Source organism: Somniosus microcephalus, chromosome 33 (assembly GCF_052327205.1).
Source record: "Somniosus microcephalus isolate GS21.2 chromosome 33, FLI_Smic_1.0, whole genome shotgun sequence".
In the NCBI taxonomy this organism is placed as follows: domain Eukaryota; kingdom Metazoa; phylum Chordata; class Chondrichthyes; order Squaliformes; family Somniosidae; genus Somniosus; species Somniosus microcephalus.
In genome coordinates this window covers 5,077,078-5,149,166 of record NC_141019.1, presented here as the reverse complement: position 1 = coordinate 5,149,166, position 72,089 = coordinate 5,077,078, and the positions used below count along the sequence as shown (strand labels likewise).

The following is a 72,089-nucleotide window of genomic DNA, read 5'->3' as shown; positions in this document are numbered from 1 at the left end:
ATTATACACCACATTATATACTATACACCACGTTATATATTATACACCACACTATATTATACACCACATTATATATTATACACCACATTATATATTACACGCCGCGTTATATACTATACACCACGTTATATACTATACACCACATTATATGCTATACACCACATTATATACTATACACCACATTATATATTACACGCCGCGTTATATACTATACACCACGTTATATGCTATACACCACATTATATACTATACACCACATTATATATTACACGCCGCGTTATATATTATACACCACGTTATATACTATACACCACATTATATATTACACGCCGTGTTATATACTATACACCACATTATATATTACACGCCACGTTATATACTATACACCACATTATATATTATACACCACGTTATATACTATACACCACATTATATATTACACGCCGTGTTATATATTATACACCACATTATATATTACACGCCGCGTTATATACTATACACCACATTATATACTATACACCACGTTATATACTATACACCACATTATATACTATACACCACATTATATATTACACGCCGTGTTATATACTATACACCACATTATATATTATACACTACGTTATATACTATACACCACATTATATATTACACGCCGTGTTATATACTATACACCACATTATATACTATACACCACGTTATATATTATACACCACACTATATTATACACCACATTATATATTATACACCACGTTATATACTATACACCACATTATATATTATACACCACACTATATTATACACCACATTATATATTACACGCCGCGTTATATACTATACACCACGTTATATACTATACACCACGTTATATATTATACACCACACTATATTATACACCACATTATATATTATACACCACGTTATATACTATACACCACATTATATATTATACACCACACTATATTATACACCACATTATATATTACACGCCGCGTTATATACTATACACCACATTATATACTATACACCACATTATATATTATACACCACATTATATACTATACACCACATTATATATTACACGCCGCGTTATATACTATACACCACATTATATATTATACACCACATTATATACTATACACCACATTATATATTATACACCACACTATATTATACACCACATTATATATTATACACCACATTATATACTATACACCACATTATATATTATACACCACACTATATTATACACCACATTATATACTATACACCACATTATATACTATACACCACATTATATATTATACACCACACTATATTATACACCACATTATATACTATACACCACATTATATACTATACACCACGTTATATATTATACACCACATTATATATTATACACCACATTATATACTATACACCACATTATATATTATACACCACACTATATTATACACCACATTATATACTATACACCACATTATATATTATACACCACGTTATATACTATACACCACATTATATACTATACACCACGTTATATACTATACACCACGTTATATATTATACACCACACTATATTATACACCATATTATATACAATACACCACATTATATATTACACGCCGTGTTATATACTATACACCACGTTATATATTATACACCACACTATATTATACACCACATTATATATTATACACCACACTATATTATACACCACATTATATATTATACACCACATTATATATTACACGCCGCGTTATATACTATACACCACGTTATATACTATACACCACGTTATATATTATACACCACACTATATTATACACCACATTATATATTATACACCACGTTATATACTATACACCACGTTATATATTATACACCACACTATATTATACACCACATTATATATTATACACCACATTATATATTACACGCCGCGTTATATACTATACACCACATTATATATTATACACCACACTATATTATACACCACATTATATATTATACACCACGTTATATACTATACACCACGTTATATATTATACACCACGTTATATATTATACACCACACTATATTATACACCACATTATATATTATACACCACGTTATATACTATACACCACGTTATATACTATACACCACACTATATTATACACCACATTATATATTATACACCACGTTATATACTATACACCACGTTATATATTATACACCACACTATATTATACACCACATTATATATTATACACCACACTATATTATACACCACATTATATATTATACACCACACTATACTATACACCACATTATATGCTATACACCACATTATATATTATACACCACATTATATGCTATACACCACATTATATACTATACACCACATTATATATTACACGCCGCGTTATATATTATACACCACATTATATACTATACACCACGTTATATATTATACACCACATTATATATTATACACCACATTATATATTATACACCACATTATATATTACACGCCGCGTTATATACTATACACCACATTATATACTATACACCACATTATATACTATACACCACGTTATATACTATACACCACATTATATATTACACGCCGTGTTATATACTATACACCACATTATATACTATACACCACATTATATATTATACACCACACTATATTATACACCACATTATATATTATACACCACATTATATACTATACACCACGTTATATATTATACACCACACTATATTATACACCACATTATATATTATACACCACGTTATATACTATACACCACATTATATATTACACGCCGCGTTATATACTATACACCACGTTATATACTATACACCACATTATATACTATACACCACATTATATACTATACACCACATTATATATTATACACCACATTATATACTATACACCACATTATATATTATACACCACATTATATATTATACACCACATTATATACTATACACCACATTATATATTATACACCACATTATATACTATACACCACATTATATATTATACACCACACTATATTATACACCACATTATATATTATACACCACATTATATATTATACACCACATTATATGTTATACACATTATATATTATACACCACATTATATATTACACGCCGCGTTATATACTATACACCACGTTATATACTATACACCACGTTATATATTATACACCACACTATATTATACACCACATTATATATTATACACCACACTATATTATACACCACATTATATATTATACACCACGTTATATACTATAAACCACATTATATATTACACGCCGCGTTATATACTATACACCACGTTATATACTATACACCACGTTATATATTATACACCACACTATATTATACACCACATTATATATTATACACCACGTTATATACTATACACCACATTATATATTATACACCACACTATATTATACACCACATTATATATTACACGCCGCGTTATATACTATACACCACATTATATACTATACACCACATTATATATTATACACCACATTATATACTATACACCACATTATATATTACACGCCGCGTTATATACTATACACCACATTATATATTATACACCACATTATATACTATACACCACATTATATATTATACACCACACTATATTATACACCACATTATATATTATACACCACATTATATACTATACACCACATTATATATTATACACCACACTATATTATACACCACATTATATACTATACACCACATTATATACTATACACCACATTATATACTATACACCACATTATATATTATACACCACACTATATTATACACCACATTATATACTATACACCACATTATATACTATACACCACGTTATATATTATACACCACATTATATATTATACACCACATTATATACTATACACCACATTATATATTATACACCACACTATATTATACACCACATTATATACTATACACCACATTATATATTATACACCACGTTATATACTATACACCACATTATATACTATACACCACGTTATATACTATACACCACGTTATATATTATACACCACACTATATTATACACCACATTATATACAATACACCACATTATATATTACACGCCGTGTTATATACTATACACCACGTTATATATTATACACCACACTATATTATACACCACATTATATATTATACACCACACTATATTATACACCACATTATATATTATACACCACATTATATATTACACGCCGCGTTATATACTATACACCACGTTATATACTATACACCACGTTATATATTATACACCACACTATATTATACACCACATTATATATTATACACCACGTTATATACTATACACCACGTTATATATTATACACCACACTATATTATACACCACATTATATATTATACACCACATTATATATTACACGCCGCGTTATATACTATACACCACATTATATACTATACACCACATTATATATTATACACCACACTATATTATACACCACATTATATATTATACACCACGTTATATACTATACACCACGTTATATATTATACACCACGTTATATATTATACACCACACTATATTATACACCACATTATATATTATACACCACGTTATATACTATACACCACGTTATATACTATACACCACGTTATATATTATACACCACACTATATTATACACCACATTATATATTATACACCACGTTATATACTATACACCACGTTATATATTATACACCACACTATATTATACACCACATTATATATTATACACCACACTATATTATACACCACATTATATATTATACACCACACTATACTATACACCACATTATATGCTATACACCACATTATATATTATACACCACATTATATGCTATACACCACATTATATACTATACACCACATTATATATTACACGCCGCGTTATATATTATACACCACATTATATACTATACACCACGTTATATATTATACACCACATTATATATTATACACCACATTATATATTATACACCACATTATATATTACACGCCGCGTTATATACTATACACCACATTATATACTATACACCACATTATATACTATACACCACGTTATATACTATACACCACATTATATATTACACGCCGTGTTATATACTATACACCACATTATATACTACACACCACATTATATATTATACACCACACTATATTATACACCACATTATATATTATACACCACATTATATACTATACACCACGTTATATATTATACACCACACTATATTATACACCACATTATATATTATACACCACGTTATATACTATACACCACATTATATATTACACGCCGCGTTATATACTATACACCACGTTATATACTATACACCACATTATATACTATACACCACATTATATACTATACACCACATTATATATTATACACCACATTATATACTATACACCACATTATATATTATACACCACATTATATATTATACACCACATTATATACTATACACCACATTATATATTATACACCACATTATATACTATACACCACATTATATATTATACACCACACTATATTATACACCACATTATATATTATACACCACATTATATATTATACACCACATTATATATTATACACCACATTATATATTATACACCACATTATATATTACACGCCGCGTTATATACTATACACCACGTTATATACTATACACCACGTTATATATTATACACCACACTATATTATACACCACATTATATATTATACACCACACTATATTATACACCACATTATATATTATACACCACGTTATATACTATACACCACATTATATATTACACGCCGCGTTATATACTATACACCACGTTATATACTATACACCACGTTATATACTATACACCACGTTATATATTATACACCACACTATATTATACACCACATTATATATTATACACCACGTTATATACTATACACCACGTTATATATTATACACCACACTATATTATACACCACATTATATATTATACACCACATTATATACTATACACCACGTTATATATTATACACCACACTATATTATACACCACATTATATATTATACACCACGTTATATACTATACACCACGTTATATATTATACACCACACTATATTATACACCACATTATATATTATACACCACATTATATACTATACACCACGTTATATATTATACACCACACTATATTATACACCACATTATATATTATACACCACATTATATATTACACGCCGCGTTATATACTATACACCACATTATATACTATACACCACGTTATATATTATACACCACATTATATATTACACGCCGTGTTATATACTATACACCACATTATATATTATACACCACATTATATATTACACGCCGTGTTATATACTATACACCACATTATATACTATACACCACGTTATATATTATACACCACACTATATTATACACCACATTATATATTATACACCACATTATATACTATACACCACGTTATATATTATACACCACACTATATTATACACCACATTATATATTATACACCACATTATATATTACACGCCGCGTTATATACTATACACCACATTATATACTATACACCACGTTATATATTATACACCACACTATATTATACACCACATTATATATTATACACCACGTTATATACTATACACCACGTTATATATTATACACCACACTATATTATACACCACATTATATACTATACACCACGTTATATATTATACACCACACTATATTATACACCACATTATATATTATACACCACATTATATATTACACGCCGCGTTATATACTATACACCACGTTATATACTATACACCACGTTATATATTATACACCACACTATATTATACACCACATTATATATTATACACCACACTATATTATACACCACATTATATATTATACACCACGTTATATACTATACACCACATTATATATTGCACGCCGCGTTATATACTATACACCACATTATATACTATACACCACATTATATACTATACACCACGTTATATACTATACACCACATTATATATTACACGCCGTGTTATATACTATACACCACATTATATACTACACACCACATTATATATTATACACCACACTATATTATACACCACATTATATATTATACACCACATTATATACTATACACCACGTTATATATTATACACCACACTATATTATACACCACATTATATATTATACACCACGTTATATACTATACACCACATTATATATTACACGCCGCGTTATATACTATACACCACGTTATATACTATACACCACATTATATACTATACACCACATTATATACTATACACCACATTATATATTATACACCACATTATATACTATACACCACATTATATATTATACACCACATTATATATTATACACCACATTATATACTATACACCACATTATATATTATACACCACATTATATACTATACACCACATTATATATTATACACCACACTATATTATACACCACATTATATATTATACACCACATTATATATTATACACCACATTATATATTATACACCACATTATATATTATACACCACATTATATATTACACGCCGCGTTATATACTATACACCACGTTATATACTATACACCACGTTATATATTATACACCACACTATATTATACACCACATTATATATTATACACCACACTATATTATACACCACATTATATATTATACACCACGTTATATACTATACACCACATTATATATTACACGCCGCGTTATATACTATACACCACGTTATATACTATACACCACGTTATATACTATACACCACGTTATATATTATACACCACACTATATTATACACCACATTATATATTATACACCACGTTATATACTATACACCACGTTATATATTATACACCACACTATATTATACACCACATTATATATTATACACCACATTATATACTATACACCACGTTATATATTATACACCACACTATATTATACACCACATTATATATTATACACCACGTTATATACTATACACCACGTTATATATTATACACCACACTATATTATACACCACATTATATATTATACACCACATTATATACTATACACCACGTTATATATTATACACCACACTATATTATACACCACATTATATATTATACACCACATTATATATTACACGCCGCGTTATATACTATACACCACATTATATACTATACACCACGTTATATATTATACACCACATTATATATTACACGCCGTGTTATATACTATACACCACATTATATATTATACACCACATTATATATTACACGCCGTGTTATATACTATACACCACATTATATACTATACACCACGTTATATATTATACACCACACTATATTATACACCACATTATATATTATACACCACATTATATACTATACACCACGTTATATATTATACACCACACTATATTATACACCACATTATATATTATACACCACATTATATATTACACGCCGCGTTATATACTATACACCACATTATATACTATACACCACGTTATATATTATACACCACACTATATTATACACCACATTATATATTATACACCACGTTATATACTATACACCACGTTATATATTATACACCACACTATATTATACACCACATTATATACTATACACCACGTTATATATTATACACCACACTATATTATACACCACATTATATATTATACACCACATTATATATTACACGCCGCGTTATATACTATACACCACATTATATACTATACACCACGTTATATATTATACACCACATTATATATTACACGCCGTGTTATATACTATACACCACATTATATATTATACACCACATTATATATTATACACCACATTATATATTATACACCACATTATATATTACACGCCGTGTTATATACTATACACCACATTATATACTATACACCACGTTATATATTATACACCACACTATATTATACACCACATTATATATTATACACCACATTATATACTATACACCACGTTATATATTATACACCACACTATATTATACACCACATTATATATTATACACCACATTATATATTACACGCCGCGTTATATACTATACACCACGTTATATACTATACACCACATTATATGCTATACACCACATTATATACTATACACCACATTATATATTACACGCCGCGTTATATACTATACACCACGTTATATACTATACACCACATTATATATTACACGCCGTGTTATATACTATACACCACATTATATACTATACACCACGTTATATACTATACACCACATTATATATTACACGCCGTGTTATATACTATACACCACATTATATACTATACACCACATTATATATTATACACCACATTATATACTATACACCACATTATATATTATACACCACGTTATATACTATACACCACATTATATATTACACGCCGCGTTATATACTATACACCACATTATATACTATACACCACATTATATATTATACACCACGTTATATACTATACACCACATTATATATTACACGCCGCGTTATATATTATACACCACATTATATACTATACACCACGTTATATATTATACACCACACTATATTATACACCACATTATATATTATACACCACATTATATACTATACACCACATTATATACTATACACCACGTTATATACTATACACCACATTATATATTACACGCCGTGTTATATACTATACACCAAATTATATACTATACACCACGTTATATATTATACACCACACTATATTATACACCACATTATATATTATACACCACATTATATACTATACACCACGTTATATATTATACACCACACTATATTATACACCACATTATATATTATACACCACGTTATATACTATACACCACATTATATATTACACGCCGCGTTATATACTATACACCACATTATATACTATACACCACGTTATATACTATACACCACACTATATTATACACCACATTATATACTATACACCACATTATATATTACACGCCGCGTTATATACTATACACCACATTATATACTATACACCACGTTATATACTATACACCACGTTATATACTATACACCACGTTATATATTATACACCACACTATATTATACACCACATTATATATTATACACCACATTATATACTATACACCACGTTATATATTATACACCACACTATATTATACACCACATTATATATTATACACCACGTTATATACTATACACCACGTTATATATTATACACCACACTATATTATACACCACATTATATATTATACACCACATTATATACTATACACCACGTTATATATTATACACCACATTATATATTATACACCACATTATATACTATACACCACGTTATATATTATACACCACGTTATATATTATACACCACATTATATATTATACACCACATTATATATTACACGCCACGTTATATACTATACACCACGTTATATACTATACACCACGTTATATATTATACACCACATTATATATTACACGCCGTGTTATATACTATACACCACATTATATATTATACACCACATTATATATTACACGCCGTGTTATATACTATACACCACATTATATACTATACACCACGTTATATATTATACACCACACTATATTATACACCACATTATATATTATACACCACATTATATACTATACACCACGTTATATATTATACACCACACTATATTATACACCACATTATATATTATACACCACATTATATATTACACGCCGCGTTATATACTATACACCACGTTATATACTATACACCACATTATATGCTATACACCACATTATATACTATACACCACATTATATATTACACGCCGCGTTATATACTATACACCACGTTATATACTATACACCACATTATATATTACACGCCGCGTTATATACTATACACCACGTTATATACTATACACCACATTATATATTATACACCACATTATATATTACACGCCGTGTTATATACTATACACCACGTTATATACTATACACCACATTATATATTACACGCCGCGTTATATACTATACACCACGTTATATACTATACACCACGTTATATATTATACACCACATTATATATTACACGCCGTGTTATATACTATACACCACATTATATATTATACACCACATTATATATTACACGCCGTGTTATATACTATACACCACATTATATACTATACACCACGTTATATATTATACACCACACTATATTATACACCACATTATATATTATACACCACATTATATATTACACGCCGCGTTATATACTATACACCACGTTATATACTATACACCACATTATATGCTATACACCACATTATATACTATACACCACATTATATATTATACACCACATTATATACTATACACCACGTTATATATTATACACCACACTATATTATACACCACATTATATATTATACACCACGTTATATACTATACACCACGTTATATATTATACACCACACTATATTATACACCACATTATATATTATACACCACGTTATATACTATACACCACATTATATATTACACGCCGTGTTATATACTATACACCACATTATATACTATACACCACATTATATATTATACACCACACTATATTATACACCACATTATATATTATACACCACATTATATACTATACACCACGTTATATATTATACACCACATTATATATTATACACCACATTATATACTATACACCACATTATATATTATACACCACGTTATATACTATACACCACATTATATATTACACGCCGCGTTATATACTATACACCACATTATATATTATACACCACGTTATATACTATACACCACATTATATATTATACACCACGTTATATACTATACACCACATTATATATTACACGCCGTGTTATATACTATACACCACATTATATACTATACACCACATTATATATTATACACCACACTATATTATACACCACATTATATATTATACACCACGTTATATACTATACACCACATTATATACTATACACCACATTATATATTATACACCACACTATATTATACACCACATTATATACTATACACCACGTTATATATTATACACCACACTATATTATACACCACATTATATATTATACACCACGTTATATACTATACACCACATTATATATTACACGCCGCGTTATATACTATACACCACGTTATATATTATACACCACATTATATACTATACACCACATTATATATTACACGCCGCGTTATATACGATACACCACATTATATACGATACACCACATTATATATTATACACCACATTATATACTATACACCACATTATATATTACACGCCGCGTTATATACGATACACCACATTATATACTATACACCACATTATATACTATACACCACATTATATATTATACACCACATTATATACTATACACCACATTATATATTACACGCCGCGTTATATACGATACACCACATTATATACTATACACCACATTATATATTATACACCACACTATATTATACACCACATTATATATTATACACCACATTATATATTACACGCCGCGTTATATACTATACACCACGTTATATATTATACACCACACTATATTATACACCACATTATATATTATACACCACATTATATACAATACACCACATTATATATTACACGCCGTGTTATATACTATACACCACGTTATATATTATACACCACACTATATTATACACCACATTATATATTATACACCACACTATATTATACACCACATTATATATTATACACCACGTTATATACTATACACCACATTATATATTACACGCCGTGTTATATACTATACACCACGTTATATACTATACACCACGTTATATATTATACACCACACTATATTATACACCACATTATATATTATACACCACACTATATTATACACCACATTATATATTATACACCACGTTATATACTATACACCACATTATATATTACACGCCGTGTTATATACTATACACCACGTTATATACTATACACCACGTTATATATTATACACCACACTATATTATACACCACATTATATATTATACACCACGTTATATACTATACACCACGTTATATATTATACACCACACTATATTATACACCACATTATATATTATACACCACATTATATACTATACACCACGTTATATATTATACACCACACTATATTATACACCACATTATATATTATACACCACGTTATATACTATACACCACGTTATATATTATACACCACACTATATTATACACCACATTATATATTATACACCACATTATATACTATACACCACGTTATATATTATACACCACACTATATTATACACCACATTATATATTATACACCACATTATATATTACACGCCGCGTTATATACTATACACCACGTTATATACTATACACCACGTTATATATTATACACCACACTATATTATACACCACATTATATATTATACACCACGTTATATACTATACACCACGTTATATATTATACACCACACTATATTATACACCACATTATATATTATACACCACATTATATACTATACACCACGTTATATATTATACACCACACTATATTATACACCACATTATATATTATACACCACGTTATATACTATACACCACGTTATATATTATACACCACACTATATTATACACCACATTATATATTATACACCACATTATATACTATACACCACGTTATATATTATACACCACACTATATTATACACCACATTATATATTATACACCACATTATATATTACACGCCGCGTTATATACTATACACCACATTATATACTATACACCACGTTATATATTATACACCACATTATATATTACACGCCGTGTTATATACTATACACCACATTATATATTATACACCACATTATATATTACACGCCGTGTTATATACTATACACCACATTATATACTATACACCACGTTATATATTATACACCACACTATATTATACACCACATTATATATTATACACCACATTATATACTATACACCACGTTATATATTATACACCACACTATATTATACACCACATTATATATTATACACCACATTATATATTACACGCCGCGTTATATACTATACACCACGTTATATACTATACACCACATTATATGCTATACACCACATTATATACTATACACCACATTATATATTACACGCCGCGTTATATACTATACACCACGTTATATACTATACACCACATTATATATTACACGCCGTGTTATATACTATACACCACATTATATACTATACACCACGTTATATATTATACACCACACTATATTATACACCACACTATATTATACACCACATTATATACTATACACCACATTATATATTACACGCCGCGTTATATACTATACACCACGTTATATACTATACACCACATTATATATTACACGCCGTGTTATATACTATACACCACATTATATACTATACACCACGTTATATATTATACACCACACTATATTATACACCACATTATATATTATACACCACATTATATACTATACACCACGTTATATATTATACACCACATTATATATTATATACTATATTATCTAATTATACATTGCATGATATATTATGTGCTATGGTATATAGTAAATGCTACATTATACATTACAGTATATATTATACACCACGGGGGGGGGAATTCGGTTGCTTTGCGCCTCACGTTAGCACCCACTGACCTATCGATGGACGCTATGTCCGACAGGGTCAGGGGGCGTTTTTGCAGCCGCGGCGGTACAAGTTAAAGGGCAGGTGTCGGGCGGCGATTTCTTTTCTGGCTGCCTGCCAGCACCTGCCCCCTTCCTCCCTTTTATTCAGGGTGCCGACCGCGATCGGGCAGCCCGGCACGCCTCTTGAGTGTCGCACTGCTTTCCCGGTGGTCCAGCAGGGCCCCAGTGCGCACAGCACTAGGCCCCTCCCCTTTAATCAGGGGAGGGGGGCCTGCAGTACCGCGGCGTTATGTGCTGACGCGCATAGCGCTGTTGCATTAGCACCGTGATATTCACTGGTAGCACCCCGGGAAGAAGATCTCCTGTTTGGGGCGCTACCACTGAATTTACGGCTCAGGGACACTAACTTTTTCGGGGCGCTAAAAGTAGCACCCCGGCGAAGCTAACGCCCCAAAGGGGGCGCCACCAAATCTTTCCCCCTATATTATATATTATGCACTATTATATACACCATACAATATATATTATACACTGTATTATATATTATTCACTGTATTATATACACCACAATATATATTATACACTATTATATACACCACAATATATATTATACACTGCATTATACACACCACAATATATATTATACACTGCATTATACACACCACAATATATATTATACACTGTATTATATACACCACAATATATATTATACACTATTATATACACCACAATATATATTATACACTGCATTATATACACCACAATATATATTATACACTGTATTATATACACCACAATATATATTATACACTATTATATACACCACAATATATATTATACACTGCATTATACACACCACAATATATATTATACACTGTATTATATACACCACAATATATATTATACACTATTATATACACCACAATATATATTATACACTGCATTATATACACCACAATATATATTATACACTGTATTATATACACCACAATATATATTATACACTATTATATACACCACAATATATATTATACACTGCATTATATACACCACAATATATATTATACACTGCATTATATACACCACAATATATATTATACACTGTATTATATACACCACAATATATATTATACACTATTATATACACCACAATATATATTATACACTGCATTATATACACCACAATAAATATTATACACTGTATTATATACACCACAATATATATTATACACTATTATATACACCACAATATATATTATACACTGTATTATATACACCACAATATATATTATACACAGTATTATATATACCACAATATATATATTATACACTATTATATACACCACAATATATATTATACACTGCATTATACACACCACAATATATATTATACACTGTATTATATACACCACAATATAATACACTGTATTATATACACCACAATATATATTATACACAGTATTATATATACCACAATATATATATTATACACTATTATATACACCACAATATATATTATACACTGTATTATATACACCACAATATATATTATACACAGTATTATATATACCACAATATATATATTATACACTATTATATACACCACAATATATATTATACACTATTATATACACCACAATATATATTATACACAGTATTATATATACCACAATATATATATTATACACTATTATATACACCACAATATATATTATACACTGCATTATATACACCATACAATATATATTATACACTACATTATATACACCACAACATATGTTATACACGGTATTATATACACCACAACATATATTATACACTGTATTAAATACACCATACAATATATATTATACACTATTATATACACCATACAATATATATTATACACTGTATTACATACACCATACAATATATATTATACACTACATTATATATTATACACTGTATGTCATAGGCAATATATTCTCCAGTACATTATTTAGCTTTACTCTGTATCTAACCCATGTTGTCCCTGCCCTGGGAGCGTTTGATGGGACAGTATAGAGGGAGCTTTACTCTGTATCTAACCTTTGCTGTACCTGCCCTGGGAGTGTTTGATGGGACAGTGCAGAGTGAGCTTTACTCTGTATCTGACCCTTGCTGTACCTGCCCTGGGAGTGTTTGATGGGACAGTGTAGAGGGAGCTTTACTCTGTATCTAACCCGTGCTGTACCTGCCCTGGGAGTGTTTGATGAGCCAGTGTAGAGGGAGCTTTACTCTGTATCTAACCCGTGCTGTACCTGCCCTGGGAGTGTTTGATGGGACAGTGTAGAGGGAGCTTTACTCTGTATCTAACCCGTGCTGTACCTGCCCTGGGAGTGTTTGATGGGACAGTGTAGAGGGAGCTTACACTGTATCTGACCCGGGCTGTACCTGCCCTTGGAGTGTTTGATGGGACAGTGTAGAGGGAGCTTTACTCTGTATCTAACCCATGCTGTACCTGCCCTGGGAGTGTTTGATGGGACAGTGTAGAGGGAGCTTACTCTGTATCTAACCCGTGCTGCACCTGCCCTGGGAGTGTTTGATGGGACAGTGTAGAGGGAGCTTTACTCTGTATCTAACCCTTGTTGTACCTGCCCTGGGAGTGTTTGATGGGACAGTGTAGAGGGAGCTTTACTCTGTATCTAACCCGTGCTGTACCTGCCCTGGGAGAGTTTGATGGGACAGTGTAGAGGGAGCTTTACTCTGTATCTAACCCGTGCTGTACCTGCCCTGGGAGTGTTTGATGGGACAGTGTAGAGGGAGCTTTACTCTGTATCTAACCCGTGCTGTACCTGCCCTGGGAGTGTTTGATGGGACAGTGTAGAGGGAGCTTTACTCTGTATCTAACCCGTGCTGTACCTGCCCTGGGAGTGTGTGATGGGACAGTGTAGAGGGAGCTTTACTCTGTATCTAACCCGTGCTGTACCTGCCCTGGGAGTGTTTGATGGGACAGTGTAGAGTGAGCTTTACTCTGTATCTAACCCGTGCTGTACCTGCCCTGGGTGTGTTTGATGGGACAGTGTAGAGGGAGCTTTACTCTGTAACTAACCCATGCTGTACCTGCCCTGGGAGTGTTTGATGGGACAGTGTAGAGGGAGCTTTACTCTGTATCTAACCCCGTGCTGTACCTGCCCTGGGAGTGTTTGATGGGACAGTGTAGAGGGAGCTTTACCCTGTATCTAACCCGTGCTGTACCTGCCCTGGGAGTGTTTGATGGGGACAGTGTAGAGGTAGCTTTACTCTGTATCTAACCCGTGCTGTACCTGCCCTGGGAGTGTTTGATGGGACAGTGTAGAGGGAGCTTTACTCTGTATCTAACCCTGTGCTGTACCTGCCCTGGGAGTGTTTGATGGGACAGTGTAGAGGGAGCTTTACTCTGTATCTAACCCCGTGCTGTATCTGCCCTGGGAGTGTTTGATGGGACAGTGTAGAGGGAGCTTTACTCTGTATGTAACCCGTGCTGTACCTGCCCTGGGAGTGTTTGATGGGACAGTGTAGAGGGAGCTTTACTCTGTATCTAACCCCGTGCTGTACCTGCCCTGCGAGTGTTTGATGGGACAGTGTAGAGTGAGCTTTACTCTGTATCTAACCCGTGCTGTACCTGCCCTGGCAGTGTTTGATGGGACAGTGTAGAGGGAGCTTTACTCTGTATCTAACCCATGCTGTACCTGCCCTGGGAGTGTTTGATGGGACAGTGTAGAGGGAGCTTTACTCTGTATCTAACCCGTGCTGTACCTGCCCTGGGAGTGTTTGATGGGACAGTGTAGAGGGAGCTTTACTCTGTATCTAACCCCGTGCTGTACCTGCCCTGGGAGTGTTTGATGGGACAGTGTAGAGGGAGCTTTACTCTGTATCTAACCCGTGCTGTACCTGCCCTGGGAGTGTTTGATGGGACAGTGTAGAGGGAGCTTTACTCTGTATCTAACCCGTGCTGTACCTGCCCTGGGAGTGTTTGATGGGACAGTGTAGAGGGAGATTTACTCTGTATCTAACCCATGCTGTACCTGCCCTGGGAGTGTTTGATGGGACAGTGTAGAGGGAGCTTTACTCTGTATCTAACCCCGTGCTGTACCTGCCCTGGGAGTGTGTGATGCTTTTACCTGAAATGATATTCACAAACGGTGATTTAAAATATTGCTGTGTACCTAAAATATACCAATACATAAAATCACTGTATTGTGAGCAGTTCTTGTAAAACCTGATGGAATAATATATATTGGGCATTGGGCTCCTTCCAAAGTGAGAGTATAGGTCAGCTCACTGGAGCATCATAAGAGTGTTCGTACCAGCATTGTGCACACTTGTTTCACTGTAATAGGCCTTAGCTGCCCTCTCCAGTGCTTGTGCTCGGGCAGGTTTGGGTAGTACAGGGTGGTACATCTGCCTACATTCCCCTTTACCCAAAGTGGAATCACCGCTGTTATCTTCGATTTTTATTTTAGGGTCAAGCACTGTTGGCTTCTACCATCAAGCTGACATACCGGGTGCTGGCCATTGCAGGGAAGTCGCGATGCAGCCCACTGTTGAACACATGCACTCGATGGATGGTGAGTATTCCCCGGTCAGGGGCGATGATGGAACGCTGGCAGTTAAACTGAGGGACAGGACACTCGAGCACTGAGGCACTGTGCTGTGAGTGGTGACAGGCTGTGTAGGAGTCTCTGCACTCCTAGCAAAGGATCTATAAACTCACTGGAAGTTAACAAACTGAGTTTAATGTATTAAAACTTTACAAAACAAGAAAATGCAGGAGAAGCTCTAAACAGGTCTATTCACTATCACTCCACACGAGGACTGGCTGGCCACGCCCTCTACCTCTGACGTCATGACGTCATCACATTTCCCGCAGTTGGGGACGTCACATGACCCACGTGATGACATCATCGCGTCAGATCGCGATTTTGTCGATCTAGCTCTGTTTAACCAGAGCCAACATTGAAAGGTAATAAACATGATTAAAGGCAATTATACAAGTCACTGTGAGAGTCTCTTAGTGGCTTTGCCACAGCTGCCACGTTGTCCCGTGGACTGGGCTTCACCTCCCCAGGGAGGGACAGAGCGGGCGGCAAGAGAGGGAAAGATCAGAAGGAGCGTGGACTTCCCCATGCGCCTCGAAGCATCCGGTTTCAGAGCCGCATTGGTGGAGGTGAGCAGGTGGTCACTCATCTATGCTGCACTCGTGTGTCGAGTGGGAGAGGAAAGGAAATAATAGGGAACAGAAAACATCATGAAAGAGAGAGCTTTGCCATTAAAATACATTCCTGTTGCCCTTCATAAGCTTTACAAAGAATATCCATCAGTCTCAGGGGATAAATGGTTCAACCCAATGACAAGGATGATGCCAGTGTCACTCAACATGGGCACTTGAATGAGAAGAGGCAGCTTTGTTTGAAGGAGGTGGGTCTATTGCTGTGGTTTATTGCCATCTGTTGGTGAGAGGAGTGAATGTCACTCTGATGTTGTGATATTTCACAGCTGCACAGCGACTGACTGAAGAAGGAATGACACTGACCAGACCTTGCCCTGTCAGCACTCTACTGATTGGTTCATTAAATGATGCAGTAGGAGGCAGTTTAATCGCGCCACATCCCGTTCACCCATCACCCCTGTGCTCGCTGACCTACGTTGGCTTGAATCCACCAACACCTCGATTTCAAAATTCTCATCCTTGTTTACAAATCCCGCCTTGGCCTCCTCGCCCCTCCCTATCTCTGTAACCTCCTCCAGCCCCACAACCCCCCGAGATCTCTGCGCTCCTCTAATTCTGGCCTCTTGCGCATCCCTGATTATAATCGCTCCACCATTGGCGGCCACGCCTTCAGCTGCCTGGGCCCTAAGCTCTGGAATTCCCTCCCTGAACCTCTCCGCCTCTCTCTCTCCTCCTTTAAGATGCTCCTTATGACCAAACTTTGGTCATCTTCCCAAATATCTCCTTATATGGCTCGGTGTCAAATTTTGTTTGCTAACACTCCTGCGAAGCACCCTGGGACATTTTACTACGTTAAAGGCGCTATATAAATGCAGTGGGAGAGGAAAGGAAATAATAGGGAATGTTGTTCTTGCAGTTAGCAAGATTGGGAAATTCACCATCTAGTTTTCTCCCCTGCTGTGGTGAAGGTGCCGACTCCTGCTGGGGAGCCAGCGCTATCTCACCCAGCCTTTCCTACTACGGAGGGTATCACAGCCGAGTGCAATCCCAGCCCCACTCGATGGCCACAATTTCTGTTTCTCTTTTCGCTCCTGCTCAGTGCCCACCATTCCCTTTCTGGCCTGAGATCTTCTTCTTCAGCCGAGGCACAATGTAGAAGTAGAAGTTGATGCTCTTATTGCTGAGATGATCTTACTGCCTCACAATTTGTTTTCTTCTTTGTGCCCCAGTGTTCAGTTCCAGATTCTCAACCCCTCGGAACACGATGAAGATGAGTAAGAAGCGGGCCTTGTCCATCTCGCCACTCTCTGACACCAGTATCGACCTTCAGACCATGATCAGGACATCGCCCAACTCTCTGGTTGCCTTCATCAATAACTCGCATTGCGGCTCAGCAACGAGTGGGTCGTACGGACATTTATCCGTCACAGGTATCAGGTGAGGATGTTTTTTAAAAAATTAATGTTTTCTTCATTTTCTCCTCCTGCTCTAAATATCTATGGCTGGATCTAAGAACATAAGAATATTTAGGAATGGGAAAAGGACACTATGCCCAACAACCCTTTCTGATAGATCTCCACCCCACCAACCCACCTTGTCACCAAAAGCCTCAATCCCGTCTCTCCAGGAACACATCTAGTTGCCCTTTGAACTGGTTTACTCTGTTCACTTCAGTGGGCTTCCCTAGTAATTCATTCCACCGAGTGCCCTGACTTCTCACTCCTAACTACCTACTGTTCCCTAGTATTTGACACCTTCACCTCAATGAACAATTTGCCTGGATCAACTTCGTCAACTCCTGTCATAAACTGGAAAACTTCAACTGCATCTCTTTTCCAACGAAAAGTCCAACTTCCTTAGCCTTTCTTCGTAACTTAATTCCTGATACTTGGAGTCGCCTCAATGATTTTGTCAGTAAAAATGATGCCAAGTGTATTACTCATCCATACAGTCCTGGAAGGTCTCAGCTTAAGAACATAAGAATTAGGAGCAGGAGTCGGCCATGCAGCCCCTCGAGCCTGCTCCACCATTCAATAAGATCATGGCTGATCATCGACCACAACTCCACTTTCCCGCCCGATCTCCATATCCCTCGATTCCTCTAGAGTCCATCGATCTCAGCCTTGAATATACTCAACGACTGAGCCTCCACAGCCCTCTGGGGCAGAGAATTCCAAAGATTCCCCACCCTCTGAGTGAAGAAATTCCTCCTCATCTCAGTCTTAAATGACCGACCCCTTATCCTGAGACTGTGACCCCTAGTTCTAGACTCTCCAGCCAGGGGAAACAGCCTCTCAGCATCTACCCTGTCAATCCCCCTCAGAATCTTGTATGTTTCAATGAGATCACCTCTCATTCTTCTAAACTCCAGAGAGTATCGGCTTCACCCCGTCCCATCTGTGCTAAGCTAGCTGATCTCACCACTACTGCCATCAGCCAAGGTGCCAGCTTCGGATCACGGCCATTGCTGCAAAGTAGGTGAGTGTGTGTGTCTGTACATCAGGTGAAACAGTACAATCGTATCGCCTGCTGACAGTCACTGTGTAGGCTCACAGTTAAAGAATGGTCACTTGGGCAAGGTTTTGACACCCAATGGAACCCCAGCAAAAGTCAGCACCTTCAGGAAAGGAGGGGAGAATAGAGTTGTACCTGGTTAGGTACTAGGTACTAACTGAAGATTATAAAGGTGTAAGTACAGACAGATAATTGAATGCTGTGCAGACCATGACAGCATCTGAGCGGCTGCAACCATTTGAATGGTTGAAGAAAGACTGATCAGCTGGTGGTATGAACTGGTCAACAACGACAACTTGTATTTATATAGCACCTTTAACGTAGTAAAACGTCCCAAGGCGCTTCACAGGAGTATTTTAAGACAAAAAATTTGACACCGATCCACATAAGGAGAAATTAGGGCAGGTGACCAAAAGCTTGGTCAAAGAGGTAGGTTTTAAGGAGCGTCTTAAAGGAGGAGAGGTAGCGAGGCGGAGAGGTTTAGGGAGGGAATTCCAGAGCTGAGCGCCCAGGCAACAGAAGGCACGGCCACCGGTCAAGGATGAATAACGTAGGTTGTGAATTTGGATAGACATTCTGGAGTTTGGCTTGATTTACCTTTGTGGGGGGGCGTCAGGGAGAAACTTTGTACAGCCTTTCCTGAGAAGGTGAAGCTGGTCAGGTTGAGTTCATGACAGGGCAGTTTGAACACGGTCAGAGGAAGGACTGGATTGGCCAAATGCCATTAACTTGTTCAATCTTTTCCTACACTCTTACGTTCTTAACGGTATGCTAATTCATTTATTTCCACTTGTATTGACCTACTAAATGAAATAAAAAGAATTGCGATGTTTGAAGAGTTGAGTGAACCATTGAAAGGAGCAGCGTGACCTGGAGTTGTGTTTCCCAGTTACCTGAGGATGTGTTTTTTTAACTGTGCGTTATGACTGATTTCTAATTACAGCCCAACTTGTGGATTTCCTCTCACTACAACGCCCTCCTCCAAACACCAACAGTTCCTCATTCAGTCGAAGGGGGTGGCTACTACATTTGGGCTCACGCAGCCCCTCAGCCACCCCTCACTGCCATGCAGTTCCCGACAGCACCAGCCCAGCGGAGCCACACTACTGGCGCATTCCCAACCACACAGGACCTCCAAGCCCTTCCAGGTACATAAGAGAGCAAGCCAGGCTTGAGTAGGAGAGAACCAATCGAGATATTCCTAGTCTTCATGCTGCACCCTAAACGGAATGGGATTGATACTTGAATAAGCAGAACGTGAAGGGATATTGGAAATAAAAACAGAAAATGCTGGAAATACTCAGCAGGTCAGGCAGCATCTGTGGAGAGAGAAACAAAGTTAACGTTTCAGGTCGATGACCCTTTTCCAGTTCTGTTTCTCTCTCCACAGATGCTGCCTGACCTGCTGAGTGTTTCCAGCATTTTCTGTTTTTATTTCAGATTTCCAGCATCCGCAGTATTTTGCTTTTGTATTAGTGTAGGAATATTGGTCTGGGTTTGGGAAAAATGGTCAACATGGGTCCTGAAAGAAAACTTGGAAGATGGAGAGAGAGATAGATGGACTCACTGTCAGCATGTAATGTATATATTTAGTGAGAACACCGGCCTCTGTTAATTAATATAAAAAAGAAAAAGACTTGTATTTCTATAGCGCCTTTCACAACCTCAGGACGTCCCAAAGCATCTTACAGCCAATGACGTACTTTTTCAAGTGCAGTCACTGTTGTAATGTAGGAAACACAGCAGCCAATTTTCACACAGCAAGATCCCACAAACAGTCATGAGATAATGGCCAGATAATCTGGTTTAGTCATGTTGTTTGAGGGATAAATATTGGCCAGGACACCGGGGATAACTGCCCTGCTCTTCTTCAAATAGTGCCGTGGGATCTTTTATGTCCACTGAGAGGCCAGAAGGTCCTCAATTTAACGTCTCATCCGAAAGACGGCTCCTCTGACAGTGCAGCACTCCCTCAGTACTGCACTGGAGTGTCAGCTGAGATATTAGTAACCTGTCAATGGCTGAGATTTACATGGTACTTTGACTCAGGTCCCTGCTGGCAGCTTGGGGGTCACGGAATTACCACTTGACTCTCGTTTTTCAACCAGGTTTTTTTTGTGAACTTTAAATTCCTGTGCTCATCGAAGTGCAGGATTTGGGGGAACTGGTTGGGTTAGACATTGGCCTTCGACCCCTGGGACCTGGGCTCAAATCCAGCCCAGACTGCTGAGATGAAAGTCTCCTCTGTCTACTGGGTCCTATGTGAAATGAGTTTAGCCAGTCTCAATCCAGCTCCTCGTGGACATAGGCCCATAACACAAAACTCACCCTAATTAGCACGAATTGGAAATGTCAGGCAGACCACAGGATGCACAGGGGTCTGCCAGTGTCTATCCTATGGTCTCTCTGCGTGAGCTTGCCAATTAGTGCCATTTGGACTCAGGCATGTTTCTGGGGCAGAGTAGAGGGAGCCTTACTCTGAATCTGGCTGTGCCACACCTGACCTTGGAGTGCTTGATGCCAGCACTGGATGCCTGAAATAGGAAGAGTTCCATTCCCCAGCACTAACATCCCCCATCTTGATGAGTGCAATTGCTGATTCACCAGATTATCACCAATTGTTGCCCTATAGACGTATGTTGCCTTGATGTGTGACACTTTCAGGTGTGATGCCTTTGGAAGGCGTAATGTGACGGTCACATGCCAGGCTGAATACTATTAATTTACAGGTAGAACCCTAGTTCTAACATCTCATTTCAATCGTTGAATACAGATGAAAGCAGAGTCATCAATCAGCAGCATAATGGATCCACTCAATGGCAAATGTCTGGAGGAGAGGTCAGAGGGAGATGTGTCCAGCCCTGTCTCTACGGGCACACAGGTAAATGACTACCCTTTCTCTAATTTCCTCCGTCCTCTCCTGAAGGTACTCACTTTATGCTGGGGTGCGGTTCGAAGGGTACTGACCATCACCCAATGCTTCACCCAAGAGGCCATTCTTCATATCTGAGCCAAAATAGTGCTTGTTCCCAGGCTCTGATACCATGGGTGAACGTCACAGCCAAACTTGGTCATGTCCAGGCCTGACATCCACTGTCCAACAGGGGTCACTGAATCATGGAATCATAGAACGGTTACAGCACGGAAGGAGGCCATTCGGCCCGTCGAGCCCGTGCTGGCTCCCTGCAAGAGCCCTTCAGCTAGTCCCACTCCCCCGCCCTTTCCCTGTAGCCCTGCAAATTTCTTTCCTTCAGATACTTATTCAATTCCCTTTTGAAAGCCGTGATTGAGTCTGCCTCCACCACCCTTCCAGATCCTAACCACTCGCTGCGTAAAAAAGTTTTTCCTCGCGTCGCCTTTGGTTCTTTTGCCAATCACCTTAAATCTGTGTCCTCTGGTTCTCGACCCCTCTGCCAATGGGAATAGTTTCCCTCTATCTACTCTGTCTAGACCCCTCATGATTTTGAACACGTCTATCAAATCTCCTCTCAATCTTCCCTGCTCCAAGGAGAACAACTCCAGCTTCTCCAGTCTATCCATGTAACTGAAGTCGCTCATCCCTGGAATCATTCTCGTAAATCTTTTCTGCACCCTCTCTAAGGCCCTCACATCCTTCCTAAAGTGCGGTGCCCAGAATTGGACACAGTACTGCAGTTTTATACCAGGTTCATCATAACTTCCACACTTTTGTACTCTATACCTCTATTTATGAAGCCCAGGATCCCATAAGCCTTTTTAACTGCTTTCTCAACCTGCCCTGCACACATACCCCCAGGTCTCTCTGTTCATGCACCCCCTTCAGGATTGTACCCTTTAGTTTAGATGTCCTTTCCCCATTCTTTTTACCAAAATGTATCACTTCACACTTTTTTGCATTAAATTTCATCTGCTACGTGTCCGCCCATTTCACCAGCCTGTCCATGTCTTCTTGAAGTCTATCACTCTCCTCCTCACTGTTCACTATACTTCCAAGTTTTGTGTCATCTGCAAATTTTGAAATTGTGTCCTGTACACCCACATCCAAGTCATTAATATATATCAAGAAAAGCAGTGGTCCTAGTACCGACCCCTGGGGAACACCACTGTATACCTTCCTCCTGTCCGAAAAACAACCGTTCACCACTACTCTCTGATTCCTATCACTTAGCCTATTCCGTATCCATGCTGCTGCTGTCCCTTTTATAAACAATTGGGAGTGGGAACTCTGGCTGAGTTTCTTAACCCAACCCAAAGACACTGTGGCTAATTGGAGCATCTCCACTTCTACCCATCAGGCCTGTGGTGCTTGGAGTCCTGTTGCGGGAGAAGGAGGTGTAGCCGGTGGTAGCTAAGGATCCTGATGTGGTGGAGGGGTTTCAAAATCTGGTTGAGCTCAGGGTGCAGCAACTAGTGGGGATTGAGGTCCTGGCAGGGTAAGGGGTGCAGCTACTGTTGGTGCGTCAGGGTCCTGAGTGGTGGGACAGGTGAAGTTAGCCCCTAAAGGCCTTTAGAAAGCAGTCTTTGCTACTTAAATACAACTGTGCTTTCATACGGCCCCCCTCACCTGCCTAAAAGCTAACTGTAACCCGCTAGCCTGCGGCCCTAGAATATGTCGTCCTCGATCACCGGAAAACGTGGCCTGTGGCCCTTGGTGGTTCCCTTCCCCACGCATCACCTCCAACCCTAAAGAACAGAAGAAAAGAGGGAGAGAAGAGGAGAGAGAGGAGGAAAGAAGAGAATGAGAGAGAGAGAGAGTAGAAGAGAGAGAAGGATAAGCAAGAGAAGCAGAAGAGGAAAGAGACAGAAAAGAGAGAAGGAGAAGAGGAGAGAGAGGGAAACAAATGAAAAGAAGGGATAGAGGAACAGAAGAGGATAGAAAGAGACAGCGAGAGTGAGAAGCAGAAACACAGAGACAAGAAAGAGAGGTAAGAGAGAGTGTATCCTCGGAATTACCATGGATACCACTATGGGAGGTGTCCCAGTACATATATACTCATTCAGCAATCATTTGTAACAGGATCATTTGTTGGGAATGATGGATGGAAGAGATGACGGAGATAGGGATGATGGGAAGCAGGAACCAGAGTGTATCTATGAGACTAACTGCCACTGGGAAGGATGCAGTAGAGAGTTCGATACGCAAGATCAACTTGTGCACGTGAGTAACTGTGTGAACGTGTTGTGACAAATAGAAGTTAGACACAATTCAAAAGGGTTTTTTTTTAATTTCTGTATGAGACATGAGCTAGGGTTGCCAACCCTCCAGGGTTGCCCCAGAGTCTCCAGGAATTGAAGATTAATCTGGACACTGCTGTCCCAGGAGAAACATCATTGGGGCATTAAAAAAGTGTGTTTTCAAATTTTCTTTGAACATTTTTATTTATTTGATCTGAAAACTATTGGAGATAGGGGAAACTAACAGTTATGAATCATCAAATTGGATAATGAAGAGTCTGATCACTTTCCGATTGGCCGTGGGAAGGTGATGCACCGTGAGAATGGACATGTCGGGCAACCAATGGCAGGAGTGTGGGGGCGGAGCGGTATGGTGGCAGGCCATGTGATGACACCTCCAGGTAGCCATCCAACCAGAGTTGGCAACTCTAGACATGACTGGTCACTTTAACTTTACTTATTGTCAGCCTGCTTGCCCCAGGCTGATAAGAATTCACCTCACTGTCTGGGATGCAAACGATCACCTCAAAGGCAAATACACTTAAACGTGCAAAGTAATAGAAACTGGCTTTGCCCTGAAACCTGTCACATTAAAGAAAAGTGCTGGGTTACATCAGAAGGAAGGTTAGGAAACCGTTGCACTAAGTTATTTTAATTCATTCTCGGGATATGGGCGTCGCTGGCAAGGCCAACATTTATTGCCCATCTCTAGTTGCCTTGAGAAGGTCTTCTTGAACCGCTGCAGTGGTGATAGTGCTCAACTGTAGTGGTTTGATACAACTGAGTGGTTTGTTAGGCCCACTTCATAGGACAGTTAAGCGTCAACCACATTGGTGTGGGCCTGGAGTCGCGTGTATGGCGGACTGGCTAAGGACAGCAGTGAACCAGTTGGGCTTTTACGACAATCTGACAGTTTCACGGTCACTTTCACTGATTCCAGCTTTTTTATTTCCAGATTTTTTTTAAACTGAATTCAAATTCTCAAAGTGCCATGGTGGGATTTGAACTCACGTTCTCTGGATGACTAATCCAGCAATATAACCACGACACGACCGTACTGCACATGTTTCCACTATGGAAGGAGCCTTTTGTTTCCCCAGGTTTAAAGAGTACAAGAGGTGTTCCCCCAGCAAGCTCCCGTGCTTTAAATCTTGTGGACATTTGACACTCTGATGCAATTGAGAGAGACACATATTTGATTTTCTTTGTTCCTGGTTGAACTTCAAAGGGGGTGGAACATATTGGGCCAATTTTTATGAATGCACATTTCCGACAGGAAGCCTTACTCAATCGAAGCACAAATCAGGAAAATACAGGCGTGATTTCTACGATTTTCCATCCCTCTTGGATGTTCACCTGCGATTTTCTGATATGTGCTAGCAGCAGATGAGACTCCCCACCGCGACCGTATGGTCATCACATCAGGCATTAGATCTCAGTTGGTCTTTCTCCAGTTCATCAGTCCTTCTGAGACCATGGAAATAGGGACTGGAAACATAGGAGTAGGAGTCGGCCATTCGGCCCTTCGAGCCTGTTCTGCCATTCAATATGATCATGGCTGATCCTCTATCTCAATACCATATTCCCGCTCTCTCCCCATACCCCTTGATGCCTTTTGTGTCTAGAAATCTATCTATCTCCTTCTTCAATATATTCAGTGACTTGGCCTCCACAGCCTTCTGTGGTAGAGAATTCCACAGGTTCACCACTCTCTGAGTGAAGAAATTTCTCCTCATCTCAGTCCTAAATGGCCTACCCCTTATCCTTAGACTGTGACCCCTCGTTCTAGACCCCCCCAGCCAGGGGAAACATCCTCCCTGCATCCAGTCTGTCTAGCCTGGTCAGAATTTTATACATTTCAATGAGATCCCCTCTCATTCTTCTAAACTCTAGTGAATACAGGCCTAGTCGACCCAATCTCTCCTCATACGACAGTCCTGCCATCCCAGGAATCAGTCTGGTGAACCTTCGCTGCACTCCCTCTATGGCAAGTATATCCTTCCTTAGGTAAGGAGACCAAAACTGCTCACAGTACTCCAGGTGTGGTCTCACCAAGGCCCTGTATAACTGTAGTAAGACATCCTTGCTCCTGTACTCAAATCCTCTTGCAATGAGGGCCAACATACCATTTGCCTTCCGAACTGCTTGCTGCACCTGTGTGTTTGCTTTCAGTGACTGGTGTACAAGGACACCCAGGTCCCTCTGTACATCAACATTTCCCAATCTATCACCATTTAAATAATACTCTGCCTTTCTGTTTTTCCTACCGAAGTGGATAACTTCACATTTATCCACGTTATACTGCATCTGCCATGTATTTGCCCACTCTGTTGGTCCAACAAAACGCCACACACAAGTTAAGAAAGACTTGCATTTCTATAGCATCATTTACGACCTCAGGGAGTCCCAAAGTGCTCCCCAGCCAATGAAGTACTTTTGAAGTACAGGCACTGTTGTAATGTAGAGAAACGCAGCACAGCAAGATCCCACAAACAGCAATAGGATGATGACCAGATAACCTGTTTAGTTAGTTGAGGGAATAATATTGCCCAGGACACCGGGGAGAACTCCCCTGCTCTTCTTCGAAATAGTACCCATGGGATCTTTTACATCCACCTGAGAGGGCAGACGGGGCCTCGGTTTAACGTCTCATCCGAAAGACGGCACCTCCGACAGTGCAGCACTTCCTCAGCACTGCACTGGGAGTGTCAGCCTGGATTATGTGCTCAAGTCAAGGCTGACACCTTGCCACTTCCAGTGCAAACGCTGATCCAGGGTAATTATTACTGAAATAAGTGAATAGTTGCATCCTTTGTTATTTTTGTATTGAGAAGGGGTAGGTAAAGTTGTGTAAACTACTGCAACCAACTGTATTGCTTTGCTACTGCCTATCTGTTACTTTTAATAAGCCTGTTCTGTAGTTTATAAGATAACCCACAGTATGATTGAGTGCTTGTTCTACCACTTTACGAAGTCTAGGAGATCATGAAAGAGCTCATGACATATCCAGTAAGCTAAATACAGTGACAGCGAGCTCTGGTCGACCCCTGGGCTCGCTACATTACCAGATATCAGGTGTATAAAGGTACACTCTGGCCCGTAGGTAGCATGGGCTCCCTTAAAGGTCTTTGGTACTGAGCACCAGTGCAATATCTGAATAAAAACTCCAAAACAGAACAAATGTAAGTTTATCCAGTGACGACCCTGAAAGTTCTGTAAACATTTGTGCCAAATACCAAAGCAAAAATTTGACCTATTTTGTAACGTTATCAAAGTTAATGCACGCCAGATGGAGTTAGTTCAGAGAATAGTTTTGAATAAATATGAAGCTCATCGTGCAATTGCCAGGAGGGTAACACAGTTCCCATCACATAAGAACATAAGAAATAGGAGCAGGAGTCGGCCATTTGGTCCTTCGAGCCTGCTCCGCCATTCAATGAGATCATGGCTGATCTTCTACCTCATCTCCACTTTCCTGCACTATCCCCATATCCCTTGATTCCCTTAATATTCAAAAATCTATCGCTCTCTGTCTTGAATATACTCAACGACTGAGCCTCCACAGCCCTCTGGGGCAGAGAATTCCAAAGATTCACCCCCCTCTGAGTGAAGAAATTTCTCCTAAATGGCCGACCCCTTATTCTGAGACTGTGACCCCTGGTTCTAGATTCCCCAGCCAGGGGAAACATCCTCCCTGCATCTACCCTGCCAAGCCATGTAAGAATTTTGTATCTTTCAATGAGATCACCTCTCATTCTTCTAAACTGTAGAGAATATAGACCTCGTCTACTCAATCTCTCCTCATAGGACAATCCCCCCATCACAGGAACCAGTCTGGTGAACCTTCATTGCACTCCCTCTATGGCAAGTATATCCTTCCTTAGGTAAGGAGACCAAAACTGTACACAAATAAATCACATCACTTAGTAAGGAGTCCTGGTGATGGTAATTTATTTGTGGACACCCCTAATCTAGCAAGTTGCTCTCTGAACCAGCTGCCAGGAGGTGGACGTGAACAGTCTATGTCCCATTTCTCCCCTCTCCCCTGTCCTCCATTGGGATCCTTCCCAAGGGCTGAGCTCAGGAACAGAGCAGCATCACGGGGGAAATCGAAGCTGTGAGCCACTGCTAGGCTTTGATGCGCCAATATGCGGCATCACCACACTGCAATAGAGATCTTTACCGAACCATCAGTTCAATGTCCAGACAATGTTTACTGAATGACTGGATATAGGAAACATTTCACTCATTGTCGCTGCCCTGGTGAGGCACTGAATGGGGGACTAGATTCATGAGGAAGGCAAGTCTCTTGGCAGTCAGCTGGGCAATAGATGACAGTCCATTGGGCAGGCTGGCTAAGCTGAGGAGCAGGTTGCTGAACGAGAAGTAAGTTGCTCGACTATTCTATCAACAATGTAATGGAAAGGTCTAAAGGGGGGAGGAAAACTCATTAAAATATCCTCCCCAAAATAGGATGCTTGCACTGTATCTACTCTGACATCACTTCCTGGAGACCATATTGCCCACTAATAAGTCAGTGACATGAATCTTGTCATTCATGTGGAAATGACTTGTGTAATAATACTGGGCGGTCGGCTGGTGGCGCTGTCCAGGGAGAGTATAAATACTCGGGCATGGACCCAGCTTGTGCAGGACATTCTTCAACAGGAACTAGTGAAGGACACAACTAGATCTCCATGTTGAAAAACAGTTGATTTAATCAACTGCAACCCGCTCCACGCTCTGAGTGATTTGGGAACAGACGGCTACGATTCAAACTGTAGAAGGGAACTCGGACATAGTAATCAATCCATCATGGAGACACTACTCAGACCAAGTGGCTAGTAGTTTTCTTACGTCAGTCACTATGCAAGAAAGAAAGCTGTACTTTAACCAGTCCCATTGAGGATTCTAGTTGGTCCATTGGAATTGGTCAGGTCTATTTTGCTTGATGTTTATAACTCTTTGATTATCAAGCTCCTACGATGGCTCAAATGCACTGTGTGGTGTGATACTGAACCAGAGGGTCTCAGGTTTGAGTTAATGATGGTTAAGAACACTGGTCTGTTTTGAATTCGCTGATCACAGCCAAGGGAGCTATATTTGGCCTCAGCACCTTGCGCTGAGGGCAGTGGAATCAGCCAGGGTTCCAGTGACTCCCGGTGGAAAGTATGCATGTACGGAGATCAGTCAAGATTGGGCTTGACTGTGATAGCCCACAGAGTTGAATAGGCTGCAGACACTCACTATCAAAACTTTGAGGAGGTAACGAGGAATGTCGATGAGGGTAGTGCACTTGATGTAGTCTACATGGATTTCAGCAAGGCCTTTGACAAGGTCCCACATGGCAGACTGGTCAGAAAAGTAAAAGCCCTTGGGATTCAAGGGAAAGTGGCAAGTTGGATCCAAAATTGGCTCAGAGACAGGAAGTAAAGGGTAATGGTCGACATATGTTTGTGTGACTGGAAAGCTGTTTCCAGTGGGATTCCGCAGGGCTCAGTACTGGGCCCCTTGCTTTTTGTGATATATATCAATGATTTGGACTTGAATGTAGGAAGTATGATTAAGAAGTTTGCAGACGATACAAAAATTGGCCGTGTGGTTGATAATGAAGAAGGCGGCTGTAGACTGCAGGAAGATATCAATGGACTGGTCAGGTGGGCAGAACAGTGGCAAATGGAATTCAATCCGGAGAAGTGTGAGGTAATGCATTTGGGGAGGGCTAACAAGGCATGGGAATACATTATAAATGGTAGGACACTGAGAAGTGTAGAGGTAGCAGGACAGGTAGATAAGGCGGTTAAGAAGGCATACGGGATACTTGCCTTTATTAGCCGAGGCATAGAATATGGAGGGAGGTTATGCTTGAACTGTATAAAACACTAGTTAGGCCTCAGCTAGAGTACTGCGTGCAGTTCTGGTCACCACATTACAGGAAAGATGCGATCACACTAGAGGAGGTACAGAGGAGATTTACGAGGATGTTGCCAGGACTGGAGAATTTTAGCTATGAGGAAAGATTGGATCGGCTGGGGTTGTTTTCTTTGGAAGAGGAGGCTGAGGGGAGATTTAATTGAGGTGTATAAAATTATGAGGGGCCTAGATAGAGTGGATAGGAAGGACCTATTTCCATTAGCAGAAGGATCAATAACCAGGGGGCATAGATTTAAAGTAATTGGTAGAAGGATTAGAGGGGAGTTGAGGAGAACTTTATTCACCCAGAGGGCGGTGGGGGTCTGGAACTCACTGCCTGAAAGGGTGGTAGAGGCAGAAACCCTCATCACATTTAAAAAATATGCGCTTGAAATGCCGTAAGCTACAAGGCAACAGACCAAGAGCTGGAAAGTGGGATTGAACTGGAAAGTGGGATTAGGCTGGAGAGCTCTTTTTCAGCCGGCACAGACACGATGGGTTGAATGGCCTCCTTCTGTGCTGTAAATATCTATGATTCTATGACATCAAGAATGGGCACTTGCACAAGATGTCGGAGGGTTTTCAGAACCTGGGGAACTGTATCTCAACAAGAAGAGTATGGGGGTGGGCGGAGGGTGAAAAATGGAAAAAATAAAAGCTATAGGGTTAAATTGTTCAGTGCTTTAATCTATCACACCCAGGATTCTAATTTAAGGTCTATTGTAATTGGTCAGGTTTTAGTAGCAACAGCGGATTTGGCTCAGTGTCTGTACATCTTTGACTTTCTATCGATAATTTGCAGCACATTAATAATGAGCACATTCACGGAGAGAAGAAGGAGTTTGTGTGCCACTGGCAAGAGTGTTCAAGAGAGCAGAGACCGTTTAAGGCCCAGTATATGCTGGTGGTTCACATGAGGCGACACACAGGCGAGAAGCCACATAAATGTACAGTAAGTCCCAGTTTACATTGATTCATTGCTTAGTTTGATTACAAGCTAACAAACACAGCTCATTTATAAAATCTACACTTAAAATATGTGTGTGTGTGCATTTATTTCCAGTTTGAAGGTTGCAATAAGGCCTACTCCAGGTTAGAGAACCTGAAAACCCACCTGAGGTCTCACACTGGAGAGAAACCATACGTCTGTGAGCATGAGGGCTGCAATAAGGCATTCTCTAATGCTTCGGACCGAGCCAAGCACCAGAACAGGACCCATTCCAATGAGGTAAGGCCCTCACACTCCAATTGCTCCTGTGGCCCAGTTAATGACTGCAAAACACTGCAGTTTATTGTATTTATGTTCACTGCCTTTTGCCAAGTGTTAAACAGGGAAGGGGGTAGCCTGGGTAAGGCAGGGAGTAGCCTGGGCAGGACAGAGGGTAGCCTGGGCAGGGCGGAAGGGTAGTCTGGGGCAGGACAGGGGGTCGTCTGGGGCAGGACAGGGGGTAGTCTGGGGCAGGACAGGGAGAGGGAGTTATAAGGTAGAGCAATAGGTAGCATGGAATAGCTTGGGGCAGGGTAGCATAGAGAGGGCACGAGGGGGGAGTAAATAGAAATGTTGTAGTGGTAGGGGATAGTATTATTAGGGGGATAGATAGAGTTCTCTGCAGCCGAGAGCGAGAGTCCCGAAGGCTGTGTTGCCTACCCGGTGCCAGGGTTAAGGACATCTCCTCTGGGCTGGAAAGAAACTTGCAGTGGGAGGGGGTGGATCCAGTTGTCGTGGTCCATGTTGGTACAAACGACGTAGATAGGACTAGGAAGCCGGTTCTGTTAAAGGAGTATGAGCAGCTAGGGGTTAAATTAAAAAACAGAACCTCAAGGGTAATAATCTCTGGATTATTACCTGAGCCACGAGCGAATTTGGCTAGGACAAATAAAATTAGAGAGTTAAATGCGTGGCTCAAAGACTGGTGTGGGAGAAATGGGTTTTGCTTCCTGGGACACTGGCACCAGTACTGGGGCAGGAGGGAGCTGTTCCGTTGGGATGGGCTTCACTTGGCCGGTGCTGGGACTAGAGTCCTGGCGGATCATATAACTAGGGCTGTAGAGAGGGCTTTAAACTAACTAGTGGGGGGGCGGTTCCTAGAGAGCAAATGATAAAAATGACAACAGAGAAGGTCATAGACTTAGGTAGCAGTGGGGAAATTAAAAACCAGAGCGTGTCAGGAAGGGGCAGAAGGTATGGAGTAAAAGGTAAAGTAATAAAAAGGGCAAAAGCAGGAACTAAGTGTCACAAAACATATTTGAAAGTTCTCTATCTGAATGCACGTAGCATTCGTAACAAAATAGACGAGTTAATGGCACAAATAACTACATATGGGTATGATCTTGTGGCCATTACAGAAACATGGCTGCAGGGTGACAATGCCTGGGAATTAAACATACCAGGTTATTTAACGATCAGGAAGGACAGGCAGGAAGGAAGGGGAGGTGGGGTGGCTATGTTAATAAAGGAAGGAATCACTGTAATACAGAGAAATGATATTGGGTCAAAAGATCAGGATAATGAAACAGTTTGGGTGGAGGTAAGGAATAATAAGGGGAAAAAAACACTAGTGGGCGCAGTCTATAGGCCTCCGAACAGTTGCAACTCTGTTGGACGGAGTATCAATCAGGAAATAGTTGAGGCTTGTAATAAGGGAACATCTATAATTATGGGGGATTTTAACTATCATATTAATTGGACAAATCAAATTGGGCAGGGCTGCCTTGAGGATGAGTTCATTGAGTGTATTAGGGATGGGTTTCTTGAGCAGTATGTAACTGAACCGACCAGGGGGCAAGCAACCTTAGATCTGGTCCTGTGTAACGAGACAGGATTAATTAAAAATGTCCTAGTAAAGGATCCCCTTGGAATGAGTGACCATAACATGGTTGAATTCCATATTCAATCAGAGAGTGAGAAGGTTGGATCTCAAACAAGCGTGCTAAGCTTGAATAAAGGAGACTATGAAGGTATGAGAGCGGAATTGAGTGGAGTGGATTGGGAAAATAGATTAAAGGGTAAGACGATACATGATCAGTGGTGTACATTTAAGGAGTTATTTTACAACTTCCAAAAAATATATATTCCACTGAGAAGAAAAGGGTGTAAAAGAAAAGACAGCCATCCGTGGCTAAGTAAAGAAATTAAGGATAGTATTCGACTAAAAACAAGGGCATATAAGGTAGCCAAATCTAGTGGGAGGATAGAGGATTGGAAAAACTTTAAAAGACAGCAAAAAATAACAAAAAGATTGATTAAGAAAGGGAAGATAGATTATGAAAGTAAATTAGCAAAAAATATAAAAACAGATAGTAAGAGTTTTTATAGTTATATAAAAAGAAAAAGGGTGGCTAAAGTAAATGTTGGTCCCTTAGAGGATGAGACCGGGAAATTAATGGTGGGAAATATGGAGATGGCAAAAACACTGAATGAATATTTTGTATCAGTCTTTACAGTAGAAGACACTAAGAATATCCCAACACTGGACAAACAGGGGGCTATGGGGGGGAGGAGCTAAACATGATCAAAATCACTAAGGACGTGGTACTCGGTAAAATAATGGGACTCAAGGCGAATAAATCACCTGGACCTGATGGCTTACATCCTAGGGTCTTGAGGGAAGTGGCGGTATGGATTGTGGATGCATTGGTAATAATTTTCCAAAACTCCCTGGACTCAGCAAAGGTCCCGGCAGACTGGAAAACTGCTAATGTAACGCCCTTATTTAAAAAGGGCAGTAGACAGAAGGCTGGAAACTATAGACCGGTTAGCCTAACATCTGTGGTAGGTAAAATATTGGAGTCCATTATTAAGGAGACAGTAACAGGACATTTGGATAATCATCATTTAATAGGACAAAGTCAGCATGGTTTTATGAAGGGGAAGTCATGTTTGACAAATTTGCTGGAGTTCTTTGAGGAAGTAACATATAGGGTGGATAAAGGGGAACCAGTGGACGTAGTGTATTTAGACTTCCAAAAGGCATTTGACAAGGTGCCACACAAAAGATTATTGCTTAAGATAAAAAATCACGGGATTGGGGGTAATATTCTGGCATGGATAGAGGATTGGCTATCTAACAGAAGGCAGAGAGTTGGAATAAATGGTTCATTCTCGGACTGGCAATCAGTAACTAGTGGTGTTCCACAGGGGTCAGTGCTGGGTCCCCAACTCTTTACAATCTATATTAACGATTTGGAGGAGGGGACCGAGTGTAACATATCAAAGTTTGCAGATGATACTAAGATGGGAGGGAAAGTAGTGAGTGAGGAGGACATAAAAAACCTGCAAGGGGACATAGACAGGCTAAGTAAGTGGGCAGAGATTTGGCAGATGGAATACAATACTGGAAAGTGTGAGGTTATGCACTTTGGCAGGAAAAATCGTAGAGCAAGTTATTATCTTAATGACAAGAAACTGGAAAGTACTGAAGTACAAAGGGATCTGGGGGTCCTGGTGCACGAAACTCAAAAGGTTAGTATGCAGATGCAGCAAGTGATTAAGAAGGCCAATGGAATGTTGGCTTTCATTGCTAGGGGGATAGAATATAAAAATAGGGAGGTATTGCTTCAGTTGTACAAGGTATTGGTGAGACCGCACCTGGAATACTGCGTACAGTTTTGGTGTCCATACTTAAGAAAGGACATACTTGCTCTCGAGTCAGTACAAAGAAGGTTCACTCGGTTAATCCCGGGGATGAGGGGATGGACATATGAGGAGAGGTTGAGTAGATTGGGACTCTACTCATTGGAGTTCAGAAGAATGAGAGGCGATCTTATTGAAACATATAAGATTGTGAAGGGGTTGGGTCGGGTGGATGCGGGGAGGATGTTCCCGATAATGGGTGAAACTAGAACTAGGGGGCATAGTCTTAGAATAAGGGGCTGCTCTTTCAAAACTGAGATGAGGAGGAACTACTTCACTCAGAGGGTGGTAGGTCCATGGACTATGCTGCCCCAAAAAGCTGTAGAAGCTACATCATTACATAAATTTAAAACAGAAATAGACAGTTTCCTAGAAGTAAAGGGAATAAAGGGTTACGGGGAGCGGGCAGGAATTTGGACATGAGTCTAGGTTCGGATCGGACATGGCCCTGTGGGTAGCGGAGCGGGCCCAGGGGCCGTGTAGCCTGATCCTGCTCCTATTTCGTGTGCCTAATTCTGTTAGATTCAGGAGATGGTTCTGTGATAGTGGATTGGCGGTTAGGATCAGATCAGCCATGATCTTATTGAATGGCGGAGCAGGCTCGAGGGGCCGATTGGCCTACTCCTGCTCCTATTTCTTATGTTCTTATGTTCTTATACCCTCTGGCAGGGTGGGGTGGCATCAGATAGGGCAATGGGTAACATGGGTAGCATAAGGGCAGAGAGTAGCATTTGGCAGGGCAGGAGGTAACATGGGGCAGGGCAGGGGATAGAGTGGGGCAGGACTGAGGGTGGCATAGAAAAGGGTGGTAAGTTACAGGGCATGGAGTTGGCATGGGGCAGCATAGAGCTGGAGAGAGGGGTAGCATGGGCGAGAGTGGGGCTTGAAAACTGATGCCTGCTTTGCTGCCAAGAAAACTTCATTGAAAACCTTACTAACCAGCACCTGCTAGAAGGATGTGAACAAATGAACTTTCATACCTGCTTATATTTACTGTACAATGTAACCTGTAATGTAAAAGGTGCCATACATAAATTGGTGGGAAATCTGTTCAGAAATTCCCTCAAAGCTGCATTTATTTTTATTCATTCATGGGATGTGGGCGTCGCTGGCAAGGCCAGCATTTATTGCCCATCCCTAGTTGCCCTTGAGAAGGTGGTGGTGAGCCACCATTTCAGAGGGCAGTTAAGAGTCAACCACATTGCTGTGGGTCTGGAGTCACATATCGGCCAGACCGGGTAAGGGCAGCAGATTTCCTTCCCTAAAGGACATTAGTGAACCAGATGGGTTTTTACAACAATCCGGTAGTTTCATGGTCACCATCACTGATGCTAGCTTTTTTTTAATTCCAGATTTATTTAATTAACTGCATTTAAATTCCCCAGCTGCTGCGGTGGGATTTAAACTCATGTCTCCAGATCCTTAGTGCAGACCTCTGGATAACTAGTCTAGTAACATAACCACTCTGCTACCGTTCCCCACATTAGCATCACCTAAAGGTTTATGAGTGGACTAGTACACTTTGCCAACTATTGCCTTTGAAAATAATGATGTGAAAAGCTGATGTAGGTAGAAGCTGTGATGAGCACAGGCTGAAGAATCAGGGCGATATATTCTAGCCCTATCCATGACCCACCCTCACATCTAAAGAGACTCTCATTTGCTGTGTAAAAGCAGTGAACTGTCCATGTCAGAAGAAGGTGGCATGAAATGACCAAGAGCCATTGGTTACATCCGCCCAAATATGGACAGGCGTATTCAAATTGTGTGGTAATGATGGAGTGCTGTTACATGTCACATTTGCCATCTTTAATGCCATGGCAACGCCAGCTGCAAGAAATGCCAGCGTGTTCCTGGCATCCAGTGTTGGCAGGGTTTGCGTGTGTGGGAGGGGATTTCAACTTTAAAAGGCCTCCTAAAGGAGCACATCAGATCATATCTTCACCCTACAGACCCTAATTGACAAACATGTTCACCAAAACAAAAGCAAAATCTACGCATGCTTTATAGATTTCCAGAAGGCTTTCGATTCCATCTGGCACGACGGTCTATTCCTGAAACTTATCGAAAGCGGGGTAGGGGGAAAAACATATGATGTAATTAAATCAATGTATACAAACAATAAATGTGCAGTTAAAATTGGAGACAAACAAACAAAATACTTCCCACAGGGGCGGGGGGTGACGCAGGGCTCGCCCATCTCACCGACACTCTTTAATATTTACATAAATGAATTGGCAAAACTACTTGAACAATCTACAGCACCCGGCCTCACCCTATTTGAATCCAAGGTTAAATTCCTCCTCTATGCAGATGACCTGGTTCTGCTGTCACCAACTAAGGAGGGTCTACAGCAGAACCTGGATCTGCTGGAGTCGTTCTGCCAGACCTGGGCCCTGACAATAAATCCCCAAAAAACCAAAGTCCTTGTGTTCCAGCAAAGATCCAGACATCAGGGACCCAAAATAAATTTCACACTGGGAACAACCAAAATTGAACAAACCATTAACTACACATACTTGGGCTTAAAAATCAGTTCTACGGGAAATTTTCATCTGGCTGTGAATGAACTGAAAGAGAAAGCAAGAAGGGCTTTCTATGCCATTAAAAAATCAATCCAAATAGAAATCCCAATTAGCATTTGGCTCAAAATTTTTAAATCAGTAATTGAACCAATTGCACTCTATGGCAGTGAGGTGTGGGGACCGCTAACACAACAAGAATTTGCAAAATGGGACAAACACCCAATTGAGATCCTACATGCAGAATTCTGTAAAAGTATCCTCCGGACTCAAAGGAAAACCGTAAACAATGCATGCAGGGCAGAACTAGGCCAATATCCATTAATAATCACTATCCAAAAAAGAGCCACCAAATTTTGGAAACACCTAAAAATGAGCAACCCCCACTGCTATCATTACGAAGCCCTGAAATGCCAAGAGAGGACCATAAAGAAGAATACCCTCAGTCAACTAGTCCTGGGACTCAGTGAAGTAACTACTAACACCACTAACAATAACCAGCCCCAGGACAGTGACAGCGTAACACAAAGAATTCGACCCAACACAATCGTCACTAAGCAAAAGGAAAAATATCTGTCATATTGGGCAGAAACAACTAAAACCCAAAACAAACTCAATTGCTACTTGGCCCTAAACAGACAATACAACATGGCTGATTACCTGACCATGGTAAAGGATAGCAAACTGAGAAAAACCTTGACAATGTACAGACTTAGTGAACATAGCCTGGCGATCGAAAAAGGTAGACACAGGCAGACCCGGCTACCAAGAGAGGACAGGATATGCTCTCACTGCAGTCAGGGAGTGGTGGAGACAGAGATGCACTTCCTCACAGCTTGTAGAAAATATCAGGGCATAAGGGAGAATTTCTACCCAAAATTCACAAAATTATGCCCGGAATTCAGAAATTTGAATGACGACCAAAAACTCCCATACCTACTAGGGGAAGAGAGAAATTGTGTAACCTTAGCGGCACACTATGTTACAGCTTGCCATAAACAGAGGGACAACCACTAAATATAAGAAAAGAGTATATACAAATTATATGAATGTATATTTATACACTCAGGGATATATCTGTTTATACACTGTATGGATAGATCTATATTTATGTGTTCAACCATGAATGTTTTTCGATGCTTTGGCAACATAAGATGTACCTTGTCATGCCAATAAAGCGATTTGAATTGAATTGAATTGAATTGACTGGTTGCCCGCCCACGTCCTGCGGATTCGACCAAACCCTCGTGCCCCCCCCCCCCCCCCCCCAGCCAGCCTGGAAGGGGCCAGCCCGGCATCCGTGCTGGCGTCACCCAAGACTTGCAAGGAGCCAATTCCACCCCCGAGACAGGCTCCCTGGAAAAGATGGGAATCTCCCTGGGAGCGTGCCAAAATGATGATCATCTCCCTGGGAGCGTGCCAAAATGATGATCATTAGGCCAACTCCAGCAAGTTTGCAGCCAGGCTGGACAGGCGCAAAACATGGCTTTCCGCCAAATCCCTGCCCTGTAAGTGTCGGCTGCAGTGATGAATATTCATTATTTCTATTACCTGGGTTCACTACTATTAGCTGGGTCCTAAATGACCTAAGCATCTGGTTAAACAATCAAACTACTTTAGTCTTTTGATGGGGGATCCCTGACGAGCAATCAGCATCAAGGTGTTGGTGTAGGAGTTCTCAACTCCTAACGAAAGTACTGAGATTGAAACTAGCAGTTAACCAAACGTGGTTTAATGCACTGGTAAAAGTTACAAACAAAAACGCAGGAGAAACTCTAAACAGGTCTGTACAATACTTGGTTCCACAAGGACTGACAGGACACGCCTCTCCCCTCTGACGTCATGACATCATCACGTTTCCCGCCGTTGGGTACGTCACGTGACCTGCGTGATGACGTCATCGCGCTGGATCGACATTTTACCGAACCCGCGCTATTTATACAGAGCAAACATTTAAAGGTAACAAACCCCTGTTAAAGGCCATTATATACATTACTGCAAGAGTCTCTTGGTGGCTTTGCCACATACGCCCCCCCAGAATTGTCTTTAATAAGAAAAGTCAATAGTCGAGGAGGTCGGACGAGCCTGTTGGAACGACTCCTAAATTCCCGGAATCGCCAACCGCCATCGTGGCTGCGGGGCACGCCCTGGATCCGGTGCTCTTGACGCGCAGGGGTCTGTTCGTTGCTTTGGGCGCAAAACTGCAAGGCGGACGGCAGCATCTGGCCTTCACGCCAAACCGAGCGTGGTAATAGCAGAAACCGGTTGGAGGAGGCGTCGAGGCAGGGCCCTTTGGGGCGGGGCGTCCCGCGATGGCGCAGTACTGCTGTCGGACCGCGTATATTTTATCCGCCTCTTCGGCGAGCACTATACAATCCCCGGCGTCCGATCTGGCGAGGGCCGCCTGCACCTGTTTGGGCAGTTGAGTGAGGAACTGTTCGCGGAACAGGAAACATTGTGGTTCAGACCCCAGGAGAGTGAGCATCTGGCTCATCAACTCCGAAGGTTTGGAGTCACCCAACCCGGGCAGCGTGAGTAGGCGGCGTGCGCGCTCTGCCTTCGTAAGGCCGAATACCTGCATTAGCCGAGCCTTAATGGCGACGTACTTGTCGGTAGCCGGAGGGTTTTCCAGTAGGCTGATGATCCTCGACGCCGTCGAGCTGTCGAGTGCGGAGACCACGTAAAGATAACGGGTCTGATCCTGCACGACATTGCGGAGCTCGAACTGCGCCTCCGCTTGTACGAACCAGGAGGCCGCCTGTTGTTCCCAAAATTGGGGGAGCTTCAAAGCCACTGCGTTGGCTTCCATCATGGCCCTGCGTTCCGTTTCCGCTGCGAAAAACGTCCGCGAGGATTCGGGGTCACCAATGTAGGAGTTCTCAACTCCTAACGAAAGTACTGAGATTGAAACTAGCAGTTAACCAAACGTGGTTTAATGCTCTGGTAAAAGTTACAAACAAAAACGCAGGAGAAACTCTAAACAGGTCTGTACAAGACTTGGTTCCACAAGGACTGACAGGACACGCCTCTCCCCTCTGACGTCATGACATCATCACGTTTCCCGCCGTTGGGTACGTCATGTGACCTGCGTGATGACGTCATCGCACTGGATCGACATTTTACCGAACCCGCGCTATTTATACAGAGCAAACATTTAAAGGTAACAAACCCCTGTTAAAGGCAATTATATACATTACTGCAAGAGCCTCTTGGTGGCTTTGCCACATTGGTAGAAATGCTAACACAGAAGTGATAATACCGGCAAGCGACAAATTCCTATGAAGGAATATATATAGTAGAGGTTCTCATGATCGGATGTAAAATGGAGCCTCTGGGTCCATCACAGGAACGTTAAGTGCTCATACACAAATATCCCAGACAGTCATTTCTAAACTCTGGGGAGCTGGCCATGAGGTGAAATGCCAGCCAGTCCCGAGGTCTCAGTAAACCCCAAATCAAATCAAAACCTTGCAGGTCACGACTGGACGTGATGTTGTTCAGTTAAATCCAACTTTTTCACCTTTAGCCAGTTGACCAGAGTGGTTCAAATACCGATTCTGCTGGGAGTCAAGTCAGAGCTGACCCACACTTCAGGCCTTCAGCGGGCTCGAACCCCTGCCCCCGCCCCCCCCAACTGAAAGTTAATCACATTGTTCATTCATTCAACAGAAACCATATGTTTGTAAGATTCCGTGCTGCACCAAACGATACACAGATCCCAGCTCATTACGAAAACATGTCAAGACTGTGCATGGCCCCGAGGCGCATGTAACCAAAAAACAGCGTGGTGACGTTAACGTGAGAGTTTCCACAACACAAGACGGAATGAGGCCTCTGCTGGGACAGGATGGGGAAATTCACCATGAGGAAGGGGGCAGCATTGCCAATAAGAAGATGGAAGACTTCATGCAGGGAAAGTTAATGCTGCCCGACACTGCCATGGTAAGAAAATGGGGGCATTCGTACTTCAGGCAGGGCAAACTCCTGCACCGGCCTCAGGGGTAAATCTTCCTGTTCTGGTTGGAATTTGCAGCTAAAACACATCAGCATAGAGGATTCTGCATCGCGGGTAACTGACATGAATCTTGTCATTCATGTGGAAATGATTTATGAAATAATACTGAGCGGCCTGCTGGTGGCGCTGTCCAGGGAGAGTATAAATACTTGGGCATGAGCCCAGCTTGCTCAGGACATTCTTAACAGGAACTAGTTAAGGACACAACTAGATCTCCATGTTAAAAAACAGTTGAATAAAGCCTTGTTTAATACTCAGACCAAATGGCTAGTAGTTTTCTTACGTCAGTCAGCATTTGAGGTTTAGAGAAGAGTGGAACAATGGAAGTAGAAGTACAGACTCAGATCTCTACCTGTTACTGTTGTTAAAAAGTACCTCAGCAAAGACCTCTATAGAGGGGTACTTTCTGCAATGAAGAAAATGAACCACACACTGGGACAGGTTCCCCCTTCCTCTCCTGAAGGTGGTGACTCATTCTGGGCTATGGTTCTATGGGGTGTCACTCAAGTGACTGTGCTTCATGAGTGATGCCAGAGCAACCCCTGGTGCATTAAAACATCTCCAATACACACACCTTGTTGTTAATTATTGCCTCCGAGCAGCCAATGAAGATCGACATTTGACATACATTGTAGCAGAAGATTGTCCATCTGCCAGAATCACACTTGTCATTACGATTAGCACTTCAAGGGGTGGACACGAAGAAGGCAGCTTGGTGGCGCCATACATTAGTATTCCAGAGCGCTGTACCACAGAATGGTAGAACCCAGGTTGCTGCCCATCACTGCCCCATCATGATGGTCATTATGTTGGACATGCTGTTAGAGGGAGGGGCCAAGTAGAGGCCAGGCACTTACCCACAGGAGCAGGAGGGAGTGTCACCATGGGCCATGGTCTCCCATTCACCTATAAGAGGCTTGTATTGGCAGAGGCCTGCACAAGGAGCAACAGTGCATAGCCTGGGGCAGTGGTTAAAGTAGGCAGGAAAGGTCCTGATGCATTCAGAACGTTGCGGAGGAAGGGGTGGTGGTGGAGAGGTATTAAGCTTTATTTAATGGGCGCAAAAAAGGAGACCGTGAGAGGGGAAAATGCATATAAACCAGACACGTCTCTTTTTTTTTTGTGAAGCAGTCCCAGCCCAGCCCTGGAGGCCAATCATCCAGCAGCAGTGAAAGCTCACTCCAGGGAAGCACCAACAACAATGACAGTGGGGTGGAGATGAACGCAAATGGCGGCGGCAGCTTCGAGGACCTGACAAACATCGAAGACATTCCCGCTGTGGATTCCACAGCTCTTTCAGGGATGGCGGATGTTGGGCTGCGGAGGAATGCCACAGCGCTGCAGCGACTAGCCAACCTGAAAATCGGAAAGCTGAAGCAGATACGCAAGCCTACACCGCCATCGCGAGGGGTGAAACTGCCCTTATTACAGGGCAACGGTGAGCGAACGCACCACGGGCAGTGGCAAGAGGGGGGGAATGGAATGAACTTTGTAGATCTTCTCTGATTCCCATTGAGCAGTAGACATCTAGACCAGGACATTTTGCTTCTGTGCTGGCCAACCAGCAATTGCCCACCTGTTAGAGTGGATGAGCAAAAAAATCAGAGGCTGGTGAAATGCAGAGGGGGAAAATCTCGACCCTAACCTTTGTCCGAGGGTGAACTGTCTCTATTTTTATCCCAAACTTTTCTTCCCATGTCTCCTCAGACCAACCAACAACAGTGTGCAGCATGCCAATTCCCAGGTCTCCAGAACCTCATCCAAGTTGCCACTATTCATATGTGAGCCTAGATATTGAGAGCCAGTGAGCTGCTGAACCATGGGGGGAGGGGAGGGGGCGGTGGCCATCAGAGCTGAGCATTATCCTGTCCCTCAGCTGAGACACACACTCACACACACTCAGACAGACACACACAGACAGACAGGCAGAGAGAGACAGACAGACACACAGAGAGGGAGAGACAGACACACACACACACAGACACACACACAGAGACAGACACACACACAGAGACAGACAGACACACATAGACACACAGACACACACTCACACAGACAGACACACACACAGACACTCACACACAGACTCACACACACTCATGCACAGACACACACTCACTCACTCTCACACTCTCACACACTCACATGCACTCACACTCTCACACTCACTCTTACACTCACACTCTCACACACACACTGACACATACACACACTGACACAGACACGCACACACAGACAGACACAGACAGACAGAGACACACACACACAGACAGAGACAGACAGACAGATACACACAGACAGAGACAGACAGACAGACACACACACAGACAGACACAGACACACACACACAGACACGCACTGATACATACTGACACTGACACACACACACTCACACATAGACACGCTCACACACACGTGTTTGACCCCTAGCCCGGGGTCGTCACAGCCAATTGAGACCAGCTAGCTCCTTCATCGTAGGAGTGGAGGGAAAATTGGTGAGAAAAAGAAAGTTTAAGCATTAATAATCAAGCTAGCTCCAAATTAAAATCAGCCGTATTTGCAGATATCTTATCGGAAATCGGTGTATTTCTGTAAGTTGTAAAGGGATACTATAAACTGTCCTCCCTTCTGCATTGTAGGTTCTCTTGGAGAAATCTCCATGTGTGGATCGTCGGTTCTACCTTGTCACCGAATCATGGAATTATCAGCCAAAGATCCTACAGTAAGGAACCAGCTTACTGAACGGCGCAACAGCACCACCAGCACCATCAGCTCAGCGTATACAGTCAGTCGAAGGTCGTCGGCCATTTCACCTTACCTGTCTAGTCGGCGGTCTAGTGAAGTCTCTCTGGTAGGGGGCCACGCTAACAATGGCGGTTCTGCCGAGTCATACGACCCCACCACTCCTGACCCTTTGCAGAGATGCACCGAGGTTGGCCAGTGTGCCACGCTCCCGGGGCTGCCCAACCTCTCGCCAGCGCAGCAGTACCGACTCAAAGCCAAGTACGCTGCGGCCACGGGCGGACCACCACCGACACCTTTAGCAAACGTGGAGCAGATGGGCACGAATGTCCAGTCATGCTTTCAGAGTGACCATTACAGCCCCGCAATGCCTGCGTTCCCACCTCAGGGTCTGCCGTGGCGGAGCAGCGAGAGCGGGTTTCGTGGCTACGGGACCGGTGTGCTGAGGCCGCATAACATCCCCGGTATCAGCATGCGACGCGCGAGCGACCCTGTGCAGACGGCCACCGACCCGCAGTCGGTGCCGAAAGTGCAACGGTTCAACAGTCTCAGCAACATCAACCCTGCCGCGATGGCAAGGAGGAACAACAACCTCCAACATTTCACAGGTTCCGAAACAAGCCTCCACAGACACATCTATTCTCCACGCCCACCAAGCATTACTGAAAATATCCTCATGGAAGCGGCGGCCATGGACACGGGCAATCAAGCCAGTTTGGGGATGCCTGATGGCATGGTGCCCTATATGAACTATCAGGAGGCCAACATGTCTACCTTAAATGATCAAGTTTGTAACAATCAAACACAAGGGTTTCACAGTCACATGGACATGCATAATCAAAATCTCTATGGCAACACCAACAGAAATCTGGGACGCACACAGATCAATACTATCCAACAGGGCATGGTGAGTAGCAATATGGCCCAACAACACTACAATGTAAATCAGTGTCAGATGAGTCAACGCAATGCACAATTCTATAACCAGGGACAGGTATGTCCTCATGAAAACAACATACCCGTTCAGTGGAATGAAATAAGCTCAGGAAGCATGGATATTGCCCCCATTGAAATTCCAAACCAGCACAGCGTTCAGCCAAGCCTATCACACCCCAGTCAGTGCCTTAAGCAGGTCAACCAGCGTCCACATCCTTCCCATCAGCCCATGGCCTATATCCAACACAATGCGAACATGACTCAGAATCCCCTGAATCAACAGCACGCGTTTACCAAGAGCCAGCGGATACACCCTGGATATCAACAGCAAATCAAGCCTGAACATCAGCTCCACCAGTCCGTGCCAATGTTAAACCCGTGCCAAAACATGAAGCAAACACTGGCAGCCCAGCAAGATTTCAACCAATCCAAACAAATGCTGCCCAGTCCAGATGGAATGAGCCGTGACTACCGGGAACAGACAAATTCCTGCTTCGAAGCAACTATGAACTCAAGTATGCTCAGCTCCCCATTGCGGGAAGGGAGATGGACTGGAGCCCACACACCAATGATGCAAGTCAAAGAGATGATGGTGAGGAACTACATCCAGTCACAGCAGGCCCTCATGTGGGGCCAACCGCAAAAGAATGATAGCGCCGAAACACCAATGGCAATCAATATTGACAGTACAGAGATCAGTCCATCCCAAGCCGTGCACAGCCCTTCTCCTCACAGCTTCAGAACTCAAAGTCAGCCTTATATGGGTCCAAGTTACGTGAACTGCCAAAGCCAACCAAATTTATTTAGTCCATCTTCTCAGGAAGGTCAAATCCAACCAAAGACTTTGATGAGCCCAGGTGGTCAGTGCTTCAGTCCTAGAATGGCACCTCACCCACCTCCAGCCCAAAAGCTTCTAAGCAGACAGAACAGCCTTACGCCTCAGCAAGAGTACTTACTAGGTCCATCCCACATGAGGCCTGGCCACAAATCAGCAGAAGCCAGTCCAGAAAGACCAATAAATCTTCCACCAATACAGCGTCGCCAAGAGTCACCAGAGGATGGAGGCTTGTTTTTCTCTGGCCAGATGCAAATGCAACAAGGACGGACTAATTTCAGAAAGCAGATGGCAAACTCTATGCAGATGCATTCACCGCAAGTAAACTGTGAGATTCAACAGCAGCAGCAGATGATGCCGAGCATGGATCCCATGAAGTTCGACTCAACAAGTTACCCAGAGACTAACATAGACTCTTTGGATCTTGAGCATACTCAGATTGATTTTGGAGCAATTATGGATGATGGAGATCATCCATCCTTGATACCAGGCACCTTGAGTCCAAATATTGTTCAGAACACCTCCCAAACATCCTCTCGTCTTACAACTCCCTGCAATCCCCTCACAATGCAAACAGGAAGGTCCAATATGGCAATAGGAGAGATGAGTTCCATGTTGACAACATTGGCGGGGGAAAGCAAATTTCTCAATACAATGTCACAATGAGATGGCCATTAGAGTGTTAATCAAACTGTTCTCTAGCTGATGAAAGCAGAGGCTGGGGAGCATTTATTGACCTCAATAGCATTGGAGCTATAAATTCAGAAAGAAAATGTTCAAAGTAGACCATCTAATGTCTGGAATCGGGGTGAAGGTTGCCCCTTAAGCAGATAGATAGCATTCAACATTTTGATTAGATGTCTAGCATTCCCCCCCCACCCCCGCCCAAAACACCTGTTGCTGGTCCAAAGCAAGTGAGGGCTGAAAACACTGAGGGGATTGAGGTGAATTGGATCCCAGGATAAAATACACTTTTAGATCCTACTGACCCTGAGTGAGACAAAAGCTGGGTTTTTAACCTGTTTCTTTTTGCAAGTTTTTATATATATATATTTTGACACATGATTCGCTGTACTCGCTATCAGTGGCACTCTCTGAGACTCAGGGCGGGTGTGTCTACGGGCCAGGACTGATCCCGTCAGTTTTTAGCTTCTTGTTAACCCCCAAGGTGGTGCACTTCATTACCACATGTTCTTCCAGTTCAGGAGTTGGCACAACACAGCCACTAAGTTCAAATTCAAAGCCATAACCTGTATCTGTCAGGCTACTTTGCTGCAGTTCCTGGGGAGCCCCATCTCCTCAGATTTTACCTGGAAAAATTGCCTCCAGAAAAAAGAAGAATCTGAACGGATATTTGGGCCTGGATTCTTAATGGCTGAAGCATGAGTTGTTGTATTGCACTCATTAAATCATTGAATTTCAGTCAGTGTTAAACAGCTTGTGAATGGAGTGACACCTCATCCATGCCCCCTGGATCTCATTCTGATTCAGAATGAAGACGAGTTGTTAGTTTGGAAGAGTCTTACTCCCTTCTCATAAAAATGCACAGGTTAAACTTAATATGCTATTACCTCACAGTTCATCATATATTGTTCCATTTCTTTTGGACTTTGCTTGCCAGGGTTTTGATACATTGATACAATTTGCTTGCAAAGCTCATTCAAATAAATATAATGGTCTATAAATAAGATGCCAGTGTTGTCATCAGGATTATTTAGCATTCGATACCAATTAAACCAAAGGGAAATTCTTGCATCAGCCAATACGTTTTAATGTTGTGCCACTGCACGGCCTGTGTGATCATCTTAATATATCCCCTCAAATTGGTCCCACCTCAAGGATAGACCTGTACCCACCAGTGCTGTACCCCAGTGTTAGTGACAGACCTGTACCCACCAGTACTGTACCCCAGTGTTATACAGTGACAGACCTGTACCCACCAGTGCTGTACCCCGGTGTTAGTGACAGACCTGTACCAACCAGTACTGTACCCCGGTGTTATACAGTGACAGACCTGTACCCACCAGTGCTGTACCCCGGTGTTAGTGACAGACCTGTACCAACCAGTACTGTACCCCGGTGTTAGTGACAGACCTGTACCCACCAGTACTGTACCCCAGTGTTATACAGTGACAGACCTGTACCCACCAGTACTGTACCCCAGTGTTATACAATGACAGACCTGTACCCACGAGTACTGTACCCCAGTGTTAGTGACAGACCTGTACCCACCAGTACTGTGCCCCAGTGTTATACAGTGACAGACCTGTACCCACCAGTACTGTACCCCAGTGTTATACAGTGACAGACCTGTATCCACCAGTACTGTACCCCAGTGTTATACAATGACAGACCTGTACCCACCAGTGCTGTACCCCAGTGTTATACAATGACAGACCTGTACCCACGAGTACTGTACCCCAGTGTTAGTGACAGACCTGTACCCACCAGTACTGTGCCCCAGTGTTAGTGACAGACCTGTATCCACCAGTACTGTACCCCAGTGTTAGTGACAGACCTGTACCCACAAGTACTGTACCCCAGTGTCAGTGACAGACCTGTATCCACCAGTACTGTCACCCAGTGTTAGTGACAGACCTGTATCCACCAGTACTGTACCCCAGTGTTAGTGACAGACCTGTACCCACAAGTACTGTACCCCAGTGTCAGTGACAGACCTGTATCCACCAGTACTGTCACCCAGTGTTAGTGACAGACCTGTATCCACCAGTACTGTCACCCAGTGTCAGTGACAGACCTGTATCCACCAGTACTGTCGCCCAGTGTTAGTGACAGACCTGTACCCCAGTGTTATACAGTGACAGACCTGTACCCACCAGTACTGTATCCCAGTGTTATACAGTGACAGACCTGTACCCACCAGTAATGTACCCTAGTGTTATGCAGTGACAGACCTGTACCCACCAGTACTGTACCCCAGTGTTAGTGACAGACCTGTACCCACCAGTACTGTCCCCCAGTGTTACTGATAGACCTATATCCACCAGTACTGTCCCCCAGTGTTAATGACAGACCTGTATCCACCAGTACTGTACGCCAGTGTTAGTGACAGACCTGTACCCCAGTGTTATACAGTGACAGACCTGTACCCACCAGTACTGTCCCCCAGTGTTAGTGACAGACCTGTATCCACCAGTACTGTCCCCCAGTGTTAGTGACAGACCTGTATCCACCAGTACTGTCCCCCAGTGTTAATGACAGACCTGTATCCACCAGTACTGTACCCCAGTGTTATACACTGATGGACCTGTACCTACCAGTACTGTACCCCAGTGTTATACAGTGACAGACCTGTACCCACCAGTACTGTACCCCAGTGTTATACAGTGACAGACCTGTACCCACCAGCACTGTACCCCAGTGTTATAGTGACAGACCTGTACCCACCAGTATTGTACCCCAGTGTTATACAGTGACAGACCAGTATCCACCAGTACTGTACCCCAATGTTATACACTGACAGACCTGTACCCTGGTTAACAGACAGGAAACAGAGAGTAGGAATAAATGGTTCTTTTTTGGGCTGGCAGGTGGTAACTAGTGGGGTACCGCAGGGATTAGTGCTTGGGCCCCAGTAATTCACAATATATATCAATGATTTGGATGAGGGAACCAAATGTAATATTTCCAAGTTTGTTGACAACACGAAACTAGGTGGGATTGTGAGTTGTGAGGAGGATTGCGAGGAGGATGCAAAGAGGCCTCAAGGTGATTTAGACATGTTGTGTGAGTGGACAAATACATGGCAGATGCAGTATAACGTGGATAAATGTGAAGTTATCCACTTCGGTAGGAAAAACAGAAAGGTAGAGTATTATTTAAATGGTGATAGATTGGGAAATGTTGATGTACAGAGGGACCTGGGTGTCCTTGTACACCAGTCACTGAACACAAACATTCAGGTGCAGCAAGCAGTTAGGAAAGCAAATGGTATGTTGGCCTCCATTGCAAGAGGATTTGAGTACAGGAGCAAGGATGTCTTACTACAGTTATACAGGGCCTTGGTGAGACCACACCTGGAGTACTGTGTGCAGTTTTGGTCTCCTTACCTAAGGAAGGATATACTTGCCATGGAGGGAGTGCAGCGAAGGTTCACCAGACTGATTCCTGGGATGGCAGGACTGTCGTATGAGGAGAGATTGGGTCGACTAGGCCTGTATTCACTAGAGTTTAGAAGAATGAGAGGGGATCTCATTGAAACGTATAAAATTCTGACAGGGCTAGACAGACTGGATGCAGGGAGGATGTTTCCCCTGGCTGGGGGGTCTAGAACGAGGGGTCACAGTCTCAGGATACGGGGTAGGACATTTAGGACTGAGATGAGGAGAACTTTCTTCACCCAGAGGGTGGTGAACCTGTGGAATTCTCTACCACAGAAGGCTGTGGATGCCAAGTCACTGAATATATTTAAGAAGGAGATAGATAGATTTCTAGACACAAAAGGCATCGAGGGGTATGGGGAGAGAGCGGGAATATGGTATTGAGATAGAGGATCAGCCATGATCGTGTTCAATGGCGGAGCAGGCTCGAAGGGCCGAATGGCCAACTCCTGCTCCTATTTTTCTATGTTTACCCATCAGTACTGTACCCCAGTGTTATACACTGACAGACCTGTACCCACCAGTACTGTACCCCAGTGTTATACAGTGACAGACCTGTACCCACCAGTACTGTACCCCAGTGTTATAGTGACAGACCTGTACCCACCAGTGATGCGCTATCAATTACTCATAAAAGACTGAGAGTTAAGAGAGTAACTAAAGGCTTTTATTAACAAAAGAATGAAGGTCTGCCTCGAGTGGTCGACCGGTCCAGAATACAAAGGGGGCTGGGGAGCAGTCACCTCTATACTAGGACTTGTGGGAGGAGTCAGCCGAGGCATGTCCAGGCATGTACACAGTGGAATACAAACAGTGGTTTACCACAACCAGTACTGTACCCGTGTTATAAAGTGACAGACCTGTACCCACCAGTACTGTACCCGTTATAAAGTGACTGACCTGTACCCACCAGTACTGTACCCCATGTTATACAGTGACAGACCTGTACCCACCAGTACTGTACCCCAGTGTTATACAGTGACAGACCTGTACTGACCAGTACTGTACCCGTGTTATAAAGTGACAGACCTGTACCCACCAGTACTGTACCCCAGTGTTATACAGTGACTGACCTGTACCCACCAGTACTGTACCCCATGTTATACAGCGACAGACCTGTACCCACCAGTACTGTACCCCATGTCATACAGTGACAGACCTGTACCCACCAGTACTGTACCCCAGTGTTATACAGTGACAGACCTGTACCCACCAGTACTGTACCCCAGTGTTATACAGTGACTGACCTGTACCCACCAGTACTGTACCCCATGTTATACAGTGACAGACCTGTACCCACCAGTACTGTACCCCATGTTATACAGTGACAGACCTGTACCCACCAGTACTGTACCCGTGTTATACAGTGACAGACCTGTACCCACCAGTACTGTACCCCATGTCATACAGTGACAGACCTGTACCCACCAGTACTGTACCCCAGTGTTATACAGTGACAGACCTGTACCCACCAGTACTGTACCCCAGTGTTATACAGTGACTGACCTGTACCCACCAGTACTGTACCCCATGTTATACAGCGACAGACCTGTATCCACCAGTACTGTACCCCAGTGTTATACAGTGACAGACCTGTACCCACCAGTACTGTACCCCAGTGTTATAAAGTGACTCTCCATCTCTGTAACCTTCTCCAGCCCTCTAATCTCTCCCCACCCCCTCCCCCCCAATGTCACCGTTCCCCTGACCCTGGTCCCCTGTGCATACCCTCTCCGTTCAGCCCACTATTGGCGCTCCCTCTTTAGCCCTCTAGGTGTTACCCTCTGGAATTCACTCCCTAAACCTCTCCACCTCCCTCTCCTCCTTTAAGACCCTCCTTAAAACCCATCTCTTTAACCAAGCTTTTGGTCACCCCTCCTAATATCACTTCTTTCGGTGTCCATTTTAGTCTGCTTAGACTTCTCTGAAGCGCCTGGGGGGGGGGGGGGGGGGGGTTCTACATTAAAGGTGCTATATAAATGCAAGCTGTTGTTGTGTTACGCAGCTCAAAATGCTCCTTTCAGACAAAACCGAAGTTCAGGACAAAATCGATACTTGTGCTATCCGGTGCTTTTTGACAGGTCAAGTGGCCAACAGTATGGAAATTTAATTTTACCAAAATACTAATGACAACACTGAGACATCAAGTTGTAACATATTGTGTGGACTGTCCTGGGCCATCCCATTGAAGACGGAGCATTATTTAGGAATTGCGTTTATCTTAGCTTGAGATTAGTAATATTTTTTTTAAGTATGTAGAATTTAGTTAACTACGGTACATAGTCGTTGCTGGTTATATGACACCAGACCACTTGCTGCCTTTGGACTCTCCTTGTTTTTTTCCACGATGTATTCTTAATGATTATGATTCCAAATACTTGTGCCTTTTTGCAGCTTCCTGCTTTTCAATATCCAGCGAATTTTACGTATAATCCAAAGCTGCTGCTGCTGCTGTCTGTGTCCACAGGGCAAGATCATCAGTAAATGAATCACTGCCGGTAGACAGTGATCAGGGAGAAATAACCAAAGGGAACCAAGAGTCAAGAGACCGGGATTCATTCTCCTTGTCACAGCTTCCAAGCCAGTGGGAACTGACTGCATCCAGGCCACAAGCGGCCAAGTTTGGCCCTCAGTCTGTGCCAAGTTGGCGGCCCTCTGTCAGGGAAGCCATTGGGGCATTACAATTGGCTCTGGACTAAGGAATGGAAATATCTGCCTGACATCCCACTCCATGATTACCATCCAGTAACCCCTGCTGAAAGTGCACAGACATGAGGACAGGATCGGCTGTGGCTTTGACTTGTCCGCCAACATTTGTGGTCTCGGTTTACACGTGAAGGGTGGCTACTTGAGTGGGTTACCAGAGGCTAGCTGGCACCTGTGCAGTTGTACCCCAGCAGTGCCCTCGGGAGAGGGAAAATGTTCCCTTTAAGCAGCGTGGCCACACGTCGAGGAGTAGACCATATTGGAGGTAGGCGATTTAAGAAGACTTTTTTTATGCAATGATTTCCAGCACAATGTGCTGGTGTAACAAAGGGACAAGACTGATGGTGTATTCCTGCTCTCAGCTCCGCTATCACAAAGCTCTGACACACACTTTCTAGCTGGGGTGGGGGGGGGGGGGGGGGGGTGTCACTGGATAGCGACAGGAGTAGGAACCCTGGCTGATTATTCCCACTCCTGATCCCAGGGGCGCTGAGCTCATTTGTCGGGCTCCTACTCCTGCCTGTCGGAGGCCGAGCAACTCAGCGCCGAACCAAGGATTGAACCTGGGACCCTGGGTCTGAGGTGGTTCAGTGGAGCAGTAACCCAACTGAGCCATCGGGCCCGTTGGCTTTGAAATGATTTCCGATACCAACTGATACGATTCTTGCACTGTGACACAGCATTCCTCGGCACCAAAGATCATTCTTGCTATAAGTTCCAGCTTTACCAGCAGTTTAATGGCTAGAATGGGCGGCCAATCCGATACCGCCCGTTTTGTGCCACCGCCCGGGACGAATTCGAGCCCTAAATCTTGCGAAAGCGTAGGCTGGGCCTCCGGGAGCACCGGATCATGAATCCACGCACGTGTTACCCACTCTTAATTGTTCCCCCTTACAATCAACGGGGATAGAGCGGGGGAATGGGAGTGACTGGATCGCTCTACAGAGAGCCAGCACCGACTCGATGGGCTGAATGGCCTCCTTCTGTGCTGTTATGACTCTATGACATAGGATTGGGGAGGGATCAGGTGCAAATTCCTGAAATGTGCTCCCATTGGACAAGGCTCTGCGCGCAGACAGCGCATTCATTAGATCTGCCCTCGCGTGCGGTCCTGATCGAGCAGATGCAGGATTTACCCTTGAGCTGTGGGCAGTCTTCCGCAGCCGGCCCACACCCAGCCGTGGACGCTAGCTGCTATACTGCCATTTACGTGTACGAATTAACTCAAGTGTTTAGTTATATAAACTGGTGTCGGGTTATTTTGTGAAGTGCTGCTCTGCGCTGGAGAGGGTCTGTTTGTGGAGTCAGTGCAGAGCATCACGCCACAGGCTACCCAGCAATATCTAGAGCACAGTCACAAAGTGAAGAAACAGGTGTAAAGAGTCATAGAATTATTGGGAAGCAGTGACAGACCTGTACCCACCAGTACTGTACCCCAGTGTTATAGTGACAGACCTGTACCCACCCATACTGTACCCCAGTGTTATACTGTGACAGACCTGTACCCACCAGTACTGTGCCCCAGTGCTATACAGTGACAGACCTGTACCCACCAGTACTGTACCCCAGTGTTATACAGTGACAGACCTGTACCGTACCCCAGGGTTATACACTGACAGACCTGTACCCACCAGAACTGTACCCCAGTGTTATATAGTGACAGACCTGTACCCCCCAGTACTGTACCCCAGTGTTATACAGTGACAGACCTGTACCCACCAGTACTGTGCCCCAGTGTTATATAGTGACAGACTTGTACCCACCGGTACTGTGCCCCAGTGTTATATAGTGACAGACCTGTCCCCACCGGTACTGTACCCCAATATTAAACAGTTCAAATGACTCTCTACATACAATCTGAGTTTGAAAGAGCAAATAAATAACAATTCTGCTGAGGACATTTTGGCTAGTTCTTGTGGATGTGGCACAGAAATTTCATGTGGCCATAATTACACTTTACTGAAATCCTAGTGACAAAACTTCAGTAAAAGAGATGATAGTTTCTTCTGTTGAAGCTGAATCTCTGTATATGAGTTCAATTCAATTCTTTACATGGCCAACACAATTAGAGCTGTGATCTGAAGCTCGGTGCCCATTCAGTCTCCTGTGCCCAATTTTTTAAGAGATCACAGGACTGAAAGAGTCAAAATGGAAAAGTAAGTGGGAGCCCTAGTCACTGTCAGTAAGCTTGGTAACTCGTGGCAACGATTTCTCCTGTGCACTGGGTGTAGTAAAATTATGAACCTGCCCTTTATTGTAGTGTTAATGAACCCTTTGTACGTGTAATATAAAAGGTTAAGGTGCATCTTTGTAAAGCTGGGAACAGGTCTTCCAGCACTCAAAGGGTTAATTGTCCAATTGACCTTTGTAGAGACCTGGGCGTCATCATAACACCGACTTAAGAGACAGAAAAAAGCTTTTATATATCAAAGGAGGATTCCAATATGTATGGAATTCATAATTGATATACTTTACAACATAGAAATTAATTTTCTGCTTTTTTTGTATGTAAAGCAAATGCCTTATAAAAATGTTTTCTCAAGTTCTCTTTAATTCATTCTGTAAATAAAAAAACAGCAAGAACTGATTTGTTCATGGACCATCCAATGTTCAGTCATTTTTGTTGTAAACTGCTTGATAGCACATTGACAAAATGATATCAGGTATTTTTATACATTTTCAAATAAACAAATACAACAACTTGCAACGTGTGTGTATTGCGTTTGTCCCACATATATAACCCTCTAGGAAGCCCAGGCCCATCGAAGCCTTGAGCACCTCTCGCACAGAGTACAAGAGAAATCTTGTCCTCTGATAGGCCACCTTTAAGAGCATAAGAAACATCAAGGATAAGAATTACATAGGATACACAGTTTAGCATTTCTCTACTTTTCAATTCTATTCCTCTAGAAATAAACCCTAGTGCTTGGTTTGCTTTTTTTTATGGCCTTGCTAACCTGTGTCGCAACTTTTAGTGATTTGTGTATTTGTACTCCGAGATCCCTTTGCTCCTCGACCCCATTTAGATTCTTATTTTTCAAGTAGCATGTGATCTCCCTATTTTTCTTACCAAAATGTAATACCTCACATTTAAAATTCATTTGCCAACTAGATACCCATTCTGCAAGTTTATTAATGTCCTCCTGTAACTTGTTGCAGTCCTCCTCAGTATTGACTATCCCCCCCAATTTGGTGTCATCCGCAAATTTAGAAATTGTGTTTTTGATTCCAAAATCTAAATCATTAATGTCAATTGTGAACAGCAGTGGTCCTAGCACTGCTCCTTGTGGAACACCTTCTGCCACTCTGAATAGCTACCCTTTACCCCTACACTCTGCTTTCTGTCCTGAAGCCAGCCAGCAATCCATTCTGCTAATTGTCCCCCGACTCCGCATTCTCTGAAGCTGGTTCCTTCTGGTATTCTAACTTGCCCATTCTAGTATTGAACTGCATGTTGAATATCTTTAATGCTTTTGTCTCTACTGCCCTTTTACCTCTCACCTCCAACGTCTCTTTCTCTAACTAGTGTAACCTTTCTCATCTATTTCTATTTTATCACTGCTACTATGGTCAGTACTTCTCTCATTGTTCCTCCTCCCTGTATCCTCAATGTGTTCTACCCAAAGCTCATCGCACCATCTCCTACTCTAACTCATTCTTTCCAAGGACTTCAGAATTGTGGCTCTCCTCACCCTCAGTCTACCCTTCCTACAATCTACATGCTTTTAAAATCCAAGTTTGATGGTGCTCAATTACCCTTCTCTTCTGCACTACTCTGATCAGGGCACCTTGGTACTGTCCTGCACTTGGGGCCTTGGCCTTTCACCTGGTTTTCTCAATTTACAACAGATCGGTGCATCTCAGTGGTTCTTCCCTGCATTTCTCATGTGTTATGTGTTTCTATGGTGGTGAATCTTTGGAATTCTCTACCCCAGAGGGCTGTGGATGCTGAATCGTTGAGCATATTCAAGACTGCGATCAATAGATTTTTGGACTCTAGGGGAATCAAGGGATATGGGGATGGCGCGGGAAGGTGGTATTGAGATAGAGGATCAGCCATGATCTTATTGAATGGCGGAGCAGGCTCGAAGGGCCGAATGGCCTACTCCTGCTCCTAGTTCTTATGTTCTGTAAGATCTTCCCTTTTTAAATGATCTTGGGCCACATCTTTCTTATTTTAATAATATTGGTACGGTGATGGTGATAGCAATACAGGTACTCTATTCATCAGTGCGGTGTCACAGTCAGTTGCCTAAAATTCCCATCTTCAGGGTAATTTTGTGAGGCCCTGTCAGTTTTCTATTTGTTGCTCCAACACGCGAAAGGATTGCTGGGCGGCTGGCTTGCTTCCTAGTGTTTGTCTCAATGTGTCGGTGCATTTTCGGATTGATTTGAGTTGCCTTATCATTAATTCTGGTCTTCCCCTCGGGGTTTTATTTCACTGCTTCATATCATTCGCTTCTAGAGTTATCAACTTTGATTCCTCCCCCAATTTGGTCCGGCCTCTCTCCTGAAGGCACTGATTCTCGCAGGAGGAACATTCATCAGGCACTGGCAGCTCTTTGGTTCCACACCCGAATGGCCTCTCGCCCGAGACTGGACAGTGAACACTGGCAGGCTATTCAACCACAGGGACTCAGCCCAAGAAACAGTGCCAGTCTCATTCTGCTAGGTCACAATAAATGAAAAACACAGCCTCCTATCTTCTATGAGGTAGAGAGAGAAAAATGGTGGGTAGATGGAGCTGGCATGGTTCTCTGGAATGGGGAGGGGGGTTCTGCAGTGAGGACCTCGCTGCTTGTTGAAGCCACAGAAGGGTTGCTGCTGCTGCTGATGTTCCTGGGATGTCAGAACATGATTGGTAAACCTGGCACCCATGTGCCAAATGCTGAACTGTGGATGGAGAAATGATCCCTGGGCTCAAGATTGGGACCCAGTGTCTAGGGCATCGACTACAGCTTGTTGCTGCAATGTGGTGCTCGGTTTTCATTTTCAATAAATGGAAGGAATGAATTTTAAAAAGAATTCGGAGCAAATTTTTGCAGCGGCTCTGGTCTCATGCAATGATCTACGTTGATAGAATCATAGAATGGTTACAGCACAGAAGGAGGCCATGCGGCCCGTCGAGCCTATGCCGGCTCTCTGCAAGAGCATTTCAGCCAGTCCCACTCCACCGCCCTTTCCCCGTAACTCTGCAAAAAAATTTCCTTCAGGTACTTATCCAATTCTCTTTTGAAAGCCACGATTGAGTCTGCCTCCACCACCCTCTCAGGCAGCGCGTTCCAGATCCTAACCACTCGCTGCGTAAAAAAGTTTTTCCTCATGTCGCCTTTCTTTCTTCTGCCAATCACCTTAAATCTGTGCCCTCTGGTTCTCGACCCTTCTGCCAATGGGAACAGTTTCTCTCTATCTACTCTGTCTAGACCCCTCATGATTTTGAACACGTCTATCAAATCTCCTCTCAACATTCTCTGCTCTAAAGAGAACATAGATGAACCTACTCCACAAGTCCAAACATCTGTTGGGAGTGTTACTGTTGTGTATGTACCTTTAAGGGAATAACTGGTCTTAGACTGCAGTACCGGCAGTGACCACCCCTGTATAAAAGGCTCTAGCAGGCTTCTGTAGTTTCAGTTTCAAGCTGCCTCTTGTTCAGTAAAGTACCTGTTGAACTGTTCTCCCGAAGTCCATGTATTATTGAGGCGCGGACTTTACAGTGGCGACGAGTAAGTTCGAACTCACCTGCAGTGTGGCATCATCTCACGGGGATCTCGCCTGAAAGGAAAGTCGTAGTCTGAGCAACGGGCGTCGACCGAGGGCAACCGCCCAAAGAATCCATCGGTGTTTGGAGAATTGCGGGAGAGGCTGTGGTTCCAGCGAATCGTGCTGGTAGCAGGTAGCGCACTGACCCTTCCGGACTGCGGCGGGCTCAAGCTCGATCGAGCAGCTCTACAAATCGGGCCGCGCAGCGTCGCCGGGAAAAGAAAACAAGAGAGAGAGGGTGGAGTGCACAGGGCACGGCCGGTGCTCGAGAACAGGACAGCGGAGAGAAACTAAACGGGGGGGAAGGAAAGAGAGACGCGCCGAAGCTGCGGGTCGCCACCATTACCCCGTAGAATGCTAGAAGCAGCGTGGCAGTAAGGGGAAGAAGCAAAAGTGCGGGAGGCGCCATTTTATCCCGTTGGGGAAGAAGCAAAAGCGCGGGAGGTGCCATTTTATTCCATTGGGGAAGAAGCAAAAGCGTGGGAGGTGCCATTTTAAATCGCCCAAGATGCCGAAAAATGGCAGTATCACTGCTTTCGACAACGAGGTAGAAGACTGGACCACGTATGTGGAAAGAATTGAAGTGTACTGCAAGGCAAATGAGGTGGCTGATGGAAAGAGGGCGTCGGTATTATTAAATCTGATGGGTGCGAGTACGTACGGCCTATTGCGGAATTTAATTACCCCAGCTAAACCAATGGAGAAAAGTTTTGAGGAGATTATTCATATCTTACAGGAACACCTAAGCCCTACACCACTGCTGATAGCAGAAAGATTCAAGTTCCATAAAAGAAACCAGCACAAAGATGAGAGCAATGCTGACTATCTTACGGAACTACGCAAGTTATCGAAGCACTGCCAGTTCGGAGCAGGACTGGCAGACACCTTACGGGATAAGTTTGTCTGCGGGCTCCAGAGTGAAGGAACCCAGAAACGACTACTTTCAAAAAAGGACCTGACGCTAGAACAGGCTTTCAGCGTGGCAGTATCCTATGAAGCAGCAGCACGGGGAGCTGCGGAAATACAACAGAAACCACAAGAATACCGCGCTAACGAAATGGCGTATGGAGCCGAAAAGTGCTATCGCTGCGGCAGAACAACCCATGAGCAGAAGGACTGCTGGTTTAAGGACAAAGTATGCAGGCAATGCGGGAAAATGGGACATATAGCAAGAGTCTGCAGGTCGGGAAAGAAGACCAACACAACAAGAACTACTAAGGAACAGTACAGGAAAGTAAAGAAACTGACAGATAGTAGTTCAGAAGATCAGGAGAGTGATAAGGACTCCGGGAGCAGGCGACTAAGTTGTTTAAAGTTACACAACGTGATCGCAAAAGAAGATCACCGAACCATTTGGGTCACCCTCATGATAGCAGGGTCCCCAGTGAAGATGGAATTGGACACAGGATCAGCCCTAACTGTCATGAATCGACGAGACTATGAGCGGCTATTCTCACACATACCCTTAAAGGACACGTCCATTGTATTGAAGACATACACGGGGCAAAAGGTCTACCCCAGAGGAAAAATAAGGGCGCCAGTTGAATATAACGGAAAGGAAACACAGAAACTATACATGTATATACTACGAGGTGGAGGACCACCATTATTGGGACGTGAATGGATCCGAAGACTACAATTGGATTGGCATTCCATTCTGGCACTAACTGTGACTGACAAAAAAAGATGATGACGTCGCACCTGGACGTCTGTCACAAATTCTATCTGATGCGGAAGAGGTGTTCCAACAAGGGCTTGGGACTCTAAAAGGAGTAAAGGCAACCATAAAGATTGAGGATAATGCAATCCCAAAATTTTTCAAGGCCAGACTGGTGCCATACGCGATATGCCCAGCTGTGGAAGCTGAACTGGAGAGTCTGGAGCGTTCGGGGGTGCTGTCTAAAGTGGACTGGAGCGAGTGGGCCACACCCATCGTTCCTGTAATGAAGAAAGCATTGAGCAGCACGCCTGGGGAGCCAAGGAAGGTTCGCATCTGTGGGGACTTCAAGGTGACTGTGAACCCAGTCCTGCACACAGTACAGTATCCGCTTCCACGGATAGAAGATATTTTCGCCTCACTATCTGGAGGGAAACGTTTTACAAAGATTGACCTGGCTCAAGCGTATCTACAAATGGAGGTGGAAGAAGCATCTAGGAAATACCTCACGATAAACACTCACAAAGGCCTTTACCAGTACAATCGACTGGTATTTGGGGTAGCATCGGCCCCGGCTATGTGGCAGAGGGCAATGGAACAAGTCCTGCAAGGGATCCTGGGGACCCAGTGTTATTTGGACGACATCCTGGTTACGGGCGAAAATGACAATGAACACCTTGCCAACCTGGAACAGGTGCTCACGAGATTGCAGGAATATGGGCTACGAGCCAACCGTCCCAAATGCGAGTTCTTCAGGAGACAAATCTCGTATTGTGGCCACATGATTGATGAGGAAGGGTTGCATAAGTCGCCGGACAAGATTGAGGCTGTAGTCAAGGCTCCAGCACCAGAAAATGTGTCGCAACTGAGGTCGTTCCTCGGGTTGGTGAACTACTACCATAAGTTCTTGCCAAATTTATCTACAATTCTGCACCCACTGAACGCCCTCCTTCAAACTGGTGTAACATGGAAATGGAGTGATGAGTGTAAGCGTGCCTTTCAGGAATGTAAATGCCAAATCACTTCAAAAGAAGTATTGGCCCATTACAACCCAACACTACCGATTCGGTTGGCATGTGATGCGTCACCTTACGGCATTGGAGCGGTGCTGTCACACAAATTCCGTGACGGTTCAGAGAGGCTAATAGCCTTTGCATCGCGCTCGCTAACCTCAGCCGAGCGTAACTACGCCCAGATTGACAGGGAGGCCCTCAGCCTGGTGTGGGGGGGTGAAGAAGTTCAATCACTATCTGCACGGGCAGAAATTCACCCTACTGACTGATCATCAACCCTTGGTCTCAATTTTTAACCCAAAGAAGGGCGTTCCGGTGATGATGGCGCAACGGCTGCAAAGATGGTCACTTTTTCTAGGGGCACATCAGTATGACATAGAGTACAAAGGTACGAAACAACATGGAAACGCTGATGGGCTGTCGCGCCTACCGTTGCCTACGGCGGAAGAAGCACCTGCAGTGGACCCTGTGGAGATATTCCATGCGACCATAGTCGAATGTTTGCCTGTTACAAATGCAAGTATTGAGAAGGAAACCCGAAATGACCCGACACTCTCTCGGGTCTATGATTTGACGGTGAAGGGATGGCCAGCATATGGCGACTCACTGTTGCCAGCATTCTTGCCAAGGAGGGAACAGCTGTCAGTGTGCCGGGGAACCTTGATGTGTGGATCCCAAGTGGTAATTCCACCCAAGTTGAGAGATAGAGTACTCAATGAGCTTCACGAGGGTCATCTGGGAGGGGTAAAAATGAAGAGCCTAGCCAGGGCGTTTGTGTGGTGGCCGGGAATCGATAAAGAAATCGAGGATATGACCAAGAGATGCACAGGATGCCAGAAGGTCCAAAACGCTCCACCACAGGCCCCGCTACATCCATGGGAGTGGCCCTCATCTCCATGGCAACGGGTACACATTGATTTCGCTGGTCCATTTATGGACTCAATGTTTCTAATCGCTGTGGACGCCCATTCGAAATGGCCAGAGGTCATTAAAATGTCCTCCACCACCACGGAGAAAACTATTGCAGTCCTAAGGACCATCTTCGCCAGGAATGGGTTGCCAGAACATATCTGTTCCGACAATGGCCCACAGTTTGTGTCTGAGGATTTCCGGAGGTTCCTGAAGAATAATGGGGTGAAACATTACACATCTGCCCCATATCATCCAGCCACAAATGGATTGGCTGAGAGGTTTGTCCAGACCTTTAAAAAGGCCATAAAGGCAATGTATAATGACGACATACCACTGCAACACAAGGTGGATAACTTCCTGTTTGCTTACCGGAATGCAACACATGCACTAACCACCAAACTCCAGCCGTACTGTTTTTTAACCGGAGACTAAAATGTCGCTTGGATTTGCTCAAACCAAACATAAGACGAGATGTTGAGGATAAGCAGTTCCAGCACATAAATGAGAAGCCAACCCGGAGCTTCAAGATAGGGCAACCGGTCTTGGCCCGTGACTACCGAACAGAAAAATGGCAGCCAGGCACGATATGCACACAGCAAGGACCACTAATGTACACAGTGGACGTTGGAGAGAGCATCGTGAGACGCCATGCTGACCAGATTCTAGAGTCACAGGAACAAGCCAAACCTGTACCACAAGCAGGTGCACCTGGTAATGAGCCCGAAGTACAGATTGCGTCTACCTCAGAAGCAGGGGTATTGGAAGCTGACGAACCAACCAATGACAATGAGCCAGAATTGACTCCACCGCCAGAACAGGATACTCGAGAAAGGCGCTATCCAGTCCGGATCAGGAAGCCTCCTCAAAGACTGAACTTATAAATGACTATTTCAGTTGATGTATATATTACTGAGAAAATTGTAATTGTAATTAGTTATTATTTAGTTGTTAAATGAATGTTATGTACTGTTTATCTAAAAGGGGAGGAATTGTTGTGTATGTACCTTTAAGGGAATAACTGGTCTTAGACTGCAGTACCGGCAGTGACCACCACTGTATAAAAGGCCCTAGCAGGCTTCTGTAGTTTCAGTTTCAAGCTGCCTCTTGTTCAGTAAAGTACCTGTTGAACTGTTCTCCCGAAGTCCGTGTATTATTGAGGCACGGACTTTACAGTTACAAATTCAGGTCTGCCCTAGATACCTTCTCAGATTCAATGAAGTTCACCACTTTATCTGTATTACAGTATAACTCAGGGATGTAACAATAGTGTCCCCTTGTTGTCTCAATCAGATCCTTGTGTCTTTTTGCACACCATCTGCCCCCAACCAGCGCCACAATCTCCTGGGACAGGCAAAAAAAAGTGTGGGGGGGGGGGGGGTAACATTAAGGCAATTTAGGAAATAATTTGGGGAAATTCCTATTCAACCGCAGAAGGAGATCAAACAAGTTCTAGGAGATCACGGTGACTGGGAGACACATCTTCCAATACCCACTACCTTCTATAGATGGACAGTGTAATGAAATCTGTTTGTCTTGATCCTGTATTCGTTTTGCACTCATGTATATTACCCTCCCCCACTGTGTATAGTTTCACTTCCTCTTTCCCGACTAACCTGGGAGGTTCCAGGTCTTGGCTCTTGGCTCCGCCCCTGACTTCTCTTACATAAAGATCCCAGGATCTGTATGACTCATTCCTGTGAACCAGTCGGTGTGTTGAGATGTTAGCTCTGATCTTAGTGATTAAAAGCCAACTTGTTTAAGTCTATAACTTCTAGTTTTGTGGTTATTGAAGGCCCATCAATTTTAATCACTAAAGAATACTAGGATGGATCGACTCCTAAAACCAGAGCGTCTGGACTTGGATCCATATTCTGCTGAAGCATCAAATCAATTTGGACACTGGCTCAAATGCTTCGAACTCTTCGCGGGGGCCTCATCCGCTAGCGAGGTAGATAAACTGAGTCTACTGACTACTCGCGTAAGTCATCGGATTTATTCGTTCATCCGGGACGCCACCTCTTACACGGAGGCCATCACTATCCTGAAGGCCCAATACCAGAGGCCGGTAAACGAAGTGTACGCCAGACATCTGCTGGCTACACGCAGGCAGCGACCAGAGGAATCAATGGACGATTTCTTACAGGGCCTAAAGGACCTGGTCCGGGACTGTAACTGCAAGGCCGTGACGGCCAACGCGTACTCTGACGAATTGGTCCGCGATTCCTTCATCACGGGCCTCAAATCGAATTATATCCGGCAGAGACTGCTGGAGGAGGAGGTCCTGGACTTAAAAAAGGCAGTGGCCACTGCGCGATCGCTGGACGTGGCCCAGAGAAACTCTGACTCTTATTCTTCCGGCCATGCGGCCCTCACCGCCTCATGTGCGCCGAGGGGGCCGCCATCTTGGAATCAGCCATCTTCCCCATCCAGGTCTCAGACCAGCTCTACGCCGCCGGAGTCCCCACACAGAAGTTCACCCAGGAGTCCTACTACAGCGGCAATGTCTCGAGGCCCGAAATGCTACTTCTGCGGCCAGGCCAAGCACCCCAGACAACGATGCCCAGCGAAGGACGCTACATGCTTCAAATGTAAGAAAAAGGGGCATTTTAGCAAAGTCTGCAGGGGGAATCCGATTTCCAACTCCATCACCGCCTCGTGCGTGCTGTGCGGGCTGCCATCTTGGGATCCGCCATCTTTTCCCGACTCAACGGCCGCCCAGGGCCCAACAGTGGCTTCGATCATGGTGGATCAATCCAGGCCACACCCGTTGACAAAATCCATGATGGACATACAGGTAAAAAGGAATTTAACGAAATGTTTAATTGACTGTGGGAGTACCGAGAGTTTTATCCACCCTAGCCTGGTACGGTGGCACTCATTAACGGTAACCCCTACACGGAGCAGAATTGCTATGGCTGCTAAGCCCCACACTTCGGACATTTTGGGCTACTGTGTGGTAACACTGACTGTAAAAGGCACGGACTACAAGGATTTTAAACTCCTCGTGATGCCAGAACTCTGTGTTAATGTAATCTTGGGCCTGGACTTCCAGTGCCACCACGAAAGTGTCACGCTAGCATATGGCGGGTCCCAGCCGCCACTCACAGTCTGTGGCCTATCAACCTTAAAAATCAGCCCGCCCTCTTTATTCGCTAATCTCGCTCCGAACTGTAGGCCCATAGCGACCAAAAGTAGACGGTACAGTCTGGAAGACAGACACTTTATCAAGGCGGAAGTGGACAGACTCCTGCGGGAAGGCATTATTGAATGCAGTACCAGCCCGTAGCGTGCCCAAGTAGTCATAGTTAAAAATAGCGAAAAGAAACGGATGGTAATTGACTACAGCCAGACTGTTAATATTTATACCCAGCTGGACGCCTACCCTTTACCCCGCATATCAGAAATTGTCAACCAGATTGCGCAATACCGAGTCTTCTCGACTATCGACCTCAAATCCGCGTATCACCAGCTCCCCATTAGAACGGAGGACCGCCCATACACCGCCTTCGAGGCGAACGGGCGCCTCTACCATTTTCTCAGAGTGCCCTTCGGGGTAACAAATGGGGTCTCGGTCTTCCAACGTGAGATGGACCGCATGGTTGACGAGAATAAACTACAAGCTACCTACCCCTATCTGGACAATGTCACTATCTGCGGGCACAACCAGCAAGACCACGATCTAAATCTTGCGAGATTTTTAAAAACTGCCCTAAAGCTGAATCTAACCTACAACGAAGACAAATGTGTCTTCAACACAACCCGTCTCTGTATCCTCGGCTGTGTGGTGGAAGATGGGGTAATTGGACGGACCCTGACCGATTATGCCCCCTAAAGGAACTGCCCCTGCCACACAATCCCAAAGCTTTAAAAAGGTGCCTGGGATTTTTTTCGTATTATGCCCAATGGGTGCCCAATTACTCTGATAAGGCCCGACCCCTCATTAAATCGACGTCCTTCCCACTATCAGCTGAAGCTCGGGAGGCTTTCACCAGTATTAAACAGGACATTGAAAGGGCTGCAGTGTGTGCAGTGGACGAATGCATTCCCTTTCAAGTCGAAAGCGATGCGTCAGACTTTGCCTTAGCTGCGACCCTCAATCAGGCTGGGAGACCTGTGGCCGCCTTCTCCCGAACCCTTCAGGGACCTGAAATCAGGCACTCTTCTGTTGAGAAGGAGGCACAGGCTATAGTGGAGGCAGTGCGGCACTGGAGACACTACCTAGCCGGCAAACGTTTCACCCTGCTCACCGACCAGCGGTCGGTGGCTTTCATGTTTAATAACAAAGGGGGAAAATCAAGAATGACAAAATACTCAGGTGGAGGATCGAACTATCCACGTTCGACTATGATATTATGTACAGGCCGGGAGCCCTTAATGAACCCCCAGACGCCCTATCGCGGGGAATGTGTGCCAGCATTCATACGGACAAATTACAGGGTCTCCACAACGACCTCTGTCACCCAGGGGTCACCCGACTATACCATTTTATAAAGTCCCGCAATCTGCCCCACTCCATCGAGGAGGTCAGGGCAATGACCAGAGCCTGCCGCATCTGTGCGGAATGCAAGCCTCGTTTCTACAGGCCTGACCGTGCACACCTTATCAAAGCCACACGGCCATTCGAGCGCCTAAGTCTGGACTTCAAGGGACCCCTTCCCTCTGCCGACCGTAACGTATACTTCCTCAATATCATTGATGAATATTCCCGCTTCCTCTTCGCCATTCCCTGCCCAGACATGACCAGTGCCACGGTCATCAAGTGTCTCTGTAATCTATTCTGCATGTTTGGCATGCCGAACTACATACACAGCGATAGGGGGACGTCATTCATGAGTGACGAGCTGCGCCAGTTCTTGCTCTTGAAGGGGATAGCCACTAGCAGAACCACTAGCTACAACCCCCGGGGTAATGGGCAAGTGGAAAGGGAGAATGCTACTGTTTGGAAGGCTGTCACGTTAGCCTTAAAGTCAAAAGGCCTTCCGACCTCCCGCTGGCAGGAAGTCCTCGCAGACGTGCTCCACTCCATAAGGTCTCTGTTATGTATTGCCACTAACGCTACCCCTCCCGAAAAGATGTTCGTTTTCCCCCGGAAATCCACCTCGGGCATATCTCTACCCGCGTGGCTGACGTCTCCGGGGACAGTACGATTGTGGAAGCACGTGAGAGGCCATAAAACGGACCCCCTTGTGGAAAAGGTACAGCTGCTCCATGCAAACCCTCAGTACGCCTATATCGAATACTCTGACGGGCGAGAGGACACTGTTTCCATAAAAGACCTCGCTCCCTCGGGGAGCGGAGAGAATGATGGGAGACTACCCAATGAAGACCTACACTACAAAGAGACAGGACGCCCAGAGGTATCAATACCCAACTTTAACCTGGAGGACACTGCAGATAACCTGGAAGACACTGCGGAGGCCCGGACAGCGGAGGAACCAGAATCCACTCCCCTAGAGGCACCCCAACCGGCTTTGCGCCGATCACTGAGAACTGCAAAACCTCCTGACAGACTCACTTATACCAACTTTTAAGAAACATCACCCCGATGGACTAAATCTATAGAAGGGGTGAATGTAATGAAATCTGTTTGTCTTGATCCTGTATTCGTTTTGCACTCATGTATATTACCCTCCCCCACTGTGTATAGTTTCACTTTCTCTTTCCCGACTAACCTGGGAGGTTCCAGGTCTTGGCTCTTGGCTCCGCCCCTGACTTCTCTTACATAAAGAGCCCAGGATCTGTATGACTCATTCCTGTGAACCAGTCGGCGTGTTGAGATGTTAGCTCTGATCTTAGTGATTAAAAGCCAACTTGTTTAAGTCTATAACTTCTAGTTTTGTGGTTATTGAAGGCCCATCAGACAGCAAGATAGAGACATCGGCAGACACAGAAGATATATGTAAGACAGACAGGGAGAGGGGTAGACAGGAAGACAGACAAATACTCGATTACTGGAGGAGTTGCCACGCACATTCCTTTAAATATTTATTGGGCAGTGAATGTACAAAGGTCTTTTCTGCAATATCCTTCTATGCAACTAGACTCGGAATTCATGAACAACTTGAATTGGTGAGAAGCAGTTCATTGTAACGGGTCTAGCAGGGCCTTCACTGGCTCCATACAAACACTCAGGACATACTTGTTTGAAATTCCTTTACCCAGACTCTCAAAATGAAGTGTGCCAGCTGCAAGATACCCCTCAGGATTCTCTGTGTGCATAATGCAATGGGCACTGTAAATCCCGCAGTTTTGGCAATCTGTCTATATCTATGTACCGACTGAGAATCCCGTGAGTAATGAGAATCCTCCGATAGATTGGAGCACTGGGACTGTAGCACCTGGTTATATTATTGGCAGGATTCATCTTTATGCCGAGAAGGCTTTCGAAACTCAATACTGTTTACCTTTTAATATCCACAAGAGGGCAGCACAAGATCAAACTGCACATTCAAGTCAAGCTCATCTTAACCCTGAGACAACTGCGGCCTCTGCAGTGCATGACAGTGCTCCTGTCAGTCAGTGGTACCTGGCCTTTCCATTCCAAAAACAAACTTACAATATTAACTCCAAATAGTGTTACTAAATGAGGACTCTGTTTGG

At 42.9% G+C, this 72,089-nt stretch overlaps 1 protein-coding gene across 1 annotated transcript; it reads left to right on the top strand.

Annotated features, from left to right (window-relative positions):
* The first annotated feature begins 20,217 nt into the window (after positions 1–20,217).
* On the top strand, positions 20,218–50,670 carry LOC147096948 (transcription activator GLI1.S-like). Its single transcript, XM_085972517.1, has 8 exons — positions 20,218–20,301; positions 25,341–25,448; positions 27,564–27,704; positions 34,437–34,586; positions 34,698–34,862; positions 44,459–44,731; positions 45,933–46,242; positions 47,444–50,670. The coding sequence occupies exons 1-8, from the start codon at positions 20,218–20,220 to the stop codon at positions 49,981–49,983; spliced, it is 3,771 nt and encodes a 1,256-aa protein (XP_085828643.1). The 3' UTR covers positions 49,984–50,670.
* The last annotated feature ends 21,419 nt before the right edge of the window (positions 50,671–72,089 follow it).

Bases quoted from the DNA above. Each gene is read 5' to 3' on its own strand.
- LOC147096948 (XM_085972517.1), top strand. From the start codon at position 20,218: ATGGTTCAACCCAATGACAAGGATGATGCCAGTGTCACTCAACATGGG. The intron at 27,705-34,436 runs GTGAGTAACTGT...GATAATTTGCAG, and splicing joins CGCAAGATCAACTTGTGCAC to CACATTAATAATGAGCACAT. The intron at 44,732-45,932 runs GTAAGAAAATGG...TTTTTTGTGAAG, and splicing joins TGCTGCCCGACACTGCCATG to CAGTCCCAGCCCAGCCCTGG.